Source organism: Papaver somniferum, unplaced genomic scaffold, assembly GCF_003573695.1.
Source record: "Papaver somniferum cultivar HN1 unplaced genomic scaffold, ASM357369v1 unplaced-scaffold_93, whole genome shotgun sequence".
NCBI lineage: Eukaryota > Viridiplantae > Streptophyta > Magnoliopsida > Ranunculales > Papaveraceae > Papaver > Papaver somniferum.
Genome location: NW_020652415.1, coordinates 158,145 through 230,233, shown reverse-complemented (window position 1 = coordinate 230,233; position 72,089 = coordinate 158,145). Strand labels below are relative to the sequence as shown.

Sequence of the window (72,089 nt, the reverse complement as noted above, 5' to 3'; positions counted from 1 at the left end):
TATGGAAAACCATGCCAACCACGTCTCCGCGCCAAGGTATGCCAACCATGCCAGACGCACCACCATGCCAGCACGTCTCCGTGCCAAGGCATGCCAACCATGCCTGCCCACCGCCGTGCCAATGGCAAACCATGCCATGCCGGCCTTTCCTTCACGGCTGCCAAAACGAAGGGTTGCGATAATCAACGGCCACCCTTTCATCTGAGATGCAGATCTTATCCGTCCAAGGTCGCCAGCCGACACATGGTAACCTTTGGCCCAATGCCAAAACCCTAATTTTGGTCGCGCCCAAACTATGCCAAAACCCTAGTTTTGGCCGCGCCTAAACCATGCCTAGCCTGGCCGCGCCTAACACATGCCAAAGCCATGCACGACGCTGGCTGCCAAAACGAGAGGTTGTGATAATCAACGGCCACCCTTTCCATCTGAGATGCAGATCTTAGCCGTCCAAGGTCATCAACCAACACATGGTAACCTTTGGCCCAACGCCAAAACCCTAGTTTTGGCCGCGCCTAAACCACGCCAAGGCATGCCAACCATGCGGCATGTGCCAATGGCATGCCGTTCCAGCCACCTTTCCGCGCCAAGGCATGCCTACCATGCCACATGTGCCAATGGCATGCCGTGTCAGCCGCACCTCCGCGCCAAGGCATGCCAACCATGCCATCCGCACCGCTGTGCCAAATCCATACTGGCCTCTCCTACACGACCATTGGCTGCCAAAATGATGGGTGGGAACAATCGACGGCCACCCTTCCGTCTAAGATACATATCTTATCCGTCCAAAGTCGCCAGCTAACGCATGGCAACCTTTGGCCCGACGCCAAGCCCTGATTTTGGTCGCGCCCAAACAACGCCAAAACCCTAGTTTTTGGCCGCGCCTAAACTATGCCAAAATCCTAGCTTGGCCATTCCTAACCATGTTAAAGCCATGCCGGCCACGCTTTCATGACGCTGGCTACCAAACAAAGGTTTGCAATAATCAACGGCTATCCATCCTCTCAAGATGAAAAATCTCGACCGTCGAAGGTCACTATCGAGCCGGCAAGTCTCCCAAGCTCAACTTGCCAAACAGCAGCAACATGCTACGTGTTTTCCATAAAAACACTCGAGACATCAACATATGTCACAAACTGGGGGATGATCATTGGGTATTGGTTTGGCGGTTTACAGCGTGCGGCGTACACTACTCCCGTTACAAGACAGTGTCATAAGGATGAGGCGGTTAGTAAATACGGGGAGTAATGGTGAAACGCTTTCCTTCATTATGGAACATCAATTCCATGCGTTACCGGTTACCACCTCCTCCCATTTACTCATCCGTTTTCCATTTCTTAAGAGACCAGAGTATGTTTCACTTTGAATTGTATAAATAGGTCTGACTTATTTCCACCGAACAACAAGTTTCGGTCAGGAACATACAACACTCAGAAATCACTTGTTAGCTTTCCCGTCTGTTAGCTTTCACTTTCTGATACAAGTCAAACAACTACTCTTCCAGAACCGACTATTCTGGTCTCAACACTCTATTCGTTTCCCTCACCAAAACCAACCCTTCTCCTCCTCTTTGTGACCGAAGCAAGTCTGGAACGACCATTTCTTGGTTTAGGACGGATTTGTACAGATTGATCTCTCGAATCTAAAGTACTCCCTTGCAGTACATTGTTTAGGGTTTAGACTCGTTTCTCACCCACTCACGCGAAATTACAGAAATCAGCAGAAACCGTTTTCACCCTCAAACAATTGGAGACCACGGTGGGAGATTAATATCTCGGTTACAATATCAATTTCCAACTCCCAATCTCGTACTTCAACCCAGACATCAAAGTGGTAAAAGCAAACGATCCGCTCAGTATCGAAGACTCAGTTACCAGGTGACTCAGTTACCAGTCACGACACGACAAGAGGTAACTGGGGACTTCCAATACCAGGCGACTCGGTTACCATTCATGGCACGAAGAGAGGTGACTGGGGACTTCCAAGATGGTAGAAGCAAATTATTCTCCTAGGGATCGACGACTCGGTTATCAGGTGACTCAGGGATGACTGGGGACTTTCCACAATCACGGCGGTGCTTCCCACAAAAAACTCGGACTTACACCCGGAAGGTTCATTTTTCGTCAAGAGATCCAAAAAAAATAAATGAGTAAGTCTTGCCTACACTTCAAGTTTTCACAGGAATGATAAAACCGATAGCCATGTTATGTTTCATCCCATGCTCTCCACCGACACGCAACACTAGCGGTTCCATGGTTTTCCTGGGATGTTTGCATCACTTGCAATAGTAACCAAGACAACATTATTCTAAAATAATTCATTCAAAAAGAATAATCCAAAACCCCCATAGATAACAGTTATCTTTCAATTCAAACCAAAACCATAAACTAGGCGTTTTATTTACCTTTAAAAAAAACCTAAGGAAAGGAGTTTGGAAGACAGAAATACATTCAAGGAAATTTTTTCAATAATGGCTTGCTCTTCTTAGAGAAAGCCTCCCTCGCGCTTTCGAGAACCGCCCTTTTCAGATTCAGCTTCCTGGACAACCTTTCGATTTTCGCCTCCTGCCGTGTGATTTCATCCGCAGAAGGGCCTTCGACCGCTATGGTTTTCAACTTTTCAATCTCAGCAAAGCCTTCGACAAACCAGGAGACGTTGAACTCATGGTCTACGCACATATCACGATGAAACTTCCAGCTTTTAATCACTTCCTCAGAAGCGGTGCGGCCAGTCACTTTGCACATATCATCAATCAAAGATAAAGCTTCCTCCACACATTTGGATAGCGCAAACTGACTAGTGACCTTTTTGGTTGTGGCAATGTGTCTGTACCTTTCCCATATCTTGGCATATAGCATTATATATTTGAATGGCACGTTGAAGCCCCCGATCAACACATGATCCGGATAAGGAACCAAGTATGGAGGAGCAAAAGTAGCGCCAGAAACTGAACCAGTGACCAGCAAGGTATTCCCAACTACAATTATGCCTTCAGACACAGGAATTCTCTCTGTTATTTGAGTCGCAACAACACTTTCAGCTTGATCAACCTCCATTTCCAGATTGCCAGATGTGGCTACCGCGGTTAGAGGTAGAAATGTATCTCCACGAGCCTCCACTTCAGGGCCATCTCCAGAAGCGTATCCTTCCTGTAATGTCACGAGTTCGACACTTTCAAAAAAAAAAAGGAAGAGGAAGAAATAAATATGCGCAGAAGACTCAGCACTGCTGTCGGAAGAGCTATTCTTGTCATCACGAGATTCAGATTCAGAGCTTTCCTCCTTTTCAGACTCCTCTTCACCGTGGGAAGGTTCAGCATTGCCACCCCCTGCCTCAAGAAGGGCCGCCTTCTGACGACGTGCAAGTTCAGCATTGCCACCCTCCGCCTCAACCTTAAGAGGTTCCGCTTTCTGAAGACGCGCAAGTTCGGTAAAGGCGTTCACACTGCTGATACCCTGAACAAAGCGCCAAGATGGATATTCAGAAATGAAATGAAGATTTACACAATCCATCTAAGCCGGGGAGAAGATTACGCATACCCAGATATTAGAAGAGCTGAAAGTCACGAGAGCCGTCGGATCTTCCGGACCTGACCGAAACCCACCTGCACGATTCTTTGACCTTCGTTCCTGCGCTTGGGGAATGTCCGCATCCCGACTAGGGGACTTTCTCTTAGTCGAAGAAGGATCCCTCAACAACGGGTGCTTTTCCAAAACCTCAGGGGAGGGTTTACCGCGGGTATTCTCCACTGTATTGTTCACGAAACCTTAGATAGCAAGGAACTCATCCTGCCAGAACGCATTATACTTTGAATTCATCGACGGGTTTCTTTCCAAGGGAAATAAGGGGAGATTCTTACCTGGCGCGAGGGCACTGGCGTCGAGAACGGCGGGCAACGGATTCTCTGAAGCAACCGGCTGACGAGCAAGAGGGACTCCTTGGTAAAAGCCCGTATGTCGAGCTGCCCGATCAATATTGTAGGAGACTATCTGGAACGATCCTCGAAAGAAAGACGGTATACAACCATGCACGCAACTTCACATGAATACAACCTCTCCAACACTCATATTCCTTTCGTCAGAGAGCAAAGACATGTTCGGAGCAGAAGCAAAAGTGTTAACCTGAACTATGGATGCGCACACCGGGTCCCACGGGCGAAAGTTGACCGCGTACGAATTGTCGAGAAAATCAACCAGGTTTGAACCGGCTCTTGGGCGCCTATTCGACCAGCGATGTATCCTTGAACCGCCGCAAGCCTCGGGAAGTGAATCCAACGGTTTAGGAGCGTATCTCTCGAAATGATCCTATAACCATGCCTGGAGGAAAGCGGCATGGACATACGAGTCCACTTTCATGTATCCATTTGAAGCGCGCATGTCTGCAACCATATGATCCAAGTGTATGTACAGAGAACCGAGAAACAATCCGCCAATGGAGAGAACGACGCCTTTCGCTAATTTTATGGAAAGCTTGATAAGTTCCGGCCTTATATCCTTCTTACCAGAGCCATCATCGAAAATATCTCTGGATAACCAAAGAGCCAAGAATGCCGCGACATGAAGCATACTATTCTTTTGATCCGGCTCCAACTCATCGGGAAACCATTGAGACACCCACCAGCTGTAGAAACACCTCGTCTCATTTTATTTCCGAACGAACCCTTTCGACTTCGCAACCAGAGCGGTGCGTGTCTCTTCTTCATCTTCCGATAACTTGATATTGAGGTTTCCTTTTATGGGAAGATTCAGCAAAACGGCCACACTTTCTAAGGAGATAGTCATTTCGCCCCACCTACATACGGTCGTGTGAGTACCTGGACACCACCTGGAGATGAAAGCAACCAGACCCGGTATATCTTTCCTAACTTGAAACGTTGCAGAGGCCGCGACAGCATCAATGATTTGCGCCACGGTCAAGCTAGCTCTTACGCAGTCTTGGCTTATCATGAATCGCAACCATTTGTCGAAAGAACGCAATGGACTCACACTGATTTTAAAGTCAATAGGGGAAGCAGAGTACTCTCCTCTGTGGAGACAGAACCGTATGACACCCTCTGGTCGAACCGACCGGGTCCTGATTTCATCTTCCGAATCGGTCAGAAGAATCGGCACATACTTGGGATGATTTCTCCTAGATGTGGGAGAAGACATCGTGAAGAACTCATCATCCGTGTTTGGTTTAGAGTTGCCAACGTCTTTTGGTACAACAAGACTTTTCTCAAGTCACATCCTAACGAAAGTTTCTTGCGTTTTCGCTATCGAGGTAACTACACTGGAAACAAAACAAAGGGAAGTTACTACAAGGTGCATGAAAGTTATCTTGTCAGCAATGGAGAATCCATTTTAGACGCGAGCCAACTTTTTTTAAGTTGCAAAGTCATAACATGCATAACCGAAGAAATGGAGACTACTAAACCCTACGAAGCCATGGAAATCACACTCCTTGCAAAGACGTACCTTGCAACGAAAAGTACGCACCCGGCCAAGAAAGCATACTCCACCGCGGAAACTACACGTACGGCCACACCAATGAAAGGGAGGAAACCCTAGAAACTGGGTTTTCGTGGGGAAAGAATGGGTGGCAGTTACCTGCCCATGCATGCCTACTTTGCGTAATAATTAAGGTGGCCGACAATACTACGATATTCACGCCAAAATATTTCTACAAGTTCATGAAAGGTACACCTATGGATAGGGTTTGCACCAACACAAGAAAACAAGAAAAACAAATTGAAAAGAAAACGCTGGAAGACATACCTGGGATACACTTCCTCACTTTATTGCTACCGCGAGGCCAGGACGTAAGAACAAAGGTGTGAAATAAAGGGGAGAGGCCGACCCCTTTTATAGGCGTGACACTTTGGAGTTTGAATAAGGAAAGGACCTCCTATTTGAGTTAAGTAAGGAAAAGAGGCAATCGGGCCAGCGAAGACAAGCCACCATCGTGCAAACAGTCCGCGTCATGCCTTGCCTCACCGTGCCAACAACCCGCACCATGCCAAGCCAACACCATGCCGAGCAATCCGCACCATGCCAAGTCCAAGCCAGCGCCATTCCGAGTCCAAGCTAGCGCCATGCCAAGTCCGCGCTAACGCCCACGCCACACCGAGCCAACGCTCAATCCCAAGCCAACGCCACGCCAAATCTATGCTAACACCCCCATTCCAAGCCAATACTACGCTGGCGGCTCCATTCCAATCCAATATTATGATGGCGGATCCATTCCAATCCAATACTACGCTGGAGGCTCCATTCCAAGAAAATACTACGCTGGCGGATCTATTCCAAGCCAATACTACGCTAACAGCTCTTATGCCGAGCCGAGCAACGCCAACAACTCGCTAAGCCAACACCTCCGTGTTCCCTAACCCAACACAGATGACGTGGGACCAAGCCAAGTCGACAGTCTATATCTCACCACTTCACGATCTAGCCAACAACACCACGAGTAGAATCTATGCCGCCAACACGAGAATCACAAACTCTCCGTACCTCTCGAAAAAGGTTAGCCGGGTATTGTTGACCATCTTCCCACGCCTTATCACTATGGTTTTGTCCTTTCCCGTCACCATATTATGCTTACCTCGCAACAAAGCTCCCGTTTCGAGTTAAGCAGGGGACTTAATGTTGATGATGGTTTTTAGATTAGGGTTAAAATCGTAAAACCATACATCTGACATGACGTCACTATGATCATTAGCGCATTTATTGAACCAATCAGCATGCCTACGTAAGAATTACCAAGGTACCTTTTTTCTACATGTGTCATGTTCCACAGAAGAACCCTTAGCATTGACCGACATCATTTATACCAAACCCTAATTCTCATGCTACCGTGCCAATGGCAAACCATGCCATCCACGTCTCCGCGTCAAGGCATTCCAACCATGCCAGCTGTGTCACCGTGCCAATGGCAAACCATGCCAGCCACGTCTCCACGCCAAGGCATGTCAACCATGCCAGCCGCACCACCGTGTCAGCCACTTCTCCGCGCCAAGGCATGCCAACCATGCCAGCCGCAGCACCGTGCCAATGGCAAACCGTACCAGCCACATCTCCGCGCCAAGGCATGCCAACCATGCCGACCGCACCACCGTTCCAATGGAAAACCATTCCAGCCACGTCTCTGCGCCAAGGCATGCCAACCATACCAGCCACGTCTCCGCGCCAAGGCATGCCAACCATGCCAGCCACGTCTTCGCACCAAGACATGCCAAACATGCCAGCCGCGTCACCGTGCCAATGGCAAACCATGCCAGCCACGTCTCCGCGCCAAGGCATGCCAACCATGCCAGCCGCACCACCGTGCCAATGGAAAACCATGCCAGCCGCACCGTCGTGCCAATGGAAAACCATGCCATGTCGGCCTTTCCTTCACGGCTGCCAAAACGAAGGGTTGCAATAATCAACGGCCAACGTTCCATCTGAGATGCAGATCTTAGCCGTCCAAGGTCGCCAGCCGACGCATGGTAACCTTTGGCCTAATGCCAAAACCCTAATTTTGGTTGCGCCCAAACTATGCCAAAACCCTAGTTTTGGTCGCGCCTAAACCATGCCTAGCCTGGACGCTCCTAACACATGCCAAAGCCATGCACGACGTTGGCTGCAAAATGAGGGGTTGCGATAATCAACGGCCACCCTTTCCATCTGAGATGCATATCTTAGCCGTCCAAGGTCACCAACCAACGCATGGTAACTTTTGGCCCAACGCCAAAACCCTAGTTTTGGCCGCGCCTAAACCACGCCAAGGCATGCCAACCATGTCGCATGTTCCAATGGCATGCGGTGTCATCCACCTTTCCGCGCCAATGGCATGCCGTGTCATCCGCACCTCCGCGTCAAGGCATGCCAATTATGCCAGCCGCACCGCTGTGCCAAATCCATGCCAGCCTCTCCTACACGACCATTGGATGCCAAAACGAAGGGTGGCAACAATCGATGGTCACCCTTCCATCTAAGATACATATCTTAGCCGTCCAAAGTCGCCAGCTAATGCATGGCAACCTCTGGGCCGACGTCAATCGCTGATTTTGGTCGCGCCCAAACAACACCAAAACCCTAGTTTTTGGCCGCGCCTAAACTATGCAAAAATCCTAGCTTGGCCATGCCTAACCATGTTAAATCCATGCCGGCCACGCTTTCATGCCGCTGGCTAACAAACGAAGGTTTGCAATAATCAACAGCTATCCATCCTCTCAAGATGCAAAATCTCGACCGTCGAAGGTCACTACCGAGCCAGCAAGTCTCCCAAGCTCAACTTGCCAAACAACAGCAACATGCTACGTGTTTTCCACAAAAACACTCGAGACATCAACATATGTCACAAACTGGGGGATGATCATTGGGTATTGGTTTGGCGGTTTACAGCGTGCGGCGTACACTACGCCCGTTACAAGACAGTGTCATAAGGATGAGGCGGTTAGTAAATACGGGGAGTAATGGTGAAACGCTTTCCTTCATTATGGAACATCAATTCCAGGCGTTACCGGTTACCACCTCCTCCCATTTACTCATACGTTTTCCATTTTTTACGAGACCAGAGTACGTTTCACTTCGACTTGTATAAATAGGTCTGACCTATTTCCACCGAACAACAAGTTTTCGGTCAGGAACATACAACACTCAGAAATCACTTGTTAGCTTTTCCATCTGTTAGATTTCACTTTCTGATACAAGTCAAACAACTACTCTTCCAGAACCGACTATTTTGGTCTCAACACTCTCTTCGTTTCCCTCACCAAAACCAACCATTCTCCTCCTCTTTGTGACCGAAGCAAGTCTGGAACGTCCATTTCTTGGTTTAGGCCGGATTTGTACAAATTGATCTCTTGAATCTAAAGTACTCCCGTGCAGTACATTTTTTAGGGTTTAGACTCATTTCTCACCCACTCACGCGAAATTACCGAAATCAACAGAAATTGTTTTCACCCTCAAACAATTGGCGACCACAGTGGGATATTAATCTCTCGGTTACAATATCAATTTCCAACTCCAAATCTTGTACTTCAACCTAGACATCAAAGTGGTAGAAGCAAACGATTTGCTCAGGATCGGAGACTCGGTAACTAGGCGACTCAGTTAGCAGTCACGACACGACAAGAGGTAACTGGGGACTTCCAATACCAGGAGACTCGGTTACCAGTCATGGCACGACGAGAGGTGACTGGGGACTTCCAAGATGGTAGAAGCAAACGATTCTCCGAGGGATCGACGACTCGGTTATCAGGTGATTCAGGGACGACTGGGGACTTTCCACAATCACGGCGGTGCTTCCCACAAAAAACTCGGACTTACACCCGGAAGGTTCATTTTTCGTCAAGAGATCCAAAAAAAAAAACGACTAAGTCTTGCCTACACTTCAATTTTTCACGGGAATGATAAAACCGATAGCCATGTTATGTTTCATCCCATGCTCTCCACCGACAAACAACACTAGCGGTTCCATGGTTTTCTTGGGATGTTTGTGTCACTTGCAATAGTAACCAAGACAACATTATTCTAAAAAAGTTCATTCAAAAAGAATAATCCAAAACCTCCATAGATAACAGTTATCTTTCAACTCAAACCAAAACCATAAACTAGGCGTTTTACTTGCCTTTCAAAAAAAAAAAAACCTAAGGAAAGGAGTTCGGAAGACAGAAATACATTCAAGGAAAGTTTTTCAATGCTCTTCTTAGAGAAAGCCTACCTCGCGCTTTCGAGAACCGCCTTTTTCAGATTAAGTTTCCTGGACAACCTTTTGATTTTCTCCTCCTGCCGTGTGATTGCATCCGCAGAAGGGACTTCGACCGCTATGGCTTTCAACTTTTCAATCTCATCAAAGCCTTCGACAAACCAGGAGACGTTGAACTCATGGTCTACGCACATATCACGATGAAACTTCCAGCTTGTAATCATGTCCTCAGAAGCGGTGCGGCCAGTCACTTTGCACATATCATCAATCAAAGATAAAGCTTCCTCCACACATTTGGCTAGCGCAAACTGACTAGTGACCTTTTTGGTTGTGTCAATGTGTCCATACATTTCCCATATATTGGCATATATCATTTCATATTTGGCTGGCACGCTGAAGCCCCCGATCAACACATGATCTGGATAAGGAACCAAGTATGGAGGAGAAAAAGTGGCGCCAGCAACTGAACCAGTGACCAACAAGGGATTCCCAACTATAATTGTGCCTTCAGACATGGGAATACTCTCTGTTATTTGAGTCGCAAGAACACTTTCAGCTTGATCAACCTCCGTTTCCAGATTGCCAGATGTGGCTACCGCGGTTAGAGATAGAACTGTATCTCCACGATCCTCCACTTCAGGTTCATCTCCAGAAGCGGATCCTTCCTGTAATGTCACAAGTTAGACACTTTCAAAAAAAAAAAAAGAGGAAGAAAGAAAGATGCGCAGAAGACTCACTGATCCACTTTCAGAAGAAGACTCAGCACTGTTGTCGGAAGAGCTATTCTCGTCATCACGAGATTCAGATTCACTTGTTAGCTTTCCCATCTGTTAGCTTTCACTTTCTGATACAAGTCAAACAACTACTCTTCTAGAACCTACTATTCTGGTCTCAGCACTCTCTTCGCTTCCCTACCCAAAACCAACCCTTCTCCTCCTCTTTGTGACCGAAGCAAGTATGGAACGGCCATTTCTTGGTTTAGACCGGATTTGTACAGATTGATCTCTCGAATCTAAAGTACTCCCTTGCGGTACATTATTTAGGGTTTAGACTCGTTTCTCACCCACTCACGCGAAATTACCGAAATCAGCAGAAACCGTTTTCACCCTCAAACACTAGTATAGAGCAATAACGTCTTCAGGATGTAACAATGTTTTCTCTGACTATGAAAAGAAAATATGACGCTTCAACAAACTCATATCGCTCAATTCTCATATAATTAATGCTCCTAGACAGCATGCCTGCTAGTATAGAGCCATCAATTAATGATTTATAATCTTTAAATTCATTAGCTGAATATTTGAAACATTATATGTTCTTCATAATATTTCATTACTTCAATTCATGGTTTTCCCGGCAGAATTCCATGGGTTAGCAATAAATATTCAACGAACGGGCGTCTGAGCTGCTATCGAGTAAGCCCCGACCAAAATGGTGCAAGTGTACTCAGCAATAATGCACAAACGAGCACCTGAATGCACGAACGAGCATTCCAAAACACGAAGGAACGATGAACCTATGCAAAATAGGAAGAAAAAAATAATAATAAAATATTAGAAAAGGCGTTAGGGGACTGGTCCCGCCGATCGTCCAGTCATGCCGTGGCCAGTCCCACACCCAATTATATATTTTATCATATTTTATTATTTTTTCCCGATCTCATGAAAATCCCTTCATTTGAGCAAATCTCCTTCGTCTCAAGGAAACTCCCAAGTTTCATGGTGTTTCCTCGTATCAAAGAAATAATAAATATTTGGAAAAGTGTCGTGGGACCGGGCCCACTAGCCGGTCGGCCATGCCCTAGCCGTGGCCGGTCCCACACCTCATGATTCCTTATTATTTTGTTATTATTTCCCTCATCCCATGAAAATTCCCCGATTTCATGATATTTCCCTCAACTCATGAAAAATACATAAAATTAGGGAAAAACTCACGGGACTGGGCTCATTGACCGACCGTCCATTCCCTAGCCGTGGCCGGTCCCACACGCCCTTGTTTTATTATTTTATATTATTTGTTTCCCTCATCTTATGGAAACTCCTTCACTTCAAGAAAATTCCCTAGTTTCAACAAACTCCTTGATTTCATGATATTTCCCTAAAATCATGAAAATAATATAAAATTAGAGAAAGTGCCATGGGACCGTGTTCATTGGCCGGCCGGCCATGCCTTGACCATAGTCGATCCCACACTTCATGACTCCCTATTTTATTATTATTATTTCCATAATCTCATGGAAATTCCCTAACCTCATGAAATTCCTCAGTTTCATGGTATTTCCTTCACATCAGGGAAAATACTTAAAATTACATAAAATTGGGAAAGGTGTTGTGGGACCGAGCTTGCTCGCCGGCTGGCCATGCCCTAGCCGTGGACGGTACCACACCTTACAATCCCCTATTTTATTAATTATTTTTCATCATCTCATGAAGATTCCTCGGTCTCAGCAAAACCCTGAATCCTTCATATTTACTCAAAATGTTGCTCAAACGCGCATCAAAAAATATCGAAACTCTCAGGATTGAGACACGGACATTATGGTGACACGAGCATGTATCCTTGACCGACCAAGGCCAGCCCTAGGGCTTGCAAATAGCCGGTCCCACATGTTTTAATAATTTTGACCTAATTTTCTCAATTGCTCATATTGGGTCCAAACACTTCTCAAACAGCTTGGAGTTTGCTCAAACGACCATCAGTTGGTCCCACGACCACCAAGGGTCGGTCTCATGCCCTCTTGTTCGGTCCCTCATCTCTCCATAATTAGGTTTCATCACCTAAAGCTGAGACGAGCATCATTTTAGTAAAGGATTAAACCAACATTTAATCATCCTTTCACCAACTGGTCTTCAAGAGACTTTGGTATTTTGCTCATTTGAGCATCTGGGCGTTACATGGTCAACTCGTCATCCCATGTATCCGGTCCCTCCTTCACTCTGTAGTTGATTTTCAATAAAACATCAATTGATCAAAAATTAGGGTTTCGAATCCAGAGCTCTGCAAAAACATAATTCTGAGCAGATTCAAACACTAATAATTTTACGTTGATCCCGTGATCAACACTTCAATAATTATGCTCGGCTCATATGTTAGCATCTTAAATTAACATTTCATTTGATATTGATACCAACAATTCATCAAACGACCAACATTTGCTCAGACGAACAATATTTGCTCAGACTAAGGAATATTGGTTCAACTATCAATATTCAACGATTTAGCAACATTTGCTCACCTTAAGTTATCAACATTTATTTGGTACCTTTGTGTCAACAGACATGTTCAATTCATGATTCTCAGAACATTTGCAAATCACGTTCGACTCAGAAATACAAGGACTCATCGTTCTATGAAGTCAGCAACTGGTTCCACAATCACGAGACATAAATCGTGTCACATGGGGGATATTAACTAGGGTTTTGGTCTAGCGGTCTAAGCACATGTGTTCATACACACGACGATGAGCAACTGGTTTTAACACGATTTCCACTTCCCCATTCTTTGACTCCAACAACTGTCACACTTCATGGGATCAAGGTGTTTACAATTCTAGCAATATAAATAAGTCTCTGAATCATGATTGAAACAACGTATAATCTCTCGTCAAGTAGAAACAAGAGATTAAGAACTCAGCATTCAATCAGAACTTATCTTATTTTCTTTAAGCAGAATACACAACACACTTACAATCTTTGATCACCATTGATCTCACACATTTCTCATCTTTCCTCCTACAGATCGGCCCATCCTCTCTTGTGACCGAATTGACTCTGGAACGGCCATTGTCTTGGTTTAGGCCGGAGTCCTACAGATTGATCTCTCAAACTTAAAGCACTCCCTTCATGCAGTGCATCTGTGTAAGGTTGAGCATTTGTTCGGTTCAAGGAATCTCCTACGCACAGTCATCTCCTCAATCCCTTAAAAACCAGCAAATCATTTTTCCCCATCTACACTCTATTTGTTCCATTTATTTATCATTAATATGCAATTTGATCATTAAGGATTCTTCCAACTCGAAAAGGTTTATTCAGATTTTTTATTGTTGTTGTTGTGAAATCTAAACAAAAAGGCAGACCAACTACTGTCCGTGGGTATTGTAGAGACGTGTTCGTTGTTGTGATGAATTGCATTACCTTATCGTGTTGGTCTCCTGTCAATCAATTTAGAAATTTCAGAAGCGTAGTTTTGAGGATCCATACATTCTCTAAGTGTCAGTGCCAGCATAATGGCTTTGTATCTTTAGCTTATTGTTCAAATACTCCATATAAGAACTCAACAACATTAGGAAGAGCACATTTGTGGGTTGAATCCAGTTGATGAACCTTTTTCCTGGAAACAGCGTGAGCTCGTAAGTGATGAAAATCAAGGTATAGAGAGAGAGCAGAGAGGAAGAACATGCGGAAAAACTGGAGAGACTACATTGTGTTACCATATTCTCACAATTTTCATTAACATAAAACACATGCCTTTATAGGCTACAGACCACTTGGAAAATTTCCTAATTAGACTCAACTAACAAGTGCACGTAGGCACACTAACTTACTGACCATAAACAGACCCATTAATCGGGCCTAGTGGTAACAACTCCCTATTAACAAGCAATTAACAGTACGTGTGAAAACCAGTCACCCATGACTAACACACGACCAAGTGAATGACTTACCCAGTAGTTTGAGTTTAATCAAAACTCCAACAGCCTCCCTTAAACTAAAACTAGCAACAACAAAACTTCATGCCTTTACCGGCATATCCCATGCTAAGGACTACTGATTGAATCATAACTGTGAAGACCATATACTACAACTTGTATAAACTTCACCAAAAGACCACCTACTTCACTTGTAGGCTTTGTATGACTTCCCCGACATATCTTATCATATCTTCGCTTCACTTGAGACCAACCTACTAAATTGGCAGGTATCCATGACTTCCTGATATATCGTATCATAACTCCTCCTGCCACTTCCAATCTCCTTGGCTACTCTGGAAAACACATATCCGACACAGACGTCTTCTAACCACAAAAACAAGGCACCCATATGCTGGCCATTCATGGATTTCATAACTTAACTAACAGTAAGAAACTCACATACCCATACCAACCAATCCATGCCTTTATCTTCCACCGTAGCAAACTGAACTTCCACTGTATCCATGCTGCGAAGAAATGTGGAAACCAGCACTACAACGCGAATACGCGCAGTTCCAACTTCATAACACGAATTATACCTTACTGGTAAACAAAATTATGCTACTTGAAACGACCAAGTACTTAATTTTTAACTACTGACCCATACCTATAAAATCAACACCATACGCCAACCATTAATATTTGCTGAAAAGCAGAGCTTTGCTGAACTTATCTTTAGGCTTTACACGTCTTGATCAAACTGCATCACTTTAGGTTTCATTCATGGAGACAAACCCCGATCATGGTTTCATGGAGACAAACTCTACATCAACAGACCATTACTTTGGTCATACTATGATACAACTATATTACCAAAACCCTTCTTTAACAAGCTAGAGATGTTTCTCTTTCCCTGCTTTCTAATCAAACATGAAACCAGATCAAGATAAATTATAATTTACTTATAGGATTACCTTCAAACAATTAATGAACACCTATGAAATTCAAGCCAATTTCTCACAGGACTTTCATCAAACAGCTTCCGAGCACAATTCCAACTCTCCTACGCTGCTATAAAGTTCACCAGCCCTCCCTTCAAAACATCATCAGTTACTTGCTTATGATATTGGTAAATTTTCTACCAATAACAACAGTGAAACTCCAGGATAAGACTTCCAACATCTTTTGACACACAAAAAAAACTAATCACAACACAATCAAACAAACTAAACACCTCTCTATTAATTTATCTACCTTCTCTGAGATTTTTCTAACACCTCTCTCTACCCTAGCTCTGATACCATGATGAAAATCAAGGTATAGAGAGAGAGCAGAGAGGAAGAACATGCGGAAATACTAGAGAGACTACATTGTGTTACCAGATTCTCACAATTTTCATTAACATAAAACACGTGCCTTTATAGGATACAGACCACTTGGAACATTTCCTAATCAGACTCAACTAACAAGTGCACGTAGGCACACTAACTTACTGACAATAAGCATACCCACTAATCAGTCTTACTGGTAACAACTCCCTATTAACAAGCCACTAACCGTACGTGTGAAAACCAGTCACCCATGACTAACACACGACCAAGTGAATGACTTACCCAGTAGTTTGAGTTTAATCAAAACTCCAACAGTAAGTAACCCTTAAAAATGCAGGATACTAGCACAGTAGCTAGCAAAATCTAGGTAGAGGAAAAAGAACCTCTGCAAAGAAGAAATATGGGCCTTGAATGCTTGTTTTGCTGGTTTCCGGTGTAATGGGGTGTGGCTTCTGGTTTACTGTCTTAATTTATGTTGCCTTGGCTTTTTGACTAATATCACGAGATTTTGCCCTAACTCAGTTTTCTACGAGATCAAAACAAAATAAATATGAGATCAATTTCCAAACGCATCCTCATTCCTCAGTAATAACAAAAGCAAGCACAAAACAAGTGTATCTCAAGCTACAAAGAAGATCTATTATAAACTTAAAAAGTTCCCGCCAAAAAAACAAAGAGTAGTGAAATTTTCCTTCACCGATTCACGATTTCAACTTCAAACCTCAATTCTCCAAGTTCATATGCTAAACGATCTAAATTCAGTCTTATCTCACTTTACATTAATAAATCTCTGAGCTAGAGATCTCACCTGGAATCCATAACGAGGCTCAATAGCAGAATCATCATGAAGAATGAGAGGTCTACGAGTTCCCACTTTGCGAACATTGAATCGGAAACAGAAAGAGCTTCACAAAGAGAACTCTTACCATCAGATTGACCTTACTATTATTTCGGGTATATCTGATTTCTCATCAAATACAACGGCAGTTGCTTGTAATCGATTGTAAGCTTCAAATCTAGACCTATTGAACTCGGTAGAAAAAGAAAAACCCATGAAGAATTAGGGTTTTGATGATTTTTTCTGGATTTTGTTGTTCGATTGAAGAAGTATAAATGCAGATGAAGAAAAGAGGAAAACAGAAAGAAAGGAGAGAAACCTAGTTTCTTCTTTCTTCTCTCCGGCACACGTAGAGAATGTAATATAAAAATAACGAAAACAGAAATCTGCAATAACCAAAACCGTAATCCCTAGTTCTGACGCTCTGTAAATCAACTACGATATATGGTAAGATAATTTCCCATAGATTAATCAAATCCATATAAACAGATGGAAAACAAACAGATAGAAATCCAACATCTGTAGAAATGCAGCAAACAACTCCACAAATCAGACGTAAAAATCGCAAGAAGTCTCTAAGTATCCGATTCAACTCATACATAGAAGAGGTTGGTTGAATTGTTAAGAGAAAAAAAAATCGAGCAGAATAGAGAAAAAAACGCAAACGTTTTGTTTTAACAGCAATTACAACGCTTCTATATAAACCGTGGTCATTATAACTCTCCATATCCATATTTGGTAATATATTATTAAATGACCAAAACTTCTTCCAAGATCAGTCAAGATGAAAGAAGTTTTGGTCCTTTAATAATATATTACCAAAAATTCATCTTTTTATGTGGAGAGTTCTAAATAATGGAATTGCAGTCAAGATGAATATACATGGGTTCAACTGTAATTGTGACGTCGCTTTTTCTTTATGTAAAGAGAGTCTAGAAACAATTTTTCATCTTCTCTTTGATTTCCCTTTAACGAGAATGATCTTCAATAACCAGTCTTTGGTAATGGAAATTAATGGGTTTAATGAAAATGTGAATGACATTATTCTAAGTTGGATGGAGTAAGACATCGATTATAGCTTTACTCGCAGAGTCTGTGTTTTATGGAACATCTGGAAGATGAGGAATGATATGGTATTCTCAGGGGTGGATTTTTCTATCAACCTAATTCTCAAAAAAAAAAATCTCATGTGATTTAACCTCTGTATGGTTAATTTTTCTGATGACCTGGGCAGTGGAAATATGAGTTCTCAGATGTTGCAATGGATCCCACCGGATATTAACTATGTGAATATCAATACAGATGTTGCTTTTGTTCCGAATAAGGGTACTGCAGGTACAGTGGCACAAGATCATAGAGGAATCTATTTAGGTTGCGAAACAACAATATTTGATGCTACCTACGTAGTTCAGGCTGAAGCAATGGCGTGCAGACTAGGAGTATCTTTGTCCAAAAGTTTATATGTGGATAAAGTAATATTTGAAGGTGATGCGAAGAATGTTACATCAGCAATCTTAGTAGAATCTCATGATATTCCTTGGGGTATTCGTTCAATCATTCTGGAAATAAAACTTGAAACTTCTTCTTTCATTGACGCAAAGTTCCAATGTGTTCCAAAAGTTGTAAATCACCTGGCACATTCGTTATGCCAGTTTGATTGATATACATGATATGTGGAATCATATTTCACCACCATCATGTATCTCTTCAAACCTCAATTTAATGAGGTAGTTTTAATAAATTGCAAGGCTTTTTAAATCCCGTCTTCCCTTTTAAAAAATAAAATAAACCGTGGTTTCATGCCACGGGAAAACCATTCGCACATAATTGGTGGGGCCCGTACAACCGGGAAAAGCAGGGGGCATTTATGGGAATTGGTGTGTGGATGCGGTTTTTCCGTGGTCTAAAACCACGGTTCACCAAGAATTTTTGTTGTTTTAATACACAGACACAAAAGCATGAGGAATCAATTCCCGTCATCCCTTAGATAACCAATGAATGAGTTCCATATGGTTTGAATGAAGTCAGGGAAAATTTGTGCGATCCCCTTTCCAAAACATGTATAGTAAAATAATATCCTAAATTTTACCCTCAGCTGAATAAGATCCTTTTCATACTATCATATTTTCATGTTGTTAGTTTTTCATACCTATCTATCGTAGATGCTTGTGGATATATCCAGGATAGATTTCGCCAACAATGAACTATTAAGGATCGCATCCCGTGCATATGCGATATTATAGCCTGCAACTAATTCAGCTTCCGTTCTAGGAGATCAAAGCGGAGCTGGACTCGTTTCTGTTAGACAAGAAATAAATAATATAACCAATACGGGGAACAAGGAAATACCGAATCATGTCTGCTTTTGCGCCATGACATCTCACCCAAATTACAGGAACCTACACATATCAGTACAGTAATCAGAATCAGACCAATAAAGACTTCATAAGAGACCATTTTAGATGCAAATCGTAATGTTCCTAGAAAGGAATATTTCGAATATATAGGAGTTCCCAACAATCAACGAGTTGATCAAAACCCTGCTATGAACCGTACGAGCACGTCCTCTGTCATCCCCACCGCGCTTACGACTTTATACCCCAACCCAACTTTTTATGACCCCGATCTTATATTTATCTTCCTCGATTAGTGAATCATGGGAACATGGGGGCGGTATCTGTTGAAGACAAAGATCCTTCTAATGTGCGATTCAAGACGTATTCCTCTTGCTTAGATGCCTCCAGATGAACTTGATTATATGAACAATTACGATAAACTTTCTAAAAGAATGAAACTCATCTACAACAGTCTAAGAAGATTGAATACAAAAAAGAATTGATTCTACTTAAGATAAAACAACTAGATCAACACGTGGTTGAGCTCTTTTATATAGTTGCGATCCATCTATCCCCGGACTTGGATATTACTACCACATCTCATGGAATGAAGAATTCTTCTTTTGACGATCCCGAAAGATTGATTATTACGGAATGAATGAGCAATCCAAAATGGATAATTATTTTGGGGGAATAAGGCAAGTGCCCAAATCTCGGACATCAAGCAATGAAGTCGAATTTTTCCTTTAAGATTTAAAAAAAATTTCATTCATTTATTGCTTTAATATTTCTTCAAAACTTTAGTTTTATTGTTCAAAACTTTCTAACGGTTGTATAATTCTTTTCAAGTCACCAGACTTCTTTCAGACGGGGCATCCAATGGTGGAATTCATAATGAGTTTAGCTTCTGATTTTAAAATAGGGGTGTTGCAGACAGGGGTGTCAACCATCCTCCTCGTATTGATGGTCCATACTAATAGATTGTTAACCTGTATTCCTACAGAAGTCTCTTGCAAATGATTCATATGCTTATCATCGTTATCACCAAAAAATCATTTGTATCAATCAAGATCAAAACCCGTACAGTCAAACCCAAAGTTAACTCAACCAAAAATTTCAAATTTTTTTTGGCAACTGAAGTCAATTCCATACCCAGTAAGTAGCCTGAAATTTTGCTACATGCAACATTCTATCTTTATAATATACCCTAAATATTTTTGCTATTAAGAATCACAACTGATCAAGAATAATATACATTATAGGCGGGATATTAGCTCTAAAGATAAGGCAAGTGATTGGTGGTTAAATACAGTCGTTTCTCAAAATAGTATATCTGAAAACGTGGGTACCAAAATACACCTCGAACTTTTTCTTAGGCAATTTATATGGACAAACTCAATATTCAATTCCGAGAGTTCAACCTAATGAATCTCAGTCAGAAAGAAATATCTAGAGTTATATTTCTAACTCACAAATCAGAACGTTTAAAGACACAAGTCGGTGAACTTGATTTTTGGGTGAGAGTACTTGGGTGATTCCAAAGATAAATTTCCCAAGCAATCAATCAAGTCGTATCCAACAAACAAGGTCGGATGTATCTAATATGATTGATTAACACAAAACCTCGAGGTTAAGATGGAATTGGTATAAATAGGGGCTTAAGTTTCAAACTTTTTGTTTTGACATTTTTGAAATTCAAATCTATGCAAAAAGATGTCTTGATAGAAATCAGGATGTATGGGGTAACAATTTTCGCTTTTGATTATGAACGCAGGGCGAGAAAATTTAATCGATTCATAGTTCAGGAAAGATGAAGCGGTGAAGGAAAATAATGAATCTCAAACTAAGGTTCACACCCACAGGGACAATCACGAGTTGTGAATAAGACGAGAAGTTAAAAGTCGTTTTGGTGATAATGCACGACTGTTGAAGAAGCACAGCTGCTACAGACTTTGGTAACACTCTACTCTTAGAAACTACGACTGGTAATCTTAAAGAAAAGACAAGCAAAACTGCAAACAAAACAAAAGGTTTAATTATACATAAAGAAGAAGAGACTAAACCGAGTAATGAGAAGAAAAGAGAAGAGAGGATCAAATGAATTATCATTTAAAAATAAAAAAAACAACAAACCATTTTGATTAGAGTTCTAACTAAAGAAAAGACTTTACAAATTAGATTTTAGGATGCAAGATAGGTGAAGTCAAAGTCAGAACAGTAAAATGGATTAAAGCAAGTTACAGATTAATTCAAGAATCAAAGATTCAATAACAAAAGGAAGAGAGTCAAAAGAAAACATGAAGTTACTGAGTTAGTTCAGTTTTTCGCCTGTAATACCTATGTCATATAGGAAAATTCCGAGAATTGGGCCTTGTTACTAACTTAACCTCTGACTTGACGGTTCGGGAGCTAAAAATAACAATTTGTAAAGTGTGGATAGCAGTTTAACTGATTTTCTAAATTGGGGTACAGTCAAATTTGCGAATCTCTTTTTATAAAAAGATATTTCACGATTTTTAAAAGGGATACCGAATTTTTGAGGGGATACAAAGATCCAGCGGTCAGAATTCTTTTGTTTTATGTAAAATGATGTCCCCATAGAAATGTGGTACCCCTTTATAAATGATGAAATATTTAGTCACCGGTGAGTAAGGGTAAAACTGGAATGTTGGTTACCACTTTTGACTTTGGTCAACGGTGATTGAATAGTCCGTTCCGATAGATAACAAAATTCGGTTCCCTTTATGACAATTAACTAGTGGTCGGTAAAGAGAGGGAGACATAGAGAGGGTCAGAGGGTTATCTCTCAGTAATTTCGCTGCTCTTTCTTTTTCTCACTTCTGCTTTTAGGAACAAACAAGGAAAAGTCTTGCCTCTGTAAATACTCTCCTCCTATTCACAACAAATATTTTCTAGGGTTTCAGTTGTAGATGTCATCACTTGTTTGTATCAATAATCAACGTATTCATCTTCTTTCCTAAAAGGGCGATTTTTATTGATTTTTCTTAGATTCATTAATATGGATTCTGATTCATGGAGTGATAGTTTATCCACATCAAAACGTTACCAATCAAGAAACGGTAAGTATGAATGATCTTAATTTTTTAATTTTTGGGTTTGGTTTTTGATTGCTGTGTTTTGATGAAAGGGGTTTTCTGTGTTGTGGTGTAGATTTGTATAATGCTTATGAAGAATATGATAGTGATGATGAACCAGTTCTACCAATGACTGAATTCCCATGTCCCTTCTGTTCTGAAGATTTTGATATTATTGGATTGTGTTGTCATATTGATGATGAGCATCCTGTCGAGGCCAAAACTGGGGTATGTTTTTTACTTCTTCTTTTTTGTTTGTTTACAAGATGGGGGTTTTATATAGAGTCCAGGAATTAATTTTATGTCTATTTAGGATTTTTATATCAGAATTGGGTTGTATATTTAGGGTTTAGGGCTGATTTTGTATGTGAATGAAGGATTTTTTACACCAATATAGGTGAAAGCAAGTATCTGTATAATCCAGTAGGTTAGTTGCTGGAAACTTGGGTTGTCTTTAGATTATTGATTTGTTTCATGTTGAGCTTGGGAGTGTGAAGAGAGTCTAGTTTAACTTGAAGTAATGAGCACTGACAGTTAATAGTCACGCAGAAAATGAAAATCCTAAATGTATGATTTAGCCATTTAGGACAGATGGAATGAAATTAAGGAAATCTTTTTTCTCATGTCAAGTTGAATCGATTAAGTTGGGTTATGCTAATAAATTCTAATGTTGCAGGAATGCCCAGTTTGTGGATTGCGGGTAGGGATGGACATGATTGCGCATATAACAATGCAGCATGGGCAGTTCTTTAAGATATCCTTTTAATCTTTTGCAAATTTCCATTTTAAAAGCAATATGGACAGGAGGCATGTCTTTGCCATTTTTACATTTTGCTTAATCTGAACTGAATTATGCCTTTTTTTCCGTTTCTTTTTTTATGTCTAGCTTAATCAGAACTGAACTCATGCTCTGTGCTACTAACTGGCTTTCCTGTAAGGAAAATTATTCTTTTGGTATTTATGTTGAAATTATCGAACTTGAGTTATCAAAGACGATTGCAATCCTACTGATTGGGAAATACATTGCCCTTTTTTGGTCGACCATCGTCATTTTCTCTTTTTAACTGCAACTGGTAGAGTTTGATGTTCAAACCACTCCCTTTATGTACCAATGTTAATGCCGTTTGTGTTCAATGCTTGATATTGGTGTCATGACTTGTTTTCTTCATTAGCAAGGCTGTCACATGCATATCAGTGCAATCATCTGTATTTCTTAACTAGAACTTACATTCAGCGCAGGAAAAAACTCTCAAGTAAAGGTGGATCTCTTTCAACTCTCTCTCAATTGAAGAAGGAACTGCGAGAAGGAAACTTGCAATCCCTTCTTGGAGGTTCGTCTGGATCAGTTTCTAGTGTCGCACCTGATCCGTTGTTGTCTTCATTTATGTACAATATGCCTACAATCGAGGAGCCTGCAAGTGTAAACTCCCAGTCTTCTGATGAATCCAACACAGTGGAGGAAACTTCGGATGAGCACCTGCAGGAAAGGTATTAATCTCTTTGATGTTGTTCCTGTACTATACCTACTTACTCTATGAGTTATTATGTCTATATATCCAAGTTTACCAATGCCAAGTTTCTCGAAACTTCACCAATTGTAGCTTTTATGGGTTTTAAATGTTGAACTTCTGAAAATTTCCTCCACCCTTACACATTCAAAGTGTTTGTGGATTGCTTTGTATGAATCTGCATTTTTTGCCTGCATGTATGTCGTCAGAGGATCTCCTTAAGCTCTCTTGTTCTTGCACGTTGCATTATTCTGGTAGTTGTGCAGATAATGCATGAAATTTTCCTAGAACAGTATTCCAATATGTTGATAGAGATATTGAAGAAATATCCACTGGATTTTTATCTTCTCTCAAATCTAACACTGGTTTTTTCTTGCAATGATAGAAACGTTGAACCATCTCCTCCTCTTTCAGACAAGGATCAAGAGGAGAAGGCTAGCAGGTCTCAGTTTGTACAGGGAATGTTGCTATCCATGATGTTTGATGACATCTTATGAAGCGTTATTCTAGTCTGATGAATAATATTGGTTCATGTTGACATCTAGATGCAGAGAGGGGAGAGTTGAAGTGGCTTACACGCTCCAATTGGATAGATCACCCAGGATGTAGTATAAGTTATATATATGTTGGTACAAGTTGTTGAAACAGACTCTATCATTTGTTTTAGTAGAGATACTGTTGTGTATAACGGAAGTGAAAACAAACTTGTTTCCCACGTTCTTGCTCATCTCTTTCTTCAACTTCGTGAGTTTAAAGTAGATTGCAGTCGTACACAGTGAAATAACAAAAAACTGAAGAAAGTAATCTTAATTCTAATTGGCACTTTTTAAGTTTCAAAACCTGTACCTAGTGTGCGGCTGAGTAACTCGTAAATCTAGGCTTAGACCATACAGAGTTAGATGTAGCTGTTTCCAATTAAAAGGAACAACAACTGATGGCGCTGTTTTCCATCATTAGATTCACACACATAAATACTGCCGAAGAAAAAAAACAAAAAAAACTGCCGAAACAAATCTCAAATTCGGATCTGCATGGAAACGTATTTTCTCACAACTGTTTTCACATTAGGGTTTGGTAAATATATCTGGTTAACACTATGCTTCTGACATTAGTTGTACAGTGAACTTAACATTTTTTTTCGGGAAGAAAAACCTTTACTAGAAGCAAAGAGAGTTGCACAATCATTTTCTCCAAATGAGATTATGAGATACAAACTTAAATGTATCGGAATTACAAGACCATACAACTATAAATTGTTTAACAAGATCAATAATCTCAGTCGCCTTCTTTCTAGCACCAAAAAATCTCCCGTTTCTTACTTTTCACAGTCTCCAACAAATTGTATAGTGGATAATCCCACATATTGAATTACCTCTACCTCTCAAAACATTTTTAACCCAAGGTTCAAACAAATCAAGTAATGATTTCGGTATTGGCCACGAAAACCGAAGAGCTTTAAAGAAGTAGTTCCAAATTACAAACGAATAAGGACAATGCAAGAACATATGATATGTTATCTCTCTATCGGTATTACAGAAAAAACACAAATCACTTTCTACCTCTACTCCTCTATGCCTTGACATATCCCTAGTTGGAAGAGAATTATGAAAAGAAGCCCAAAGAATAAAACGGACCTTGTGTGGAATATTATTCTTCCATAGATGCTTCAAGAAACTGCACGTCTCCAACTGTCCGGCTAGAGTCACATAGCATTTTGTCGTGCTAAAATTCTCCAAAATAGACATCTCATCTCCACCTTCCACGAGGTTTGGAATATAAACATCATGCCTAAGAAGATCCCATTCTAGCTGTTCATTAGCATTCAACGCTCTCCTAAAAACACACTGCCAACCATTACTTCTAATCATCTATGCTACAATGACATCTTTATCTTTCACTACCTTAAACACCTCTAGAAATTGTCTTTCAAGCATCCCCATCAAGCCATTTATCTTTCCAGAATCAGATTATGTTACCGTCATTAACTGTAAATTGAACCATGTTCTGAATCGTAGGTACCATCTTCATCATGTTCTTCCATAGACTTCTGCATTGGGAAGTAGAGTCAACATTCGGCATTAGAAGATCACTATTCTGCTTGGAGGTGATATAATTGTTCCGTTTTCTATCACTTGAAAACCGATAGTTGTCCTCTTGCTACTGCATCATCGATCAACTTAGAGAGAACCTCCACCACCAATAAGAACAAATAAGGTGATAAAGAATCTCTTTGACGTAATCCCTTACCCGGTTTGAAATTCTCCGTCGAACTACCATTCACCGGTACAAACAAATTCGAAAAAGTTACACACCAACTAATCCAAGAGATCCATTTGTCGCCAAAACCATGCTTTTTTAAGATTGTAAATAGAGATTGCCAATTAAAATTGTCAAAATCTTTCTCCATATCAATCTTACAGAGAATCCCAGGCTTCTTAGCTTTGAACCTATTGTCCACACATTCATTCGCAATAAACACTCCGTCAAGATTTTTTTTTTCCCTGAATGAAAGCTCCCTGGAAGTCAGAAATATATCGGGCATCACCTTCTTCAATCTAACTACAAGCAATTTAGACAAAATTTTGTGCACACTACCAATAAGACTTAATGGTCTAAAATCTTTAGGAATACAAGAATCTTCATTCTTCGGGATTAAGGTGATGAACGAGCAATTAAACCTCCAATCAATAGCATCGTATCTGTGGAAATCCTTGATAAGATTCATAATATCCTTTTGCACAACACCCCGACAACTCTTGAAAAATTGAGTCGTAAACCCGTCTGGACCAGGTGCCTTATTACATCACATCTGTTTAACAACTCCCCAAACTTCATCCTTTGTAAACTCCCTCTCAAGCCAAAGTTTATCCTATTTTTTAATCGTAAGGAAGTATAGATGTTACATTACCTGAGTGCAGATCATTCTGTTGGCTGAACAGATTAATGTAAAAATTTCTTATTTCTTCTTTTAGAATGCCTTGGTCAAAACAATTGAACCCTCCAACTTGAAGCTTGCTATTGCGTTTCGCTTCCTCCTTGCGCTAGCAATACTATGAAAATATTTAGTGTTTGAATCACCCTACATAAAATCATTTTGCTTCTCCCGCAACTGCCATTTACGTGCCTTATTGCTTTTATATTCTGCAACTGTATCTTGGATTGAGTTATCTCTTCCAACTGATTTGGTAGTAACGCCACATCTTCCTATTGAATATTCAACTCATGAATTCTTCCCAGAAGAGTCTTTTTATCTCTAAAAATTAAACCAAATTCCCGAATTCTCCATGGTTTGATCATGTGCTTTAAATTTTGAAGTTTGAGAAACAAAGTGGTGTTTGCACTACCATGAAAGGACATATCTTCCTACCACTGTTGTAACTTCCTTACAAAATCCTTGTACTCAACCCATAACCTATCAATCTTGAAGTAAGGCTTAGAAGGCATTGTGCAAACACCAGAATAGGATTGTAATCCGAAATATTTCTCGTCAGTACTATTTGAAGAGCACTGGGAAAAGCTTCCTCAAAGTCGTGACTGAAAATAAATCTATCTAACATACATAGAAGCGGGTTAGAATTATTACTCGACCCACGGTTGATCAATAAACTCTTGTTCCAAAATGAAGCTGTTAAGCAGTGTGTTATTTCGACTATCATCATCGCCTCGATTCCTTTCTACGTGTGACCTTACTGCATTCATATACCCATCTATACATAGAGGGCCATTCCACCAACCTCTCACTTCCGCCATATCATCCCAGAACTCAGTTCTGAAATTATAATCGTAAGGACTATACGCATTCGTCATGGTGCATTGAAATCCATTGATCCTAGTTGAGAAGAGAGTAGTTATGTTGTTGTATCCATCCATCTCATTCAACTTATTGAACCCGCTACCATCCTATATATAGAAAGTAATCCACCATTGTTACCTACCGATGGGATGAAATCCATTCAAAATAGTCGTCGTACCACAGCTGACGAACAAAATCATCGGAAATATATTGCATTTTTGTCTCTTGAAGTAAGCAAATTGCACTTCTCTGTGAAGCAATCATATTTTTAACAGAAATTTTCTTATCAAAATCATTCAAGCCTCTTATATTCCAACATTAGATTTTAAAATTCGTTTGAGATTGTTTTTTCCCTTATCGATCTGATGTCCTCCACACATAACCTTGAAACTCATTCCAACACTCCCCCTCAAGAAGGTATGTAGGTATCTTATATGCCCAGCTTTTCGAGGGAAGAGTTAAATATGCAAGTTGGGAATCCTTTTGTTAGAACATCTGCAATCTGGTTTTTGTTCTTACAAAAAACGAGTACTGAAAATCCCTGCATTCCCTTGAGAAAATGCTTATCCACTCCCACATGCTTGGTTTTATCATGATGGACCGGATTATGAGCAATGTTGATGGCAACTTTTTTGTCACGGTGTGGGTTCATAAAAACTATAGGGATGAATCCAATTTCCTTTAACAATATTTTTAACTATGATAACTCACAGATTTCATGAGTCATAGCTCTAAATTCAACTTTTGCACTATCCCTAGCTACTACTGATTGCTTCTTGCTGCACCAAGTTACTAGGTTTCTTCCCGAAAGCAGACTTGCGACCAATATGCCTTAACTTCCACATGATCATTCTTCGAGAATAACAAGTCTTTCGCCGGTGCATACTTTAAGCAAGGTACGCGTAGTACTCTATACATTGCATATATATGTGTCTCGCGCAGAGCATGCATAAACTTACTTACTATACTCACAGAATAATCAACATCAGGACGAGTACGAGACAAATAGATTAACACTAACCTTCGATATAGTCAACTAGAATGTTGTCAGTGTATTCTCCTACCTTTGGTTTGGTTCACATGGTGTGTCAACCTGCTAGAAGATCCAAAACATATTTCATGTGGGAGATAAAACTTTCTTGTTTTAAGTTTGCCACTACAACTCCTAGGAAATAGCGCAAGGCTCCTGGGTCCTTTATTTCAATTTCTTTAGCCAAGTAATCTTTCAACTTTCACATAGTCACATGTTGTCATCTACATAGACAATAAGTATGGTGATTTTTCCATTACTTGAATTTATGAGAAACAAAGTATGATCTGTGTGACTTTGATGATATCCATATCTCAACATACTTTATGTGAACCTACCAAACCATGCTCTTGGAGGTTGTATTAAACCATATTGAGATTTCTTCAACTTGCATACTTTTCCTTCATTGGTAGCAACTTGAAGTCCTAGAGGAATTTTCATGTATACTTCTTATTCCAAATCACCATTAAAGAAAGCATTATTCACATAAAATTGTTGAAGGAAGCATTCTGTGTTATCTGCCAAAAATAAAAAGACACAAAAGGTGTTCATTTTCGTAACATGTGCAAAGGTTTCTTGATATTCAATTCCATAAGTACGAGTATATGTCTTATCTACTAGTTTTTCTTTGTATCTTTCAATAGTTCCATCATACTTGTACTTCACAGTGAATACCCATTTTCAACCAATATTTTTCTTCCTTTTGGTAGATGAACCTCGTCCCGAGCGGAATTTATTTTTAGGGCTTCAGTTTCTTCCATCACAGCTTTCTTCCACTTTGGATCGACAAAAGCGTCTTCAGCCCTTGTAGGGACTGTCATAGAATATAAATGATGTGCATAGACAATATAAATGGGTTCCAATCGATGGTAAGACACAAACTTAGATATATGATGGTCATTTGAATAACCATAATGATTTGGAGGTTTACAAGTACAAGTAGGATATCTATAAGAAGTAGGGTCTTCGATAAAATATACTTGTTAGAAATGGTAGAAGGTTTTAGTTCATAAATATCATTGTCATCAGTACTCAATGTTGTTTCAACAGAATTGGTAGAAGGTTCTAGTTCAAAAATATTTGTCATTGGAGTAGATTTCGCGAGGAGTAAAAGAGAGGCCTTGTCTCTTAGTTTGTAAACTTGAAGCTAAGGAGGTTGAGGTTGAGGAGTCATTACCAGTATAGTAATATCATTATATATTAACATATGGTAGGTGTTGAGGGTAAGCCACACCAAGGATGATCTCCACCATATGCATCTTTGATATATATGCAATCCCACTCCCTTGCAGAGAAGCCTCTACCTTTGATTAGTACGACCTATCTTCACAAAAAAGTGACATCCCTAGATACAAAAAACTTTCATATAGGAGGGTAACAACACGTGTACTCTTTTTGAGTGGATGAGTATCCCGTAAAAAACACTTGAAAATTCAGTCGTTAATAACTATTTTCCCCAACTTCGTTCTTATATATATGCCTCATACTTCATCAAACTACGCATACCTATTTTCACTGTATTTTGCACCATTTACCTAATTTGTTTACCTGTATTTTTCAATTTAATTACTCATTTTTAGTTTCATAATCAATGGAAAATTATGACGATGAAGTATGATGAATACAAATGAGTTGGTTTAAATCACAACAACAAGTGCATGTTCGGATGTTGCAAAAACTTGATGATGAGGAAGCTGAATATATAGAACTATAGAACACTCTGGTGCTCGTACTTTCGAGCCAAATACCTAGAGTTTCGAAGCCAAAAAGAGTATTCACAAGAACATATACGTACCGAGGGAGAGAATGGTTCCACCAAAAGCTGATTATGATTTATTTTTCTTTCCAATTGTGTGTTCTCTAATCAAGATTTTCAACGTCAATTTAATTATCAGTTTGATGCACTGAATATTAGAGGTCATAGTTCTAAACAAAAGGTTATTTTGGCTCTAAGGGTTCTAGGTTAGATTCGAACATTATGTACTTTCGTATGGGAAAAACAACTTCATACAAGTATCTTTTATTTTTTTGGGAAGTAAAAATTAATCATTTTGGTCCAACGTATTTACGAAAACCAACCAAAGAAGATGTTAGATGAGCATTATAGCAAAACGAGGATGGGGGATCCCTAGGAATTTTAGGTATCCTTGATTGTATGCATTAGGTATGGATAGGATGCCCTACTTATTGAGTTGGTCAATATAATGGTGATTACCCAAAACTAACTATTATCCTTGAAGTTCCTACTTCTTATGTAGTACATTTATTTTGGTCTTCCGGGCTTATAAAATGACATTAGTGTTTTGCACAAATCCCCTCTTTTTGAAGATCCAAAGTATTAATTTTTTTCCTCAAGTCCATTTAGGATCAACGGCCACCGATATACTCATGGGTGTTATCTTGTGGACGGGATCTATCCAAAGTGGTCAACCTGAGTTCAATATTGTCGTTATCCCCCTAACGGCGAATTAAGTATTTCATCTCGGTATTTTAACAGTAAATAAATGGAGTTGAGGAAGGATGTGGAACGGGCTTTTGGAATTCTGAAGCGGAAGTTCGCCATCATTTGTGGGACATGATATCATGTTTTAATTCTTCGTGAAATGCATAAGACTATGCTCACTTGTATAATTCTGCATAACATGGCAATTTAGGAAACCCGTCGTAATAAAGATTGGACTAACCATGATGATCTAGATTTGAGGCCTGAGATTGAACCAAAAAGATTCCTACCTGTCAGGAATTATGCTCAAATGAATAATTACATTCAAATCCATAATCTATATAACATGTTAAGAGAAGACGTGAAAGTGATTCTACAGACAGAGTTTGGAAGAGACGGCAGGCATAATCTTTAAATTTTACTTAATTATTAGTTTAAACATTTAATTGTTAATTTTTAGTAGTTTATTGCATATTGATTTTATAAATATATTTAATTGTTACTTAGAGGTTGTCAGTTGATTGAGCGACAAACACTCAATTTCCAACGGTTAGTTTTCCCCCAACAACCTTCAATATATCCTTACTTAGCCCTTATAAAAAGAAAACTTATTCTTGAACCTCTTTCACGCTCATGTCACGTCGAGGTACTGCAGAAGAAAACACTGCAAAATACGATCCAATTTATCGGCCATTCATCCTCATTGATAATTCACACCTTCTGAAAAATATTCTACTCCACTCCATAATCTCCATCAATATGGCTAATCCTAACTTTATGCTAGACAAAGACTTATCTCTTTACTAAAACTATGTTATATACTATCTGAAGAGGGGTGAAGAATGACGCCAAAAAGGTGTAGTAAGTCAGAGTTATTAGGGTAAAGTTCTTGAAATATTTTACAATGACACATGTAACCCTCATAACAAGGATTATGCACAACTTTTCTTTTAATTATTTGAAATAAGAAAACAAGTTGAAAATTTTATATAACTTTAGTTCGGATTATAAGACGGTATAGACTTAAGGGTGAAACCTATAATGAAATTATTGTGATATCAAGAGGAATGACGAATTGGAAAAGAATACAAATTTCATTTTAACATTCTCAAGGAATTTCTCATTACCCATATGATATTTTAACATGATTTAAAGATGTTAATGTGGTATTATAATTAAGTAAAACTTATTAAGTAGAATTAGGTAGAATTAAGTAACTTTTCATTTCAAATTGATATTCAGTAGAATGCAACAACATTTTAAATTCAATTTATTACATCATTTATCTAATTAAGAGGTTTTATTACATCGAATTCATCATCATTATTGGTTGGGTTGTTACCAAATCCAAATTGTTGTTTGATCTGTCTTTCTAGCTTATCAAATTCCAACTATCATACATATTTTGTTGGTTTGTAGTAATAATCTTATGCTTGTCATATTCATTGATAAATTTGTCTTGAGAAAGCCGATTTTTTTTCCAACTCCATATTTTGAAATTTTTGGTCAACCATTCTTTACTTCTCGACAGTCTTATGATGTTCCATAAACTCCCCCATGTTAAAACCTTCAGAGCTTCCTTCTTATAGAGACAATTTTCTCGTGCCTTGTTTTGTTTCTCCCTGGTAACTCTTAGTACCATCATTCATAATTAAGTTGGAATTTTGGTTTGTTGTGGTTTCTAATGAAGAAAAGGATTTGATGGACCTGGTGAAGAATTTGGCGTTGAAGAAGAAGAATTATATAGTAATATATCATGTATATGTTGATTAGTCGCTAAGAAGTATGGATTATTTTTGGGAAACACTTTTAAACATGGTAACAGCTTTCATTTGCAAAAAAATTACAGTGGTTGCATTGCCAATTTGTACAACACTTCATTTCCACATCAGCATCAACATCACCACTCTCCTGGCCTCTTTTGGCTTGCATTATTACAACAACCAGGGGGTTAGTCCACGAGTGAGTTTGGGGGAGTTTAATGTATTTTGAATCTTGGAGATTTTGAGGGAGTGTAAGAGAGTGTGGGGAGTTTGAGAGAGTTTGGTGTTTTGAGTGTGGGGAGTTTGAGAGACTCTCCAGAAATCTCTACTTTTTTGAGAGATTTGGAGTGAGGAAAAAATACAGTATAAACTCTCTAGAACTCCCCAGAACTCCCCCAAAAACACCAACTTCCTAGCATTCTAATTTTAACGACTAACAGGGAGTTTGAGAGTTTATTTCAAAATCCCCCACGACTAACAGGGTTTTCTAGGGAGTTTGGGAGACTCTTCTAAATTCTCCCACGACTAACAGAGATTTCGAGAGACTCCTTTGAACTCCCCCACGACTAACAGGAAAAAACCAAACTACACCCAACTCCCCCAACTCCCTTGAGGACTAACACCCTGAACATATTAGGTGACCTCCTTATTAATTGTAATGAATCGTTGTGACAACCCATTTTCATCACGACAATTGATGTTCATGGTTTGTTCATGATATTTCATAAATATGTTATCCCACATGGTGTTACCATGTTGTTGTGTACCACTGATACAATGATGGGTATCATAATTGCAACAAATACATTCATCTTCAGCGAAAGTGAATTTTAAACCCCAGAATTTCGTGTTTTTGTTATTTTCGCTCTGAGATTGAGATTGGGCAGTCATATTACGAAAAATTAGGAAATCATGAAGTGTAGAGAATATTATCTTGTTTTGGATTAGAAGAATAGTGAGAGATTAAAAAAATTCTAGTATGAGCTGAAATAAACTTGAAGTTGGGGTATTTACAGTGGAAGGATTTGTGACTGTTGCATGGAGGAACGATTGAGCGATGACCAGAGCAACGAGCGATATAGAGACTACCACTGGAACTCCGCTGACCATCGAGCGATGGAGGCTTTATCACTTGATGGTCAGCCTCTCGCACTTGTCTAAGGATTCTAAAGTTACATTTGCCACTTCGAAAGTTACATTTGCCACTTTACCATACCCATTGTGGGTGCATAAGTGGCAAACTACATTACTTGGCATGTGCATAGGAACTGGCCTAAGGATTCATGATTATTGTTCTGAATATGAACTCATTGCCGACAAGTTAATCCAAAGGGATTAAGATCAATTTTAGTTTCTACACACTTAAATAGTTAAATATAAGATTTAAACAGTTGTCGTCACTTATATAGTTAAATACAAGATCTAGACAGTCGTCAGATAAGTATGTGGTGGCTTTGCGGTGCTAGGGATGTCAACGAAAATTATCAAAATGGAAACTGGCTCAGTCGGTTCCGTTACGATAACTTCTATCAGATATTTGATAACTTCCGACGGAATCCTAAGAATTATAATCGTTTATGTTTCGGTAAGGTTATAGGATATCATATATTTTTTGATAAATTACGTTATCTGACAGAATTGTATGACCTGTTTTCAGTTAAAATTTCAGGTCAAAGATTACATAACAAGTTTTCAGTTCAAATACAAACGAGATATGCACAAAGTTTTTGCAAATTTGTAAATTAGATGTGTATCTGCTGCAGCTTGAATTCCTCTTTAGTCCTTACCCCTTATATATTCAAACTTTCTAAATATATTTGTATTTCAAAGAAACTGAAATGTGTTAGTTAGCAGTGCAAGAAACTATGAAAGGAAGAGAAATGAAAAAGTTACAACAGAAATAACTAACCAGTATTAGCATTTTCATTGAGAACTGGCACTTAAGCGAAGCAATGCTTGAAAAGCTTCTAGAGCTAATAAGCTTCTTTGTGTTGTAAGTACCCTACCACCAGCACTGAACATGGATTCTGATGTTATATTTCTCATTGGAACAACCAACAAACCTCTTGCAATATTTGTAAGAGTTGGGTACTTAGGAGCCCATTCTTCCACCAACTCAATATATCAAACATAAATTCCTCTTTGGGCGTTCCTTTGGTAAGTAGTGGTACTTCTAAGTATTTCTCTAACTCTGACTTCCGAACCTCAATCTCACTGTTTTACATCATAAACTTATCATACTCGTGGTCACTTCTAGTTGTTCAAGAATTTTCAAGAATAACTAAATTTATTCCACTAGCTGAATTCCCAAAATAATCAGGAGTTGTAGAGTTACTTTCAGATTCATATGAAGAGAAAAGTTATGTAGCTATGCATACCATATAATTGCTTATAAACAAACTTTATCCATCTAGCCTTATGCCTAGGATGTAAAACCAGTCCAATGCTCATCGACAGGTTAGATTCTTTCCAATAATTGTCAAACTTTGTTCTCATCTTCAATCCCGCTTCTCTGATATACATATGACGACTAAATTCACATTGTCGAATGCTCTTATTAATCTCATAGACCCCATTGTAATACATATTTGTTGTTGTATACTTAAGCCCTTCAAAATTAGTCCAAATAACATTAAACACTTCCAAACACTTACAAATAGAGTGAAATCATAATCAAAATCAGCTAACCAAACAAATTATTGGCGCAAATCAATTGCATCCTTATGCATCTTAAAGGTGGAGTTCCATCTGGTATCCACATCTAAACTGATATACCTTACAGGAATCTTAACTTGTGCCAAAGAATTTCCAAACCTCTCTTTTATATCCTGCGAAGACTTTGACATATTTCACAGACTCTCTAATACTTCCTATAAATCCAGCATCTACTTTCATCCCACGTAATACAACTAAATGCAGTATATGATTGCTACACCGCATGTGAAGCAAATATCTCTCAAGAACTAGACAATCCTTGCTACCAAGCTAAATCTTCAGATTTTCCATCATAACATCATTGGCTCTAGCATTGTCAACAGCTAAAGCAAAAGGCTTATTATCTATATTCCAATCTTGAGTTACCTGCTTTCGCAAAATCTGCAAGAACTTATCATGTATGTAGTGATGGCACTAAAATGTACGCTAGTATTTTCTTAATCAGTTTCCATTCATCATCAACTTTCTCAAGTTGACTCCAAAAAATTATTTTTTTACCCCTCGGGGGTATTTGTGCAATGTCAACAAAAATGGAGGGTATTTATAACATTCTCGCTAGTGGTATTCCTACTGTAACACTTGGAAGAAGGGTTCAGATACCTGAAAAACTCTGTAAGATATCCATGCTTAACCATATTTATTGGATGGTCATGCTTAGGAATCATCTTAGCAACAATTAATCTAGTAGCATCAGGATCGTATTTCCAATTATCTAACTTAGTTAGTTGGTTATACTTGTTTTGGTAGCAGTTTTTCTTTCTCCAGGACGACTCTCCAGCTTCTTTTTGCAGGTAATTAGATGGGATCTCCAGCGGATGGTTCCTTTTGGTAACAATGCCTTATGAACTTGTTGTACGTAGTCTCTTCTTTGCTTCAGCTACAAGTGGATCTTCCTCTTCTTCTCCTTCTTCTCTAGGACAACTCACAAATGTTGAGTTAATTTCTAAACTTTAAACACTTGTTTCTTGTTCTTGTAAGTGTGAGGCCACTGAACATGATGGATTGTTTAAGGTACCAAAATGATTGGATGCTTTTTAACTTTGTGACATGACTGTCCAAGTTTGAACAATCAAACAGAAACCCTAGTTTTCTAATACTTGCTTCATCGATTCACTGCTGGTGAGAGTAGGAGAGTAGACTACATGATATATGAGGAGATGATGATGGTAACTGAGAGTATGAGATAATATAATAAGAAGAAGAAAAACAGGATATGAAATGAGACTGGAGAGAGAAGTTTTAGACAGATCTATTGAAGTTTAGGTTAACTAGAAGAAGAGATAAAAGAGGTAGAATAAACTAAACAGAAGATGGTTTTTATTAACTCAAATCGTACAGACTTACACATTCAGAGATACAATATATATACACAAGTTTCCTTGAAATGCAAGGTAATATATTTCCTAATTAGTTCTGATTTCTTAATATACAAGAGAACAAACTTCTTGATCGACAGGTTACCGTGTGTCATATTGCATACGTACTGGATGATGTGTTAACACCCTACCGCAAGCGTAACGGGTTATCCTGAACCGTTAGCTTGGATCGCAAAAGAGAGAAACGATATTTATAAAGCGGTTTTGTGAATATATCCGTAATTTGATCTTTAGATGATATAAACCTGACATCAAGAAATTTAGAAGCAACTTGATTACGAACTAAATGATAGTCAATTTCAACATGCTTTGTTCGTGCATGAAATATAGGATTGACGATAAAATAAGTTGCACCAAGATTGTCACACCATAAAACAGAAGGAGAACGAGTAGATACACAAAACTCCGAGAGGAGTGACCGAATCCACATAATTTCAGCAGTAGCAATTGCAAGTCCCCTATATTCAGCTTCAGTACTTGAACGAGACACCGTCTTCTGTTTACGAGCACTCCAAGAAATAAAACTACCCACCCAAATAAACACAATAGCCACTAGTATAACGACGATCATCAAGAGAACTATCCCAATCAGAATCAGTATATGCACTGAAAGATAATTGTAGACAAGGGGATGGCCGAAGAAGTATACCAAAGGTAGGTGTATGCTTGAGATAACGTAGTATTCGTTTAACCAAACCCAGTGAAACACAGTAGGAGCATGCATAAATTGACATACCTTATTGACAGCATATGCAAGATCCGGTCGAGTAAATGTCAAATTACTGCAAAGCTCCAACGATACTACGATATTTTGTAGCATCAGATAATAGAGTGCTACGATCAGAAGAAATATCACCAGAATACTAAGTGGGGTTTGAATTGGTTTGGCTTCATCCATTTTTTCTCGATTAAGAAGATCATGAGCATACCGTTGTTGAGAAAGAAATAAACCCGAGGAAGTACGAGTCACCTCAATGCAAAGAAAATAAAATAAGGAACCAAGATCCTTAATTAAAAATTCTTGTTGTAGAAGAGTGAGAATAGAAGTGATGCATGTGGAGATGGAACCGGTAATTATGATGTCATCCACGTATACTAACAAATAAACAGTACCATTGTGAATAAATAGAGACGAATCACACTTTGGAGTAATAAACCCAATCTGTAACAAGAAAGTACTAAGCCTATGGTACCATGCACGAGGATCTTGTTTAAGCCCGTAAAGAGAACGATGTAATTTGCAAACATGTGTAGGAAAACGAGAGTCCACATAACCTGGAGGTTGTTTCATGTATACCTCTTCATTAAGTTGTCCATGTAAAAAAGCATTTTGCACGTCAAGTTGATGAATGGGCCAATTGGAAGATAAAGCTAAGGTAAGAATATTTTGTATAATACACGGTTTAACAACCGGATCAAACGTTTCGGAATAATCTACTCCCTCTTGTTTATTATAGCCTTTAGCAACCAAGCGAGCTTTGTAGCGTTCAATTGTACCATCAGCCTTTCGTTTGATACGAAATACCCATTTGCATCCAATAACATTCATAGAAGAATCATATGGCACGAGCGACCAAGTGCCATTACGAAGTACTGCATTCATTTCGTCGTCGGAAGCCGCACGCCACTTTGGATTAGTTTGAGTCTGTGAATAACAAGTGGGCTCAACAATAGAATCAGTAATAATACATACTTGGAAGCATATAAACGATTTGGCTTAAAGATCCCATCCTTAGATCGAGTCACCATGGGGTGAGCTCCTAATATAGGTGGTACAGTAGAGGTAGACATTTCAGAATGAGACAAAGTAGTTGTATCAGATGTTGTTGGTGAAGTTGTAGGAGAATCAGAAGCTGGTGCTGGAAGAAACACGTCTGTGATTTCCGAGGGAAAAATAACACTGTCTGTTGACGAAACATCAGTTGGAAGGGCCAAACACGACGATATTGGCTGCACAGTGGAGGACTGATCGGTAGCAGATGGAGCTGAAATAATGGATCTGGTAACAGATGACGGGGCCAAAGGTGTTGGTACTGATATAACATGTATGGACTGTTCTGTGGCAAGAGAAGCATCCGGAACTGGGCGTTCGGAAGTACTGAGGGAATAATAGATTGGGTAGGTAACACCAGTGGTAAAGAGACAGATAAAGGTGAAGGAAGAAGTACCTGAGAAGTAGTCGATGTCGGGGAAGGTGATGATGCGGATGCAAAGGGGAAGGTAGACTCATCAAAAACAACATGACGACTCACATATATGTGACCCGTAGAAGAACCATTTTGGGATGGACTATATCCAATAAAAACACAAGGAAAAGAAATAGGCTCCATTTTGTGAGATCTATAGGGACGTAGATGAGGATAACACAGAAACCAAATACACGAAGAGAAGTGTAGTCTGGTGGGAGACCAAAAAGAGCTTCATATGGAGAAGAATTATCAATACAAGTCGAAGGAACACGATTCGTTAAATAACAAGCAGTGTAAAATGAATCGTACCAATATGAAGACGGTACGGAAGCCATATTTAGAATCGTAAGACCAATTTCACGAATATGACGATGACGACGTTCTACCAAACCATTTTGTTCAGAAGTATGTGGGCATGAAAATATTTGCGGAGTAAGTTTGCGATACTCAGCAGCATTATCAGATTGAAATATTTTGATCTTTCGATTAAAAATATTTTCAACATGCTTTTGAAACAAAAAGAATATATAAAAGACATCATATTTCTGAGACATAGGAAACATCCAAGTAAAACGACTAAACGCATCAATAAATATGATATAATATATGTATCCTTCATTAGATAAAATATGAGAAGGTCCCCACACATCTGAGACAATTAAATCTAATGGATTAGAATAAGTAGTTTTACTAGAATTGAAAGGTAACTTATGAATCCCTGTTCATGACAAGACGAACAAAAACTAATAGTCTGACTTGAAACCTGAAGTGAAAATTGACATACAACTTTACGAACTGTACGCATCATTGGATGTCCCAATCTAGAGTGTCAGTCTTGTAAACTAGCACGTTCTCCTATGCAAACTCTACGAGATTTATACGAGTTGTCAAGTTGATAAATATCACCTTTCTACTGCCGCGAAGAAGAACCTTCCCGATACATCGATCCTTCACAAGACAAAAATTTGGATGAAATTCAAACAAAACATTATTATCAGTGGTGAGACGAGAAACAAACGAGATATTGTGAGAGATTTGCGGTGCAAAAAGAACATTACGAAGCTGTAACTTACGGTTGGGAGTTCTTAAAATAGAGGATCCAACATTAGAAATCGTAATAGAAGAACCATTACCCATTTGAATTTGATCAGGACCGGTGTACTCAGTTGAAAATTGAAGACGAGACAGATCATTTGTAATATGATATGTAGCACCATTATCAGGAGTCCACGGAAGGGAAGAAAGCAAACCAGGTCCCTGAGCAGCATATGCTCGAGGTGTAGATGACGATGGTTGACGTCGAGGTGGAAGAAAACTCCTACCAAAATGATTCTAGCAATCTGAAGATTCATGGTTCTTACGGCCACGTAACTGACACGGGATTTCTGGACGGCCAGCACTACGCTGAGGTTGTGATCTGTTGGTCACTGAGGAGTGAGACGAAGTAGCATATGGTGCAGGAGAAGAGCCAGTCGTTGCAGGGAAGCGAGACGAGTGAGATGCGGGTGAACGGAATGGTGCAGCTACATTAGTAATGGGCTGACAATTTAACAACTTAGCATGTTGTTCAGTTCGGAGCTCAAAAGTAAGCAGATAGGTAAGAAAATCCTCAGTGGTTTGAGAGCTCATATTGGTAGCAAGAGATGTAACAATTGCGTCGTATGAACTGTCTAAACCAGCAAGAAGACAGTGTTGAAACTCTTTATCAGTGACAACAGTATCGGCAGCGGCAAGGCTATCAACAATATCTCGAGCACGATCTATATATGCGCATAGTTTGAGATCCTTCCTTTAAAGCGCGTGATTCACAATGAAGATGATGAATTTGAGAATCAGATTTAGAGTCATAAAGAGACTCAAGAGAGGACCAGATTTCCGGAGATGTAGTTAGGCGATGTACATGGCGAAGAACAACTGGCTTAAGTGATGAAAACAATCAACTAACTAAAATTTTGTCTTGGTTTCTCCATGAAAGAAAGGCAGGATTAGGTAACTGATCAGCAAGGGTAGTTACGTGACAAGGAGTTGCACCGGTGACATGACCATCTAAATCATATCCTTGAAGGTAAGGTAAAAATTGTGCACCCCATAACGGGTAATTGTTTTCTTCCAGCTTGACAGTGATTAGGTGGTGGGGTTGAGAAAATTGAAGAGACGACATTACAAGGGATTGTAAAGAAGAAACAGATGATGAGATAACAGCAGAAGTAGTAGAGGAGACCGTAGAAGATACATTTGAAGACTCGGTCGACATTGTAGAGGATCGAGGGTGGCTGATACCAAGACAAGTCTATTGAAGTTTAGGTTAACTAGAAGAAGAGATAAAAGAGGTAAAATAGACTAAACAAAAGATGATTTTTATTAACTCAAATCGTAAAGACTTACACATTCAGAGATACAATATATATACACAAGTTTCCTTAAACCGCAAGGTAATATATTTCCCAATTAATTCCGATTTCTTAATATACATGAGAACAAACTTCTTGGTCGACAGGTTACCGGGTGTCATATTACACACGTACTGGATGATGTGTTAACAGTTTTCTTTCTTTATTTGTGTCGATGTGAATGAAGATATGAGTGCGCTAAAGGTATAACAGAGTAATAGGCTTATATCTAATCGGTATCGAAACTGATCAAGACAGAATGTGGCTCAGTCGGTTCCGTTTCGATAACCCAATAAATTGCGGTAAAATTTCCTTCCTAACATAGATATCCGTTTTGTGGGGTAATACCTTATAGGGTTCTGGATTGTTGGAAACAGTGGTCGATCTCGGATAGGGTAGGCCGGTGACGGTCACCATCAGTAAGTACCATCATTGTATGCTCCTCCTTGTACCGCTTTTGAAGTAGGGAGTTTTTTACCTGCCCCGTACTTATCCTTGCCATTGGATAACAAACTCGCTCTTAAGCAACACAAATTCTAGCACCACAAAGCCAAACAAAATCCTGACTTACTGATTAACCTATGCTCAAAATCAAAATTGCAGGATACCTATGTAATCTATTAAAAAAATACCTATAAAGCTAAGAGCATCTTTAATAGAAGGTGGGAGATTTATATTTTAATGACACATAGGATATTAAACCTTCATTTTAACGAAATTCATCTCCAACAGTAGGTCCTCCAAAATAGGAGGATGAAATACTAATTTTGAAGGTTTTGAAGAAAACCTTATTTTGATCTTCACAATGACCTCCATTAAACGGTTAAGATTTCATCACATAGGATTTTACAAGGGTCAAGCCTCTACACTATTGGGGATAGTTTATTAGTTACGGGGTCCTATACTTACTATGTGTGCAAATCCTCCTAAATAAGGGTCTTAATAAAGTTTCCACGTAGGATTTTTAACACCTACTGTTGGAGATGCTCTAAGAATAATACCTTTGGCTTCTCAGCAAGAGGGATGGATAAAGATTGCAGAGTTGGTTTTTCAAAGAAGTTCTGAAATCCTAATTAGAGTTGCTAAATTCGACGGTTTTCTATTTTTGACTTTTGTAGAATTTTTACATCACTCAAAGAGAGGAATATATGAAGATAACTCAGAAGAGGCTTTTGAATTTATAGCAATAATCAGTTTCAAGCAAATACTAAAATAATCAGTTTTACCTTAACGTGACCGGTGTTTGGGTTCTCATAATTGGTTCTCCTCTAATACTCTGAAACACTCGAGCAAATGTGGGAGAGTAAGAAGTGATCATAGCTAACTGCCAGACTTGTCACCTACTAGATTCGAAGCAAGGCAATTGGAATTGCACGCGCACTCAGCATCAGAACAAGATTATTCATTCAAACCAAATCAAAGAAGTCAGTTACTCTCTTGCTATTTCACTTATATACAAGCTGAAACCAACTAGGTAATTCTGCTTTTCTCAAACAAAACAAATAGAAACATCTCATTCCCACATTCAATAACCAAGTTAAACGAGGGGAGATAGTGAACACATATTAATGAAATGATTTATAATTCCCTCTCTAAAATATCATTCAACAGCTTTACCCAAACTTTCTTGCTGCTACACAGTAACAACCAAAAACTATTAAGAAAACAATATAGGGCATCGTCTGGGAACAAGCATTAAAAGGTTTATACATCTAAATTAGATACACAAACAGTTCGATCAATCTGATTTTTCAATGATCGATGCTTTGACATTAAACAAGACACAAAATGTTATCATCACCGCCTTCGGACTCGACTAACACCGGTTCCACTGAGAGACCACTCTTTACTCTTCTGATTTTCTTCTTTACTTTTTATTAATATAATTAAAGAGGCGTTTAAATAAAAATATATCTTCCCCTTTACCTTCTATACGTGTTATGTGAAACAAAGAACCGGTAGTCAGGATGATCGACTTGTAACAGTCGAAGCCAGTTGTCTGCCTTCTGCAATAATGAGCTCGCTTGTTGGTGCTCATACGGTCCATTTGGAGTCCAAACTGAACCCTTAAACTTGTATGATGCAAGCCCAAAGGCAGGTATATAAAGCTTCTCACACGCACTCCCTTCTGGTTGACAATTGCTAGCATCTTCAATAAGAGAACCAAACACAAAATTCAGTATCATTGGTTTGCATACATACAAAAATAGTAGTCCTACGTCTGCTGATGCATTGCTCAGGCTTTGCTTCAATTGCTTTTCTGCAACAACATTAAACTTGTACACCGAACCATATTTAAATTCAGTGGATGACTTTCTTATGTATTATTTTTGTGAAAAAACGCATTATTTCATAAATTCTTTTTTTGTAACAAATGGACCTATTTTTTAATATTTTTCCTTTACACACATCTTTTCAATTGGGTAATGTAACAAATGGATTTGGTTTTCCTTAAACATATCTTTTCGATTAGGATATATCAAGCATGCGACGTGGCTTTCTAATTTTGGAGAAAACATGAGGTTTAATGTGGTGCCACGTGAGCATCAAATATTCCCAAATAGATAGATAGTATTGATATTCATAGAGAGGGAAAGAAAGCATACTTCGGAAAGGTGCTGCCAGAGAGTGGAATGTTAGAAAACATGCATCCAAATCCTGTAGGGTTGGACCTGTAGGAATTCTGTATATAGGATACCTGAAACAAAGCTCCCATGCATCAGAAAGCTGAGGAAAGAACAAACCTGTATGAGATTTGAGCAAGACAAAGATATATACCAGGCCACAGACATCCAACTTGCAGGCAGCAAGTCACAGCTCCGGTATGTTTTAAGCTCGGGGAATCGAGAGGAAAGAACTGAAATCTGTAAAGCATAATGTGCAGAAGTATGTTAGTCATAGACTAAAAGTTGATAAATTATTTTTGATCCCATGAGTGAAGGTGAACTTGCCTTATCTGCCAAAGGCTCGCGGCTGTAAGGGGCTTCTTGTTCCATGTATTGAAACTTGGGCATAGCTGTCGGGTTGGAAGCATCAGCATCATCGCTCGATGAACCCACTTGCGGTTTGTCTCTCAATGATAGTCTACCAACGTCCAAAGGATTCTGCTTACTTGCTCTGTCCGAGACAAGATTTGAGCGCCTTTCCGCATCATCACTGCCACTACCGTCACTACTCGACTCCCTTGAGGACTCAGCATCACTCTCCTCTCCAGGTCGCCTGTCAGGGGAATGCCAATGGTGAAGTTTAGAAACTAGTTAGATTCCATACAGAAAGTAGGACAACTAAAACCATTTGCCAAGTTTATCTTTGCTCACCCCTAAGAAATAAGCAAACCATGAACACAAATTCAGACCAAATATTCTTCTGAGGTAAGTCCAATTCTAACTCTCCGTTAACTTTAAAATCAGCAATGGAAACTTTTATCTATAGTCCAACAAAAGAAACATTGTGACTCAAACTTTTACCGATGCTCTTTCCCCCAAACCAAACGTAAAAAATTGATGACTATTATATCTGGGTCCTATATAGTGCTACTAGTCAGGAAACATCTATCCCCACTCACAAATCAAATTTATTACCAGATAAACAGCTAAATATCGTAATATTAGTTCTACAAAATAAATAAGCCATCACAGCTGGTTGCTGTGATTTAAACCGGAGGTGATACTCCTTTCATTCTTCCACTCATATGAACTTCTCAAGCAGAAGTCGCAGAACCACGTGAACCACACACATGACATACGATACATATGATATATGCCACAACCAAGTCATAGCATATAAAACATCCAGCTGGAATTAATGTATAACATCATTGTACGTAAGAAAACACCATTATGCCATACAAAATATTAATAGTAACGTGTTCCCAACACAACCCATGGATGTAAATATTCATTATCCAACAACAAACCAAGTGTGATATGTCCTTTGCTTCCCAAATACAATTTTACTTCTGTTGAAGTACTCGAGTAGATGAGAAACTAGGAGGCTAAAACAACATGCTAGCAAAGATAAATGACCATCCAGATTTAAATGCCAGTAGCATTGCATTGATGCATTTCCTCATCAAATTCAAAGCCGAAAAACCAGTCACTGTTCAACAAAATCACCAGTGGTGAAGGATACATGTTTCCAAAGTGGAATGTCCACCATAAATAACTGTACCACCTTTTTGAATGAACAAGAACTAATCCTGGAGGAAAGCGGAACTCTGGGTACAACAAGCAAGAAAATTTCCGTTCCATGGAATAGGAGCTCATTCACCAGTGTATAAATAATACATTTGAAGAATACAGGTTTCTGCTTAATTGCAACAGCAATTCTAATAAATAAATTTTTCCCACAGAGAAGGTTCTCATGAGACAACCTCTAGTGCACCACCAAACGATGTAAAACAAAACATGTATATAACAAACCCTACCTAATAGGCATCATGACCTTGCCCGTGCAGAGCAAGGTGGAAAACACTACTTTTCAATGTGGATAAAACGTGACAGTTCTGTACACACGCTAATCTCTAAAAGAAACCAAAAACATGAGAGATATGATTTCCAAAATGCAAGGATCATAAAACAACCAAACAAAGGCGCTGAACATTAAAACCAAATCGAAGTCCCAGAAGGCATTGCAGAAATATAAGAAGAAAATGGATGTTGGATATAGTTACCCAGGACAGAATCTGGTAATCTTCATTTCAGCAACAATTGAGTAACTCACATAATTGGTTATTCCAAAATCCTAACACTAAGTAATGATAAAATCCTACCTTTCCAGCGGACTATATAACAATCCTACTCAATCATATTACTAAAGTATCTAAACAGTTACACTCAGCAAAACAAGTAGCAATGAAGTTGAACTAAGATTACACATTTTACTTCAGACAGAACCAGCTAAAACTGAAACTAAATACAACAGAAAACCCTGGTGATTAAGGAACACAAAACTAGGTTAAGAAATGTTCTCACCTCAACCTAGATATGGGCTTAGCCGGGTCGACGTACAGCTGAATAGCTGATAGATAAGGTACATAATACTGAACAACAGAATCACTCCCATTCAAAACAAGAGGAACTCCAGCTCCATAAGCACTCCATTCTTTGAAAGATTCCCATAGATCCCCAAGATTATAATAAGGATCTGTAGATACCTTATTACTATCCTGATGAATTCCATTTCTCCATTCCCTCCCACCCATCTTCTACAAAAATATGCAAGTAAAAACCCAAACATTAAACCATATAAAAAACCCATTTAAGAAGAAAAAAAATCAAAAGTCAATAACCAATTTATCAGTAGTACCTTAGGGAAATACTGAGCAGGAACAAAAGGTTGAGTTGATGCTAAAAACCTATCTAAATTAGTTGAATTATTAGGTCTTGATGATGGTGAATAACTAATTGATGGTTTAGATAATTCATCACATTCAGAACGATTTTCTTCTTCCCTCATCATTTCTTTCAACTCCATCTGTTGTTGCTGCTGTAACTGTTGTTGTTGTTGCTGCTGTTTTTGTAACAACTGTAGCTGCTGTTGTCTACGCATAGCAGGTGGATTATAAAATCTATCTCCTTTATGACTACGAGCAAACGAAAAACCACCGGAACCAGACATTATAATTTGGGATTTTACAACCGAATTCAAGGAAATTAGATCAATCTAACAAAGTAGGAATATGACAATTCAAAAAAAAGAAACCACTTTTCTTTTGTTTTGATGTAATCAAGATTAAATTAATTTTGGGTTTTTTTTCTCTTATTTAGAGTTAGTTTTTGTTCTAGTGAGTGATTGAAGTGATTGGGTTTTTTAGGGTTTTGGAAATAACTTATGTAGAGATCTCAAGAGATGTTTGAGGAAGGACTGGAGGAGGAATAAACAAACAGGGAAGAGAAGAGAAGAGATAGATGGAGAAAATGGAGAGAGAGTTTAATGATTTTTTTAAGCAATTTTCATTTTTATTTCCATTTTTATTTATTTTATTTTTGTGTCTTTCTATTTTCCTTTCCTTTTTCAAAAATACTACTCCAACGGATTGCGATAAATTCAAAAGGGTTGTGCCCGAAACGGAGTAATAAGTTACCACGCACCCATGACATAACATGACGTGAGGTTGGACCAACGTCGATCACCGGGTTGAAGTGATTTCTTTTATCCATCATTTTCCGATATTAAACTTCTAAAGTGGAGTATCATTCAAATTTAATCCAAACATAAATTATAAACTAAGAGGAAGATTCAATCATCTCTTTATATGAAGCTAATATTTTTTTAAATATATTTCTTACAAAACTTTGTGTTCGCCAAGATGAGCAAATTTCGAAACATATAACACTATCATTTTCCTTGAAAAGGAATCATTAGAAATTAACGGGTTTTTAGCTATGAAAATTAAGCAAGAGTGAGAATTGAACAGATCCGTCTTCTATACATTGAAACATTATATTTTGGTGGAACCACGTAAAGGTAAGTACGTCATGATCCATTGTATCGGAGGGCGGACGTCTGGAAATGTAAGAATATGTGCAAAAAATGATTGCACTACATTTATTTAAATAATGTATGTTATTATTATGAAGACCAAAGTATCCTTGAACTTTAGATTCTAATGTTTATTCATGAGCATATACCATCGTATTCCATTCCCTGCATCATTGTTTGTACGTTCATGACCAATAATTTGAAGTCCTCCTTTGACGCTAGCAAAATATTTGTTGATCACTTGTTGTCTAACTTGAATAGAGATACATCCAGTTGGATATTTTCAAGATTTGCCTCTCCGCAGAGTTATACAGTGATCGACCTGACCGGTCAGGTTGTGGGGGTCTAGGGGGCAATGCCCCCTAACAGAGTCCGAGACAGCGTCTCATGGAATTTTTTTTCTGGTTTTATTTTGTAAAACCTAGAAGTTTCCATTGAAAATTGAATAGACGCGTCTCTTCCCATAAGCCACCATTAATGGCTTTTGGAAGCGTCTGTTGGTGATGAAACGACACTACCAACAGGCATGAATATCACTGTAAGTAGCGAAGATGTTCTCCCATTCCAACACATAAAAAACAATATGTTTTCTTCTTCTCTAAAAAGCATCATCAGAACCTTATACAGTGTGTTTCTTGGTCGGGTCAAGGAAGTACAATCTTTGAATTCGATTACGGCGTTAGGGCTTCATTGAATCCTGAAGGCATAATTCGAGAGACCGTTTTTACTCGCCAAATTTATTGGGAAAGGTCGAATTATTGTTTAAAAGAATCGAAAGAGCCTTGAAGTCAGGGGTACACCATTTTCTGTTTTTGTTTTCATCCTCTTGTTTAACCCAAAATTTCCAACACATCCGTTATTTATAAGTCCTAAATTACGAGACATATAATCAGTTTGGGTGAATGTCATCGTTTTATGATTAGAATCCGTCACATTAAAAGTGGTGAGTCATGTATCATTTTCAAATATATATTTTGGGGCCTTTGCTAGTCATGTCGTTAAATTTTCTAACTTTTTTGTCTTAATAATTGAAATGTTTGGTTAATTAGCTTGAGCCTTTGGCTAGAATATAAGGCAAACAATGAGCGTAGTTCGTTTAACTCGATTGATTGGTGTATACCCGGATGAATTGGGGTATATGGATTTTATACCTAATTAGAATGATGTGCTAAGGGGTATTTAACATATATAAAGTTACCTAACTACCCTTCACTTATTGGTAACGAAGTTAGCCTTTTTGGTTTCTAGATTCACGTCTTATTCATTTTCTTTTCGTTCTTTATCAACTTAATGATTAATTCCTTTATCCTTTTCTAAATGTTATCGCTTTCAAAGGAAAAAAGCTCGGCGATTCGAACTCTTTTGTTGTCTATTAATCTTTTAAACTCCATTTAGCATTTTGTTTTGTTGTTTGAATGGCATATTACGTCGAAAAAATTGAAATTGTTGAACTGCAACTATGTGTACCATGCCTATTTTTCATATATATTTTAAGTCTTGGCGATTTTAGTATGAACAACGTGACAACTTTTCCAAGAGTTTTCATTTTTGAAAGTAATATTCATGGTAATATTTACAGGGCCGTTATGGTCTCCATCCCTAAACCTTGACGATTATTGATGCAGTATGAGCACTCGTCAAGTTTTGAAAAGCTAAACCATGACGATTAATAAACTACCAAATACCAGGTTTTTTGTGTTCAATATTGCTATTAATCGTCATCATTTTGAAAAATGAACTTGACGACTACTGGACAGTCGTCAGCGCGTTGCATTTTTTCCATGACGACTAAGAATGAACAAAAACAAATTTCCATGTGTTTAGCCGTCATGGTTTGAAAAATATAACATGACGACGGTACCCATAAATTTGACTGTCGCCAGTGTTTTGCATTCTCCACCATGACGACCAATTGCAATGCATTTGCACTGTTCAAATATGGTTAGTCGGCATAGTTGGAATAATTACAACATGACGATATTTTGTCACAATTAGACGTCGTCAATTTGTTTTATGCGATTATGCCGACCTAGCTTGGTCGGTATATTTTTTGTTAATTCGAGCTTAACTTTTCATAATCTGAATTATGAATCTTCGAGTTCCTTCTGTAATTTGAAAAATTAAACCAACAAAACCGTGTTGAATTACATCTTCAGAAGTGTTTGATTAAAGTAATTCGTTTTTATTACAAAATTCTCAAAAAACAAAAAGTTTCCAATTTTTTTGTATATCAAGGTCCATAAGTTAAATCTAACAAATGGAATCAAAATATTTATTTAACAAATTTAATCTAACAGTGTTAACTTAACTAATTCAATAGATCAATGTTGGGGTGTGTGTGTGGAGGGGTGTGTGGGGGGAGGGGGTGGTAGTGGTGGTGGTGGTGGTGGGAGGGGAATTAGGCATTATCAAAGATGTATGAATTAGGGCTTTGGATTTTACTTCCAAGGGACTCTAATTTGTCTTACCCGTACATGTACCCCAATTAGTTAGGGTATACCCCAATTCGATGAGTTTATTCTATACCCCAAATGTGAAAGAATTATATCCCCATTATTAAGAGCTCCATAATAAACTTAAAATACAATACGGAAGGGGTGCTCCACTTATCGTCAATTAGTTTTGAGTCGGATGTCCATGAATTTTAACATGATATCAGAGCTAAGCATGTATAAAAGGTTGAATCCGAATTACTATCACGTCGAATGGTTGGCAACCTGCATGTTTCATCCACGTGTTATAGGGAAAAGCTTGCCTCACACTGAGTAGTGTGTGAAAGGATTATTGTCTCACGTTGTTAATTCCACAATGAACTTAAAATATCATACGAAAAGAACACTCCACTCATCGCCAATCAGTTTTGAGTTGAATACTTGTAACACCGAATAAGACACACTAAAATTATTTCGAAGTTATTTTTCATTATTGCTAAAATCTCCCTTGTTGGATTAAATTGTATCACTTGGTTGTATTTTAGGTTAGTTGACTTAGTTTAAATTATAGATTATAGTTATAGAATGTTTTATTTAAGGAATTGAGGGCTGGCGTGATTCAATTTTTGGGAAATGAGCACGATTCTCTGAGCCAAACAGGGGAAATCAACTCTGTGTAGTTAAGATTTTTGATTCATAAAAATTATACTCTCTTCAAAATGATAGCTTTTTACAACACTTGCTCAATAATGTAATAGAATTGGATTGCAAGGTAAAACAAAGGTAATTGAATTATCTCAACTAAACATTAATTCTTTGTGTATGAATTTTAATTTTAAAAATTGGATTGCCTCGTAATTGAAGGATTTTGATTCTTCCAACCATAAGAGATGTTCATTTATAATTGTTCGTCAACTAATGTAAATCAATGATTTTTATAACCCGGATTCGACATAGCCAAAATATTGTATCTTGCTGATTGTTCTTAATTAGTCGTAAGATGAAGAACACATGTTGATTCTGGTATTTGAGCAGTTAAAAAAAAATAACATTACAATCAACAACCAGTGATATAATTGCTAGCCAATTTCGTAAATTGTTGAGATATAATATTTTTTAGTTTTGGGTTTAAATCGTTAAGTTAGTGCATCCCTTTGTTAACGATTGTCGTACTTAAAAAAAAAAAAAACTAGAATTGGCAAACAAATATACAGTTGGATGTTTATTAAGGGAAGAAAACTGAACCAAATATACCCGGAAAAAACTAATTAAAAAAATCATACATGCTAAGGTTTTCAGACCTTTCTATTTTGGAAAGGTAGTTATACACGAACCACGTTAAAGGAACCAGTTAAAAACTGCCTCCTCATATGGAGGCGGGTCCCAATACTGTTGGAGTTAGCGGGGGGTCATTTTTGGACCCCATAATTCAAAAACTGTGAAAGATAGTTTCATATGGTTTGGTGATCGCGGTTCGCATAGAATTTTTGATTCTGGAAAGGGTAACGTGGTCTTCCTAAGCTCAAGTACCTAAAATTTAGTATACTGGTTTTAGGCTTAAGCTTGGGTGTATGTCGATGCATCAACCAAGGAAATGCGAATAAACTCAAGTAACCAGCCTAGTCCTTGGCTTGATGTAACATGATTATAAATCATACGGATTCCCCACTGTATGGGCAGAAGGATTGTTATGTTAAACTGTGATGAGCCCAAAACTCATCAATCGATGGTGAAACTAGAAGAATTTAACAGATAAAAGGGACGAAATCAGATAGAGAATGAATGAATTCATTAGAACCGGCGAAGAGATACAGACATGGGAGATATTCAATAAATCTTCATTCAACATAATATCATTACAACACCCACTGTGTATATATAGAGAAATCCTTAAATAACTACCCTATAACTACCTGATGCAAGGACGAGCCATAACCGTACGTACATATCTAATGAACACATACTCAGGACCTTATCAACACCGTGTCAAACGGAGTGTTAATCACCAAAATGTGGCTCTCTAGTGGTTGGCTGGGGAGGTTATTCGAAATTTCCAAGACATGCAACCAATCATTCGGGTGGACCAAAATCTCATGTGAGATGTAGTGTTGACAGCATTTTCTCGGGAACGGGAAAACAGCTGGTGCGCTGACTAGGACAGGACATTACGAGGTTTACTAGCTGCCTAATTAGGTTTTAGTGGCGTAAATGTAAATACTATAAAACCTGTGGATTTGAAGGGCAATGTGTTATCATGGCTTAGAGATCCGGTAGGGTCGATGACTCGCTATAAAGTCAGTCGAGATATATTTGAGGACAATTTAAGTTGGACACTATTGTCCAAGATTCCCAAAGTTCTGTCTGACCACACAATATCGACGTATAAAAATGAAAAGTTTCATCTACCTTTTGGCCACGTTTTCATTGATTAGCAAAAACAGATAAAAGCCAGAACTAGTCAAATTTGGTTTAATTTGACCTCGAATTGACATATCGCAATCTAATCCACTGATTTTGTTAAATCTAGGAGGGTACCATTACAAGTTTGAAGTAACAATAATTAAAATAACACAAAATTGGCCGATTAATTCAATAACGATAATTCCTGGTTGAAAAAGACACGTAAAATTTGAAATTTTTAAATGGACGAGAATGTAAAAATAACCGGTATGTAACTATCCATTTTCAAATATTTTTTCTTATTTTTAATTTACATCAGGATGCATCCAGTTTCACCCTCGCTATTTTTTAAGTTTAAGCCAAGATGAATCCAGATTCATTCTTGCTATTTTTTCTGGTGTCCATTTCACCAATACTAATTTTTACTCGTCCATTAGAATCATGTTTTAAAAAAATTTGGACAATTGATCCAATTTCTCTTAAAATAATTTCTTGTTTTTTTGGTAAGAAAATACAGAAATGATGCACCGAGAATAATCACGCGTGAGACATTCACGGTGGGCCCCACCCAACCCTAACAGCTCACACCTGCAAAACTTCCGCGAGGCCCACCGTGACTGAGTCACGCAAGATTATTCACGGTGCCCAGCTCACGGTGAGTGTGGCACCACTGAAGAAAAAAAAATGGACAAAAAAGACAAACTAGACTGGGTATAGAGATTGACAAGTCTAAGGTTTTTGATAGAGCGGATTGGGATTTCTTAATCACAGCCATGAAAGCCTTTGGATTTAATGATAATTTTTGTAGTCTCATTTACCAATGTGTGTCTACAACTTCCATTGCAGTCTTACTCAATGGCTGCCGTGGGGACTACTTCAAGTCCACTAGGGGGCTTAGGCAAGGAGATCCTCTATCTCCTTACCTATTCGTTATTTGTATGGAAATCTTTTCTAGATTACTTCTAGTTGGTGAAAAAGAACAACTCATAAATGGAGTTAAGATAACTCCTAAGAATAGCCCTATTTCTCACTTATTTTTTGCTGATGATTGCCTCTTGTTCATTAGGGATAACTTTAGAGAATGTCACAATCTGTTATCTCTGCTTGATTCTTTTGGCAAGGCTTCTGGACAGTTAATTAACTTTGACAAATCTGAGATTTTTTCAGTAAAAAAGTACAACCTAAACACCAGAGAATGATTAGCAGAATACTAAAAATTAAGAAAATAAATCCTCGAGATTCCTACTTATGAACCCCTCTCTTCATAAGTAAAGCTAAAATCAAACTCTTTGAAAGTTTGATTGAGAAAATGGAACACAAAATCCATGTTTGGATGGGTAAACTTCTACCCCAAACTAGTAAGTTAATTCTTAACAAATCTTCTTTGGCAAGCATGGCAAGCTATCAGATGAGTTGCTTCATTCTCCCAAAGAAGATTACTAATAAAATTGATTTTATTCGGAAGGATTTTTGGTGGGGCAAGGAAACAGATTACAAGGGATACTATCCCAGATCCTATTCTTGTCTCTGCAAACCAAAAAATAAAGGAGGTATAGGATTTCGAAATGCTCGTATTTTTAACCTAGCTATGATAACTAAGTTAGCTTGGAGAATGTTAACAGAACCCAATGTTGTTTGGGTAACTCAATTAAATCCTAGATATTTCAGAAACAACTCTACTTTCAAAGCCAAAATCCCATCAACTAGCTCTTGGATTTGGAAATGCATTAGCAAAGGCATTCATCTTATTGAACAATATATCATTTGGGAAATTGGAGATGGCCTTAGTACTAATATTTGGACTGATATATGGATAACAAACTCATAGTCCAATCTAAGTAGCTTTAAAACAACATGTAACTCTCACTTAACACTTGTGAAGGACTTGATTGATCCCCTCACTAAGAAGTGGAACTCAACCCTAATCTCTACTATGTTTCCTGATAATATTGCTAAGAAAATTACAAGTACTAGGATATCCATAGATAAACCTGATACCCTTAGATGGCTTCTTACAAAATCTGGTGTTTATTCTGTGAAATCCATGTACAATAAACTCACTGAAATAACAGTGGACCATTACAATCTAGGACAACCTGCTTCATTTTGGAAAAGCTTATGGGACCTCAATGTTTCGCAAAGACTTTAAATATTTATTTGAAAATGTCTGCAAGATGATCTATCTATAAACCTGAAACTTTCTGCCTTCAGGGAAGATGTTCAGCTCACGGTGAGTGTGGCACCACTGAAGAAAATAGTTTCTTGTTTGGTCCATAAAGAAAATTGCATTAATTAAAAAAAAAGGTAATAATATGATATCGTGTTGGGTAAAAACGAAGAAAAAACAAAGAAAAATGGACAAAAAAGACAAACTAGACTAGAATGGGTATAAAGATTGATAAGTCTAAGGTTTTTGATAGAGCGGATTGGGATTTCTTAATCACAGCCATGAAAGCCTTTGGATTTAATGATAACTTTTGTAGTCTCATTTACCAATGTGTGTCTACAACTTCCATTGCAGTCTTACTCAATGGATGTCATGGGGACTACTTCAAGTCCACTAGGGGGCTTAGGCAAGGAGATCCTCTATCTCCTTACCTATTCATTATTTGTATGGAAATCTTTTCTAGATTACTTCTAGCTGGTGAAAAAGAACAACTCATAAATGGAGTTAAGATAACTCCTAAGAATAGCCCTATTTCTCACTTATTTTTTGCTGATGATTACCTCTTGTTCATTAGGGCTAACTTTAGAGAATATCACAATCTGTTATCTCTGCTTGATTCTTTTGGCAAGGCTTCTGGACAGTTAATTAACTTTGACAAATCTGGGATTTTTTTCAGTAAAAAAGTACAACCTAAACACCAGAGAATGATTAGCAGAATACTGAAAATTAAGAAAATAAATCTTCGAGATTCCTACTTATGAACCCCTCTCTTCATAAGTAAAGCTAAAATCAAACTCTTTGAAAGTTTGATTGAGAAAATGAAACACAAAATCCATGTTTGGATGGGTAAACTTCTACCCCAAACTAGTAAGTTAAATTCTTAACAAATCTTCTTTGGCAAGCATGGCAAGCTATCAGATGAGTTGCTTCATTCTCCCAAAGAAGATTACTGATAAAATTGATTCTATTCAGAAGGATTTTTGATGGGGCAAGGAAACAGATTACAAGGGATACTACCCCAGATCCTATTCTTGTCTCTGTAAACCAAAAAATAAAGGAGGTATAGGATTTCGAAATGCTCGTATTTTTAACCTATCTATGATAACTAAGTTAGCTTGGAGAATGTTAACAGAACCCAATATTCTTTGGGTAACTCAATTAAAGCCTAGATATTTCAGAAACAACTCCACTTTCAAATCCAAAATCCCATCAACTAGCTCTTGGATTTGGAAATGCATTAGCAAAGGCATTCATCTTATTGAACAATATATCATTTGGGAAATTGGAGATGGCCTTAGTACTAATATTTGGACTGATATATGGATAACAAACTCATAGTCCAATCTAAGTAGCTTTAAAACAACATGTAACTCTCACTTAACACTTGTGAAGGACTTGATTGATCCCCTCACTAAGAAGTGGAACTCAACCCTAATCTCTACTATGTTTCCTGATAATATTGCTAAGAAAATTACAAGTACTAGGATATCCATAGATAAACCCGATACCCTTAGATGGCTTCTTACAAAATCTGGTGTTTATTCTGTGAAATCCATGTATAGTAAACTCACTGAAAGAACAGTGGACCATTACAATCTAGGACAACCTGATTCATTTTGGAAAATCTTATGGAACCTCAATGTTTCGCAAAGACTTAATATTTATTTGAAAATGTCTGCAAGATGATCTATCTATAAACCTGAAACTTTCTGCCTTCATGGAAGATGTTCATCCCAATTGCTCATTTGGATGCAATATGGTCGAATCTATAGAACATTTTTTATTTTCTTGCCCTTATGCTAAATCAATCAGGGTTGATGACCCTTTCCCTGTGACTCTTAACATACATACTTCTACATCTTTTTTAGAAATATGAAAGGTATGGTTAGGCAACAAAGACCCTAATTTTCCTATAGAAATTATCTTGACAAAAACTTGGTTTATTTGGAAAGAAAGATGTAATAGAGCCTTTGAACAAAAATAGCAGACTAGTTCCCAATTAGGTTTAGAAATACAAAGATACCTATACTACTGGTACAAGGATAATATACCTAACAGCCTATATATCCTACATACCTCTAAGAAGCAAGGTTGGATCCCTTCTGAGAAAGCTAAGCTTAAAATTAACATAGATGCAGCTTGGATTTCCCTGAATTTGTCAGCAGGTTTTTCTTTAATTGTAAGGGATGATGCAGGGGACTTCAAGACAGGCAAAGCAGGACCGTTCACAACCTCTACCCCTGAAGAAGCGGAAGCATTAAGGTTACTTCAAGGAGCGCAATGGGCACCAGAGAAAGGAATGGTAAATTTTTCTGTGGAAGGAGATTGCAACAACCACTTTGATTACCTGAATGGAAGAGAATCTCAACTTGAATGGCAGAATCAATCTATTTTGGATGAATCTAAAAACACTTTCTATACCTGTCAAAAAATTTTGGGTTTTAATTTTGTTCCAAGACTGGCAAACAGTGTGGCAAATATATTGGCTAAGTAATCCAAAACTTTTAACAAGGCTCTTAGTTGGGAAACTGATCCTCCTTCTTGTATTATGTCGGCTCTAGAAGTAGATAAATCAAATGTTAGATTACTTTCCAATAACTCAACATTGGATGAGATAAATATCATCTTTTTTCGGGATTTTACGTGTTTGACTCACTTTTTTTCCCTGCTTAAATGTGACTCAATATGTTTGTTTTTTGAGAGCCAATGACTTGGTCCCATGAACGAGAAGCATTTTGTTACCTGATTTAAACGGTTACGAGTCATTAAATTAGGTCTGAATCAGGTAGCCAATCAGTATAAATCTGACTCAAAATATAAAACAAACGCTCTGAGACTATGATGCACCGATACTGATACGGGGACACTGATACATCGATACTTATACGAGGATCGTCACTTTTCAAAAAATTGGGATACTAGATACGGTGGAATATGTGTACTTATTAAAAAATATTTTATTTAATAATAATTGATTATAGTGAAAAAAATCACATAAAATTAAGTAAAAAATCTGATAAAAATTATCTAAACCCATCAAATATCTAACTATCTTCATTTTATCATGGTTTTTAGTTCTTGCTCGTCAAATGAAAGATTTCGTACTTCAAGTTCTCCCATGTTGTCAAGTTGATCAAATGCATCTGCACTAATATCTCACATTCCACTTTCTACGATTCTTTTGTAGAAGATTGATGTGAGCAAACATTAAATTCTTAATATTTTGTGGTTCAATTTTATTTTTCTTAATTGAATGGATAAAATTATATGTGGTTCAATTTCTCTCTGGACAACACGAGGAACATGTCAGCTCAAAAAGCCTTAAAGCTAAATTTTTGTAACACTGGAGATGAAGCACCATATAATCAAAAAATTTCTTTCTTTATAGTGACCATGTTATTAGGTTTGGATATAATTATTTGATGCATTCATGAGTATTAATATCTCTAAATATTTAGATTTTATGTATAAAATTATAAATTATGCATATAAAAATATATGCTAAAATTATAGGAAGTATCCCCTCTTAGAGTATCCCAAAGGTATCCCAAAATATCCCCTACCCTTTTTGTAACTAGAAAAAGGCGATACTTTGAATGGAGTATCTGACACGTATCCCCATGTATCCCTAAATATCCGATACTGATACGGCGTCGACACAAATATGTCAACAATTTTGAAGTATCCGTGCTTCATAACTCTGACATCTAACTCTTTTCGAGTCAGGATCGACTCCGATCAAGACACTGAATCATATATAAACAAACATGTTACAAATAACGATGGTATTTTGTTAGGATTTTAGATGGATTAAAACAAGATATGAATAATGAAAATGAAGGAGCTAATCGAAGACCGATAAAGTGATAGGTGGGATTTGTGAATTAAATTTTGACATATTTCTTTTGTGTCTCTTATCTCCATCCATCTCTCAATTTTGAGATCTCGTTAGCGTTTTATGAAATTGAACAATTTTTTAATTGAACGGTTTCACCAAATCTGTTCTGCATGTTAAACTAGTGATGCAACACTTGCTTGTTTGAGGGGTAATTTGGTTACTAATAATGCAATGACGCTAATTTGGCTGCTAAATTAGACAAAAAAAAACGTTGCAGATTACACAAAAATCGTTGTCTATTCTTTGACACTACTTCTCTTTTCAGATATATTTTCGCATTCCAACTAGTAGCGTGATAGTTTCGTTGAATGGTACAATTCGGAGAAAATCAACTTTTAGCTGTATGATTCAGCGCAAATTGATTTATTTTTTTGATCCGATGGTTGAGATGGTTGCGTTGTTCCGTTCAGCGCGACCATGGAGAATGATTCAGGCGTCTAGATGCTACATTGGTTATTCTAGTTTCCAATCTACTTCATTAGATTAAAAGAAATATGACTTAGCCCAATGGATGTCTCTCCCTTAGACGTGTCTTGAGTGGGGCCGGTACATTCCCGTGGAACGTGATACCCCCTTTAGCAGTCCTGTTTGAACGCGGTTTAACACTTTCCTTTTTTGTTTTCGGAAACGAGGACGGAACCTATAGAAACCTGTATTGGTTTAGTTCTCGCTTGTTTAACACTTTCCTAACTTCAGTAATTTGGTATAGATCTGAGAAATAGAAATTCGAAAGGATATAAATGGAGGAAGAACTAAGATGAGATGATGGTTGTGAGAGCCAAGCGAGATGATAGCAAAACGCGCTCGAAGTTTGGAAGAGAGTGAAGCAGCAGACGAGTGCAAGAGACAGAGGATGGAGATTACTAGTAGTAATAGTATTGAACAACAATCAGGAGAACCTAATTTTCCTCCCGAAATGGTGTTGGAGATAATCAACAGAATTCCAGTCAAGTCAGTGATCAGATTTGGTAGCGCAAGTAAATACTGGTACAACTCAATCCATCAAGATCCAAAATTTATGTCTAATTACTTTCTTCAATCTCTAAAAAACCCTAATTTTATTGTTTGTGTACTCAATGTTAATCTGAAAGATTCAATTTTTATGAATCATATGTTGTATATTGAAGATAATCATAACCATAAGCATGCTGGTGATGGGAAAATTGTTCATAAATCTTTAACATCACGTAGCAATGGTAAAAAACAAGTAGTGGGTTATTGTAATGGTTTTGTTTGTCTATCAAAGATGATTAAACATCCTAGTACTTATGATATCTATAGCTTAAGCATGTACTTTCCATCTTCACGCCAACAGTTGCAGATGGATATGTTAAGTTTCATGGATTTGGATTTGATTCAATTACAAAGGAATATAAGTTGGTCATTATTCTAAACAGCAGTGCTTCTATTGATCTCTTCAAATGCATCATGGTGTTTACTCTGGGTACCAGTCTTTGGAGAAAAATTGAAATCCCCAACCCTCCTCTTAAATTGTTTGGTAATGATGTTTACAAAGCAGCCATCTCTTGTAGCGATGTTCTATATTGGGGAACTACTGTAGGTTCTCGTGATATGATTTCGTTTGACCTCCACAGCGAGAAATTTCAAGTCTTTCAAATCCCATCTGAATGCATTCCTTCTTCAACAGAGCAGCAGCAGCAACAAGCACCGATAGTCCGACATCTGGAGTTTAAAGGATCGTTGTGTGTTGCACGTCTAGAAAAGACATCAGGGACAAGTCAGAACGATTGTAAGGTTCACTTATATGCATTGAGTGATAGAAGTAAGAGTATGTGGACCAAGAAGACTTTACTTCTTTCTCCTTGCCCACTTCCCTGCAGCGTTGATGGTGTTCGAGTTATGGGCTTCAGTGATAAGGTTTTACTTTACTGGTTCGACGGGGAACACTTTCATTTCTACGATCTTCACAGGGGACAGGATTTCAAGGATTTCAAGACCAAGTATCACAATGGTGGTCTTTTTGATTTTCAGCTATGCACCCATGTAGAGAACCCTCTCTCCCTGAAAACATTCGTGCCGCAACGGGCTCATCGATTCCATGCTGATGCTCTAAAAGCCATTATAGAGGAGAGACCTAGAAGACCTGGAGGAATCTTGCGTCTATCTACCCCGAATAAAGAACCAGTAGCTTTATGCTTTCTTTTTTGATTATTTTCCTTGACTCTTTCTTAATTTGTCTATCTTGGTTGTTGTTGTTCAGTCATTTCTTTTATTTTGCTTCACATGAGACAATTTCGTATGAAAAAAGTCCTTTTATTTTCCATGAGTCAGTGTTTTAGTTTGGAAAGCTATCAATCTGTGTTCTGCTTTGACTCTATAGTTTGTATGCTTATTGTTTTTATTTATGAAGAATAAATATGTTTGAACCATGAAACACATATGTTCTAAAACTTTCATTACAAAATGAAGATTATCTATCTCCTCTTGTTTGGTAGAAAACTTTTTTTTTATACTATTAATATATTCTGTGATTAAGGAGAGTCCTTGAGATATCTACCCCCTATCTTATAGATTAACAATTCTGACGGATGATCAACAAAAAGAAGTTGATATGATTCACATCATCTCTGGTTCTTTCTTTTGTTATAAAGGATATGACCTTGTTTTGCTCAAAGAGAAGGAGAGATAACACAAACACTGAAGAAAGAATGCTAATGTTTCTTTGCTTGCAAAATGGGTGTGAATGTGGAAGGATGGCACAGAAGTTTCTTCCAGGTAAGCCACTCAAAATCTTTTCATTTATGCTTCTTTCCCTTGTTAAGCACTAGTCGGTAACCTTTTTCCTTGTAGTTAGACACTCAATCACCTCACTTGTCCACTAATTTCCGGACGGTACCATTTCTCACCCATAAATCTCTCCTGCTTCACTCGTTCACCAAATTGCAAAGTGGACCACACCTCACACCTTATCTGATGATCAAGAAGAAATTGGCCTGGATCAATGAGGATTTTTCGTGCTATTTTAAAAAACATTTCTGTGTTTATAATTTTATTTCCTCGGAGTACTTACTGACAATTAGGTACTGTGCAAAAGTGTGAGAGGGTTAGAAAGCTAACCAGAAATTACTTTGCTGTAGAGATTTGGGTCGAGGAGCTTCTGAGAAAGCTGATGAGACCGTTTTGGTTTGGAGTTCGAATAGCCAGTATTTGGGATGCTATTGAAGATAGGCCAACAAGCTCGAAGTTTTGTGCTGGTAATTATTCTTATCATTCATGAAGTTCTCTTCAGTTTTGCGTGGAACATCATTTTCTGGAGGGAATTTTAAGGTATGGAGGGTTCTTTTCTACTTTGTCGATGCTTACCTGAATCTGATTCATTCCGTGGAACCGTCACTTCCATTTGTTGAATGAGATTCTAACAGTAACAGGTTAGTGTTCAGCTCTCTGCCAATATCTTATAGATTAACAATTCTGACGGATGATCAACAAAAAGAAGTTGATATGATTCACATCATCTCTGGTTCTTTCTTTTGTTATAAAGGATATGACCTTGTTTTACTCAAAGAGAAGGAGACATAACGCAAACACTGAAGAATGCTAATGTTTCTTTGCTTGCAAAATGGGTGTGAATGTGGAAGGATAGTACAGAAGTTTCTTCCAGGTAAGCCACTCAAACTCTTTTCATTTATGCTTCCTTCCCTTGTTAACCACTGGTCGGTAACTAGCAATTGTTTATTTGTTTTAATATAAACGTCCTCACTAGTTGGTAACCTCTTTCCTTGTAGTTAGACACTTAATCACCTCACTTGTCCACTAATTTCTGGACGGTACCATATCTCAACAAGAAACTGGCATGGATCAATGAGGATTTTTCGTGCTGTTTTAAAAAACATTTCTTTGCAGACGGCTCGCCTGGGTTGCATTTCCCTCGTAATGGCCAACTTCTTACTCCAAGGGGTGCAGCGCAATTGAGCACTTACTGACAATTAGGTACTGTTTTTAAAAGATTGAGAGGGTTAGAAAAACTAACCAGAAATTACTTTGCTGTAGAGATTTGGGTCGAGAAGCTTCTGAGAAAGCTGATGAGACCGTTTTGGTTTGGCATTCGAATAGCCAGTATTTGGAATGCTAATAGGCCAACAAGCTCTTGGTGCTGGTAATTATTCTTATCATTCATGAAGTTCTCTTCAGTTTTGCGTGGAACAGCATTTTCTGGAGGTGCACTTTCTGGAAGGAATTTTAAGGTATGGAGGGTTCTTTTCTACTTTGTCGATGCTTACCTGAATCTGATTCATTCCATGGAACCGTCACTTCCATTTGTTGAATGAGATTCTAACAGGTTAGTTTTCAACTCTCTGCCAATATTTGGTGCAGAGTTCCTGATTCCTTAGATCCAAATTCGAAGCTCGACTGCAGTTCATGATGTGACCTTTACAAACTAGATGTTATGAGAGATGATTATTCTTTTTTTCTAGGTATGTACTTACAGGTAGATGGGCCATAGATGTTACTAATGCAGCTATCAAGAAATTATTCGAAACTTGGAAACTAAAATTTCCTCCTTATAGGAACGAAAGGTGTGACTACTTTCACAAACAATCTCGTGAGTGGGAATTCAATCTATTGAAAATTCTGCAGGAGTAGAAGATGGTTTTTAGCAGTGATTTAGAGTTGCCCTGTATTCAGTATTGTTATAATCGAGCTATACACAGTTCTTCATGAAAGTCGCGTTTTGAGGTCTGTTATGATTTTGTTCCAAACTCGCCTTTTGACATTGTGCTTTCAGGAAGTGCAGTAGGTAATAATTTAAAGTTCGAAGAAGTTGCTGCAGAGAAGTTTGTTCATTGCATACAACAGATTCATGGGAAGGTTCATGAGAATTTGAAAAAACCCATAACAAGTACAAGGAGCGACATGACATTTCAGGTTGGAGATTCGGTGAGGTTTGATCTCCGCAAAGAAGAGATCAGAAGTTTGATCAACCAAACTGGTTTTTGATGTTTTCTGGTCATGTGCTTGCCGAGGTTGGGAGCAACGCAAGTAGTAAAAGAGCGAGTCACAAATCATTTTCTAGTTTTTATTTGTGCCTCCTTGAGCGAACGGATTATAAGTTGTTCTTCTCAAGGAGACTGTTGTCTACTACAGGTCGGGGGGATTTAGAAATATATTAACCACGCTCACTCAGACGCTTCTCAAGAAAGAAATAATCTGGAATCTAATTGATAATAACCGAATTATGATTCAGATAATCAGGTGACAGAAAACAAACACCCCCACCCGATTGTTGTAGGATTTAAAACCACTGTGATGCAAACAAAAACATGTATAAAAATAACAACCTCAGTTTCTCTGTCAGGAACTACCACATGTAGAATAATGGATCTGTATCATAGTGAATATCGAATTCGTATTATAACAGAGGGAAAATTCTTATAATAACAGGTAATGTATAACTAGGCTTGTCACTGTATATGTCCGTATATGTCATAAGCTGTACTATCCTCATTACTTAGTTCAGTATTTCTTATAAACGTGAATATCACCTTCCTTGCGCGTGTTCCAGCACTGCATCAACCTTGCAAGAGTAACTTGTTACCGCATCATTTAACATGGCCATAATATCCAAGACACGCTGCCGATCCATAAGCATCTCCACCATTTTAGATTGCATTGCGGGATCTACACTGGTATTATCCATGGTGTTGCTAAAGCTACTGGAGACTGCACCACTGCCGCCTAGCTTGATACACTGAAGTAGATACGTCTTGCCCCTCAAAAAGAATTTATTGGTGATCAACCATTCATCAGGGCTCAAAGTTCTATTGAATCCCTGCAAACAGAACATGAAGTTAGGTTGGAATATTAGAGACACTACAGGCAGCAGAAACACAAAACAAAAAGTAGCAAACAGACAACTTACATAATTTCGAAGCTTAGTCCAAAAACCTTTAAATTTTCCTTTATAACAATCCCCAAACTCTACATGTTCATCTCTAGAAAACCGTGATGTGTGGAAAATTACGCCGTCTCCCTCTTGATTCCACATCATCGTATTGTCGGTACTCTCAACAAACTGGTACAGCTTTCCAGGAAATCGCTTCGATTGTTGAAGCGACATTAGCTCCCCTGGAAAGAAAATTATATTATAAATCAAGTCACCACATAAGTTGACCTTTCACAAATCATAAACGAGTACAGTGATCATTGTGTTTGAATATCAAAGATACAAGACTTACACGAACCGTAAATATAAAGAAGAGGCCAAATGAAATCTACAAACACAAACAAATTTGTATATAGTGATGCAACTACACTTACACATATTGCATTTGAAATGCACTCATTATAACATGCTTAATTCTTCATTTCAGGAATCAGAGGCTGAGTTAAGGGGGAGAAGTCACCCTTCTTACATGGTGGTTTTCAAATATGGATCACCAGTAATGTTTAATAGGCTTGATCACCAACTTAATGCCCATCTGAAGATTATTAAGAAAGATTCTTCAGGAATGCTACCTGAAACTACCAGGACAGAGAGACTCTCCACAGAAATACATCCCGTTCTTTAGTGTCGATCATTTTACGACTCAAACTAAATTGTCTGAGACCGAGAGAGGATTTCGAATCAGACTCATATATGCAAAACACAACTGACACTTAATCCACTTAATATTACATTTTTTCTCCGCTTCATTCTTTACCTAAATTCTGTTGGCTGGTTTTCAGTATGACTTCTCTCTTAGCTAGTAATTATACTATGTGCTCGGCAATGGGCTTTAGAATTGTGTTTCTAACTCTCGAAATTCATGTTTATACAAGGGAACCTGTTCGTAATTTTTTCCTTAACGTCTTCAGTTTCTCCTTGCCCTCTCATGCCTTACAAAACTAAAGTGGTTTGTCTAGCACATATAAATGTCCTCAGCACTTCCACTTAAAAGCTCGTGTAACAAGGACTGATTAGAAGGGAAATGAAACCTTTACGACGATTGTGCAACTAGTCCTCATTGGCTTGATCCTTTATTCAGAATGCCTAAATACCTCCTTAAAATTTGCTGTAAAATGGCTTAAAACTCTTATTGCTCTTGTTTTATCCTCATCAGTTATGTGTTAATAGCCTCAAATAGACAACAAATGAAAACCTAAACATGAAACACGTACTCTAAATGTTCTATATCACCATCAGCACGACACCAAAAAAGCAGAGAAATAAGGTCATCCCCAACTCACAAGCGATATTAGCTAAAGATCAAATGTAAAAAGTATAGACAGTACAACTTTAAGGTGTTTGTCAGAAAGTATGTAGATTAGTTTGATTGAGAAACTCACCAGTAGGAAGAGACTCCTCGGCCACTTCGACATCTGGAATGCCATTTGCATTCATGTGTTTGCCACCCGTATTGGTCTTTTCATGCATTTAGAAGGTTGACCACCGACAAAGTCAGATGAGAGGTCGGGAGAGTCATCTAAAGGTGTTGGTATCTCGTTATGTCCTGCCATTCCTGCATCCATAAATGTATGCCTCTATTATAAACTCTCAAAATAGTTTAAGTTAAACAAGCATATCCAAGACCTTGCCAAAGAGGAAGTTATAACCAAAGAGATTGGATGGCTCAGGTACTTAATTCTGCCAAATACAACGACTTCAGGAATAGAAAGATAATAGGAAAACTGAAAGTTCCCACAATCACGGTTCAAAATGTAGCGTCGTTACGTGACAAATCAGGTTTAGCGATAGATTGTTCTCTTTGAAAGGTAACTACAGACAAATACCTACACATGAAACATGTACCCTGACTGTTCTATATCACCATGACATTAACTATGCAGAGAAATAAGGTTATCCCAACTCACAAGCTATATTAAGTAAAGGTCAAATGAATGATTAAAAAACATGGATAATACAATTCTGAGATGTTTATTAGTTAGTATGTAGATCAGCTTGATTGAGAAAACTCACCCGTAAGAACAGATTCACCAACAAGCTCGACACCTGGGGTGCCATTTGTATTGATCTGGTTGTCACTTGTACCTGTGGTGTCCTGAATGGGGATTTCCTCATTCACTGGTTCATAGACATGTGTCCCCTCCTCTCGCACCTCGGGGTTCAATTGCTCATCAAACAATGGACCAACGTTATCGTCGTTCGGTGAAATGTTGCCAGCATCAGAGTTGCTATCCTCGTTAAACAAAAATGAAAAGTCATAAGAGAAGTCAACAGTGTCTTCTAAAGGTGTTGACACAGCATTGTACTGTGGAACGCCACCAAAATCCAGGGTGTCCTCATAGCTACCAAACGTGTGAATTCATTAGAGAGATCAGGAATGTCTGAAAGGTCTCCCAAATGAAGAGGGACTTCATCATTGTCTGCCATTCCTGTTTTCTGCATCAAAAAATGTACCCCTTTATTATGAACTCTCAGAATAAACAAAAGTTACAACTGGAATAATTTGATTTCTCTTTACCCCCATCGGATCAGTCTACCACAAGTACAGCAAAGTTGTTATGATACCTTCTTATAACTCATATATAAAGATATTAATATAAAATTGGATTACTTGGTGCAGCTCAACAGCTCAATGTTCACTGCTCAGAAATGGAACTTTGACGGCATGATTCAAACCACAAAAGGGGATTAGGCAGGGTGTTTCTTATCACCATTCTTGTTCATACTAGTAGCGGAAATTTTTCCAAAGCTAATGAAGAATGCTATTGAGACAAATATGTTCGAAGGGTTTAGCATTAACAAAGCATGATGTGGAGAACCCATAACTTATTATTCAAATCTATAAAGCCGTTACAGGGTTAAGGTTGAACTTGGGTAAAGGTACTGTAATTGGGGTGGGGGTCAGATATAACAATAAGTGGAACCGCACACATACTTAATTCTGATATCGAGAAGTTACCACTGCAGTATTTGAGTATGGTCAACTCAGGTGTGGGACAAGGGGTTTCTGGAAAGGATCCAGAAGGCAAAACATGTTATTCAAGCCACTTCCACTGTAAAAATTGGGGCTAGCCCTGCTCAACCAGGTTCTGGTTGGACAAATGGAGAGGCAATACTGCTTTTAAACAGGCATATCCAAGACAAGAGCTTACAAAAGAGGAAGTTATAATTAATGAGATTGGATGGCTCTAGTACTTAATCCTGCCAAATACTACCACTATGTGAATAGAAAGATAATAGGAAAACGGAAAGCTCCCACAATCATGGTTTCCTTTTTCATAATCAGGAAGTAACATTGTTTCAACGTGATAGATTGTTCTCTTTGAAAGGCAACTACAGATAAATACCTAAACATGAAATGTGTACCCTAAAAGTTCTGTATCAGCATGACACCAGCAGGAATTAAAACATAAATCATTCTATATAAACTCATAAAAGAAAAATCAATCTCATTGTTAATGACTAACCTGTTTCAGTAGATAACGGAATCAATGAACCTTTGTTTTTCCAACTCCAACTATCATGCAAACAAACATTTAACCTTCCATTTCCATATCTGCAACAACAACAAAAAAAATATCCAACAAATTATCAATTAAAAACATCAACAAAATCCAATTTCTCACAACAACGAAATTCACAGATCTAAAATCCTCACATTCAAAACACTAAATCAACACAGAAAAAACCAAAAAAATTCCAATCAAATCTGTGCAACTCAAACAAACCTTAAACATACATACACACCACCTCCACAAACATCCCCAACACAGAAGCTATGTTAACTAAAGGTCAAATGAAAATGAATGACGATAACACAAATTTGAGATGTATTAGAGAGTATGTGTAGATTAATTTGACTGAGAAAACTCACCGATAGTGTATTAGCGTTTGTAAACAGCTCAGCAGAAAAGCTTTCCCTGAAATAAATACAACACAAACCAATTAAGTTAAATCAACCATCTATTTTAGGATCCAAGATCAAGTAAGTCATCGACTGTTTACTACAAATCAGAATAAAGATCTAAAAACTCGTGAATCTATAAATCAAGAATCCCTACTTCAAATTGAGGATGAAGAAATTATAAAGACTAAATACCTACCTAACGATTGGAGACAGACCTAATTTGTGAAGAGGAAAGAGAAGACTGGAGAGGAAAGAGAAGACTGGGTTTATCCGAGATATTTTGCTGTGTCGGAAAATAGAAAAATAGAGCAACTAAAAAGAGGGGAAGCGAGAGCGGATATTTCGGTCGTTTTGGCGGGAAGGTGGAGAAGCTCTCGTTCTTTTCTTTGGTGAATTTTGGGAAAAATTGAATTAAAGATTTCGTTAAGCTTATTCATATATCTTGGAAGGACATTTAAGCCCACTCCAAAGTTTTGAAAATACAAAAATAAAATAAAATATCAATCATTATTTTATTTTATTTGCTTCCAAGGAAAAAGGTTGAATTAGATGTAAAATTTAGTCATAATCGAAAAGACGACCACCGTGGGGAAAAGATCAAGGTACTTAAATAGTAATTTTCAAAAAAATTCATAGTTAAAAACCAATGAAACAATGTAAATTTAAGCAATATTATCAACTGACTAATACTTTTTAAAGTTTTTGTAAAGTCTGCCAATACGTTTTTTCCATATGTTCCACCAAATTGCGAGAGGAAGAAGTCTCCAAATCCTCTTCACCATGAGACTATTCTTCTTATTATACCACTCCTAAACGCTAGCATTAATGTTTACCGCGAAAACCCATCTCACACTAAAGTTATCCAAAAAATCATGTCAAATCTTCCTAGTTTCTGAGCAATGCAAAAAAAAAAAAAAGACGGATGTTTGATTCATGTGCAGTCGTACACAGCAGACATTGGCTTGAGTTCACCTTCCCTTCTCTAAATAAATAGTCTATAGTCGGAGGTTCGGAGCACCATTGTGACACAAAGTCTAAACCAAAAAGATACCTTGAGTGGTGTTATCGGGCTCCAAACTTGTTTGCAAGGAAAATAAGAAATGCATCTAAATCCAGGGAGGAGTAGCAAAAAGAAACATAAAAATTTGAACCAAAGTTCCATTTATTTTCATCATCCACCGTTGAATCTAGAAATCTCCTAGTTGCAGGAGCAAGTCAACAACTTCCCCAACTTTATTCTCATTTAATCTTCTCTTAAAGTCAAAATTCCAGGCTCCTTCATTTGAAATCATATCCCAAACAATATTTTTTTGGTTCTAGAGGTTTTATAAAAGAGCATGATATCTCTCTTTTAAACTAACATCTCCAATCTATTTATCAATCCAAAAGTGAATACTCGTCCCATTATGCAGAATGAGTTTAATGTTTACAATGACATAATGTTTGGATTTAAGGATGCCTTCCCAAAGGTTGTGACCAACATTTTTTGAGTAAGAATTAGGAAAAGAGAGAGTTTTGAGCACCTCCAAATTTCTCATGAATAATACGCCTCCAAAGTGCCACTTTTTCACTTCCATATCTCCAAACCCATTTGCAATGTCGCGCCTTGTTAACTAGTTCAGATTTTTTTGGTTTCAATGACTTCTTCTGATTTGGGGAGAATCGATCTTCACCATGACACCCAACTTCTTTTCTTATTTGCGTCAAAAGAGCCCCACATAAAGTTCCACGTTATCTTTTCAATTGCATTTACTACAAAAACTTGCATCTTGAACATCGAGAGGTAGTAAATTGACAAACTTGCAATGATATAATTGATGAAAATCAGCCTTTGTCCCCTGGATAAATTATTCCTTTTCCAAGTGCTCAGCTTTTGTTGACACTTCTGATTTATAAAATCCAAAATGTCCCTAGTTTTTAATTTGCTCCCAGGTGGAATACCGTGGGAATATTGTTGATTGGCATCCAAAAGTGGGGGTATAACAACCACAACCAATAATTCGTTCGGAGATCTGTATGGACTAACTCCAATATAATTCCGTGAGCACCAGCTTATGAAACGAGCTCAACCAAGAAAGATATCAAAGAGTTATATCTCAATTTTTCAATACAATATGCAATCGAACAGATAGAAATTTGTGAGCCCGATTGATATGAGAAATGACTTGGACGGTACCAAATACCAATGTCCAAGTGTCAATCAATTTATATCCAACAAACAAAGGTCAGATTTACCAATTGATTGAACTACGCACAAATTGTGATATTTCAATTAGATAAGCAAATATAATGTGGAAAAGAAATAACACATACACCAGAAAATTTGTTAACGAGGAAACCGCAAATGCAGAAAAACCCAGGGACCTAGTCCAGATTTGAACACCACACTGTATTAACTTCAGACTGGAATGTAGTTGAGCCCCAACCAAGTCTCACACCGATTAAGGTACAGTCGCGTTCCTTACGCCTCTATAACCACGCCAGATTTTGCGCACTTGATTCCCTTAGCTGATCTCACCCACAACTAAGAGTTGCTACAACTCAAAGTCGAAGACTTATAAACAAATCTGTCTCACACAGATAAGTCTATTCTGACAGATAAATTTGTCTCCCACATAGTACCTATGAAGTTTTGTTCCGTCTTTTTATAAATCAAGGTGAACATGAACCAATGGATAACCCGGTCTTATACTCCCGAAGAACAACTTAGAAATATCAATCACCTCACAATAACTTAACAATGTAGTAGTAGAAGAAGTTATTGCGGAATCACAAAGAATGAGACGAAGAGCTTTGTAATTACTTTTTATATCTTACCTATCGGAGATAAATCTCGAGCAAATATTAGAAGATAGTACTCAATACAATAAAATAAAGTAAGATCAGAATACGCAACTACAGAGAAAATAGTTGGATCTGGCTTCACGAATCCCAAATAAAGTCTTCAAGTCATTAACCTATAATGGTTTTGGAAAAAACTAGGTTAAAGGAGAATCGACTCTAGTCGCAACTAGTACACAGGAAAGTGTAGGGATTAGGTTTTCCAGTTGCTAGAGTTCTCCCTTATATAGTCTTTCAAATCATGGTTTGCTTACAATCAAAGCTAATATAGCTTAGAAACAAAGCATTCAATATTCACCGTTAGACGAAAACCTGATTTAAGATTCAAGCTAAGTTTGCTTAAAACTAAAGCAATATCTATCCATCGTTAGATGGTCTTAGCTTGTTACACAAAAATGAAATATACCTTAATTTAAATATGGGTAACTGAAAAAGTGGTGGTACAACAACCACACCCAATATTTCGTTTGTCAATCTGAATAAACAAAATCCAATATACTTTTAAGAGAATCAACTAGAAAGTCAGACTCGATCTAGAGAAAAGTATATGAAAGAGTTTTATATCTCTATCTCCCAATTCAAGATGCAATCAGCAAATAGGAATTTGCGAGCCCAATTGAATATAAAATAAGTAACTTGAACGGTACCAAAGACCAATGTTCAAGGATCAATCGATTTCAATCAACAACCAAAGGTTGGATTTGCCAATTGATCGATTCAACGCACAACCTGTGATATTTCAATTATATAACAAAATATAATGCGGAAAAGAAATAACACATACACCATAAGTTTTGTTAACGAGGAAACCGCAAATGCAGAAAAACCCCGGGACCTAGTCCAGATTCGAACACTATACTGTATTAATCCGCTACAAACACTAGCCTACTACCAATGAACTTCAGACTGGAATGTGGTTGAACCCTAATCAATCTCACACTTATTCAACG

The 72,089-nt window shown here is 38.0% G+C and overlaps 3 protein-coding genes and 1 long non-coding RNA gene across 5 annotated transcripts; 2 read left to right on the top strand and 2 right to left on the bottom strand.

The window, feature by feature from the left end:
- The first annotated feature begins 21,577 nt into the window (after positions 1 to 21,577).
- LOC113346135 (protein DEHYDRATION-INDUCED 19 homolog 4-like) lies at positions 21,578 to 24,223 on the top strand. The gene is made up of 5 exons (XM_026589728.1): positions 21,578 to 21,884; positions 21,976 to 22,127; positions 22,576 to 22,653; positions 23,128 to 23,387; positions 23,793 to 24,223. Exons 1-5 carry the CDS (start codon positions 21,824 to 21,826, stop codon positions 23,902 to 23,904), a joined length of 663 nt encoding a protein of 220 aa, XP_026445513.1. The 5' UTR covers positions 21,578 to 21,823; the 3' UTR covers positions 23,905 to 24,223.
- An 18,448-nt stretch (positions 24,224 to 42,671) lies between these two features.
- Positions 42,672 to 47,041, bottom strand: LOC113346129. Its single transcript, XM_026589723.1, has 6 exons — positions 46,414 to 47,041; positions 46,080 to 46,312; positions 44,058 to 44,325; positions 43,885 to 43,970; positions 43,713 to 43,804; positions 42,672 to 43,255 (listed from the first exon to the last, which is right to left on the bottom strand). The coding sequence occupies exons 1-6, from the start codon at positions 46,723 to 46,725 to the stop codon at positions 43,029 to 43,031; spliced, it is 1,218 nt and encodes a 405-aa protein (XP_026445508.1). The 5' UTR covers positions 46,726 to 47,041; the 3' UTR covers positions 42,672 to 43,028.
- A 12,037-nt stretch (positions 47,042 to 59,078) lies between these two features.
- On the top strand, positions 59,079 to 63,655 carry LOC113346114. Its single transcript, XR_003358407.1, has 4 exons — positions 59,079 to 59,473; positions 61,099 to 61,222; positions 61,585 to 62,108; positions 62,498 to 63,655. It is a non-coding gene; the product is annotated as an uncharacterized LOC113346114 (long non-coding RNA).
- Positions 63,656 to 63,773: 118 nt separating this feature from the next.
- LOC113346112 (heat stress transcription factor C-1a-like) lies at positions 63,774 to 68,669 on the bottom strand. 2 transcript variants are annotated; one of them, XR_003358406.1, is made up of 7 exons: positions 68,495 to 68,669; positions 68,266 to 68,311; positions 67,859 to 67,947; positions 66,405 to 66,827; positions 65,774 to 65,946; positions 64,368 to 64,568; positions 63,774 to 64,277 (listed from the first exon to the last, which is right to left on the bottom strand). XR_003358406.1 is itself a non-coding variant. In XM_026589688.1 (7 exons), the coding sequence occupies exons 5-7, from the start codon at positions 65,859 to 65,861 to the stop codon at positions 63,987 to 63,989; spliced, it is 585 nt and encodes a 194-aa protein (XP_026445473.1). In that variant the 5' UTR covers positions 65,862 to 65,946; positions 66,405 to 66,827; positions 67,859 to 67,947; positions 68,266 to 68,311; positions 68,495 to 68,658; the 3' UTR covers positions 63,774 to 63,986. The 2 variants fall into 2 exon arrangements, 1 of the variants encoding a protein (XP_026445473.1); XM_026589688.1 differs by having other exon boundaries at positions 64,368 to 64,573; positions 68,495 to 68,658.
- Positions 68,670 to 72,089: the final 3,420 nt, after the last annotated feature.

Bases quoted from the DNA above. Each gene is read 5' to 3' on its own strand.
- LOC113346135 (XM_026589728.1), top strand. From the start codon at position 21,824: ATGGATTCTGATTCATGGAGTGATAGTTTATCCACATCAAAACGTTAC. The intron at 21,885-21,975 runs GTAAGTATGAAT...GTTGTGGTGTAG, and splicing joins ACGTTACCAATCAAGAAACG to ATTTGTATAATGCTTATGAA. The intron at 23,388-23,792 runs GTATTAATCTCT...TTGCAATGATAG, and splicing joins GATGAGCACCTGCAGGAAAG to AAACGTTGAACCATCTCCTC.
- LOC113346112 (XM_026589688.1), bottom strand. From the start codon at position 65,861: ATGCATGAAAAGACCAATACGGGTGGCAAACACATGAATGCAAATGGC. The intron at 64,574-65,773 runs GTGAGTTTCTCA...TTTTCTTTCCAG, and splicing joins CGAGGAGTCTCTTCCTACTG to GGGAGCTAATGTCGCTTCAA. The intron at 64,278-64,367 runs GTAAGTTGTCTG...TTCTGTTTGCAG, and splicing joins GGACTAAGCTTCGAAATTAT to GGATTCAATAGAACTTTGAG.
- LOC113346129 (XM_026589723.1), bottom strand. From the start codon at position 46,725: ATGTCTGGTTCCGGTGGTTTTTCGTTTGCTCGTAGTCATAAAGGAGAT. The intron at 44,326-46,079 runs GTGAGAACATTT...TTCCCCTGACAG, and splicing joins AAGCCCATATCTAGGTTGAG to GCGACCTGGAGAGGAGAGTG. The intron at 43,971-44,057 runs GCAAGTTCACCT...TATGCTTTACAG, and splicing joins GCGAGCCTTTGGCAGATAAG to ATTTCAGTTCTTTCCTCTCG.